Source organism: Haliotis cracherodii, unplaced genomic scaffold (genome assembly GCF_022045235.1).
Source record: "Haliotis cracherodii isolate W230 unplaced genomic scaffold, xgHalCrac1.p SCAF_14, whole genome shotgun sequence".
Lineage (NCBI taxonomy): Eukaryota > Metazoa > Mollusca > Gastropoda > Lepetellida > Haliotidae > Haliotis > Haliotis cracherodii.
The window spans coordinates 10,533,049-10,605,137 of record NW_027266269.1 but is presented as its reverse complement, the minus strand read 5'-3'; the positions used below and the strand labels follow the sequence as shown (position 1 = coordinate 10,605,137).

The window sequence follows — 72,089 nt, the reverse complement described above, 5'->3', positions numbered from 1 at the left end:
TGGGCAGCCTCTAGGGCGTCATGATACACAGTCAGAAGTGTCACCGCTCGCTCCTAATTAATTGACTGATAGGATGAGCAACAATCTTCACCCTCTCGGGCTTAATGGTACACTGTCAGTTAATGTGATGTTCACACACTCCCTCGTTCATCAGATCCAATGGCAAACACATTAGGGAAGTAAGGTGTCTATTTTAGTCCGCTTGAAAACCAAGTGCTTCACATGCACCCTTGCAAGGTTGATAAGTGAATACGAATACAGGCACATGCAAGCTGATGGTTGTCTTTGGTGGTTGATGAAAACAAAAGTGTGAGCAGTCATCTCGGTGGTTGTGTTTTTGTTTAACGCCACGCTTGCGGCTACGCCATACGATAAATACATGTAAATAATCGTGCCTGAGTAGACAAACCAGTTTTGATTTAAACTTGTACTTAACATACTACGCCTTCTCTGTACGATGACAAGCCATCAACAACTCCATCGAGCTTTCAACAAGCATCGGTTGCTTGAGGCATTTTCTAAACTGGAATCCCCACGATTATTTCAGATATCTGAAGACAAACTGGCGGGCAAAAGAAAGTATACATCCATATTTGATAGTGGTTTAAAATGAAACAAACAATGAATGGTTCTTCGATGGTGATGCAATGCGCAAGGTGAAGAGGGTATTTTTATGATCAGATTGAGTTGGTTCCCAGTTAGCAGACATTTATCTCAGAGTGCCGTGGTGAAATTCGGATACTTGGCTTAATGTGTGTTATCGTGGTGTGTGGAATGGTGCTCAATCACTAGATTTTCTGGTCCAGACAAGATGATTTACAGACCGCTGTCATGTAGCTTGACTATTGCTGAGCGCGGCGATTATCAAACAAACATACAAACTAACAAACTAACAAGCAAACAAACAAATTGTTTTCAGATCCTATCAAGCCCCCGATGACAAAACTCCTGGTGGCTTCAACTTTCAGATTTAAGGAAATACCTTTCTACCAGATAAACCTACAAGACAACTCATGGAAGATGTACCCGAACATAAAGTCATTGAAGATTGCTGCCTTTGCCTATGTTCACTATTCAAGAACACTAATAATAGCTGTTGAAGGACCATTTAACATCGTCTCTTACCCTGTAGATGGCGGACACCAAGTTATCCTTAAAAGGAAAGTAACCGCCAGAGACATTGCAGTGGATGACAACCAGAATCTTGTGTTCGTGACCACCGATACTCCACGTTGTGCTATCTGCAAAATGACCCCCGAGGGAAAAAGATACAGGTGCTTTGTCAAACTGATGAAGGTTGCTGTCTCACTTTGTCTTGATACTAATCATAAAATGATCTATACGAGTGATATGAATCAAGTTGTGTCATATACATATGAAGGTAAGAATAAGAAGATTATATTTAAAGGTATAAGGATATATGTTTTGGCGTTAGATGGAGATGCACAAATATTGTACTACAACAATGGCCATACATTAATTCAGAATCATTTATCCAGTAACATCAGTGAAATAGTAACTTCGTTTGAGTTCAAGCCAAGGGATATTGTCTACCATGGCGGTGATATGTATATATCTTCTACGGGTTATTTCTATGAGGTCGGTGTCTGGAGACATTCCATTTATACCCAGATACTGAAGATGTCCGAAAAGAAAACAGCGTCTCTCATTATGATTGCTATACCTTAATAGGGACCACTTCCACTACCACTACCCCGACCATCTTGGTAATGACAATGTGAAGAGGGTTGTGGGGTGTCAGTTGTGGGGTGTAGGGTGTGGGGTGTTGGGTGTAGGGTGTAGGGTGTAGGGTGTGGATAGTACTTTGTAGGCCTCAAAGTTATGGGCCAACGTGCGTTTATAAGTTACTTATGACGTATGATGACCTTATAAAATGTTGTTACCCGTGCTCATCCACCCGTTGTCAGCAGCGATGGGGTAGCCATCGTGGTTAAAGCGTTCGCTCGTCAAGCCGAAAAACCGGAGTGTCTGAAACTCATCCCATTTCTGACAAAAATCCCATAACAATTATTGTTTCTAGCTAATGATTCATCTAACTTTTGATTATACAGCCAGCGACACCTTATCTTATTATACTTATAGACATTAATCGAAAATGTTGCGTTATGTTTTGTTTTGTGTTTCAAAAGTTGAATTGTATCGTCACAGAGAAGCACTGGTGTTAGATGTTTCTCATATAAGCTAAACGAATAAACTAAATGTATACTGTTGTTTTAAGCAGGACTATACACTTGATGAGTATGTCATCCACCCTATACCCCGAACTCACAGAAGCGCCTTTGCTAAATTTAGATGTGGTACTGCTTCCAAACAAATTGAGTGAGTGAGTGAGTTTGATTTTACGCCATTTGTAGCAATATTCCAGCAATATCAAAATGACGAGCGAACGTTTGAACCACTAGGCTACCTGACCACCCCCAAAGAAATTGAATTAGGAAGGTATACTAACGCGCCTTTAGAGGACAGGGAATGGTTGCAGTATCTTAATGTTGTTGAAAATAGATACATTGTTATTTCAAATTGTCGAGTGTATAATGCTGATTGTCACGAGACAAACTCAAATTTAATCAACCTGTGTTATGTGCAGAAATCAGTGTATATTTCGTCAGGTAATATTTTTGTCCTTTTCCCATCAAACCATGCCACCAAAATATTTGGATACAATTTAGAAGAGTCTCTCTTAACTCTTGTCGTCGTATGGACTGGCACATGTATGGATTTTAATATACTCAACAACAAAAGTTCCTGTGACTCCAATTTTTTAGGGTATTTTTCAAACAATTAAAGTTGGGTTTTCATTATTGTAGTACATGTATGGAATCACAAAACGCAACTGCTACAGAAACGCATGCATTCCATGCAAAAGTTGACTTTTATGCAAGCCCCATGTGGGGTGTTGGGTGTTGGGTGTGGGTTGTAGGGTTGTGATTGTGGAATGTGTGTGTGCTGAGGCATATTTCCTCAGATTTTACCCCCAAAATACATTCCGAATGTTCTGTTGTCCTGAAAGATGGCTCAAGTCAACTTGAACGTTGAACTTACGTGTGTTTGTTTAGAAACAACAACTTGACCTCAAAGTTATGGGCCAACGTGCGGTTATACGTTACTTATGACGTATGGTGACCTTACAGAATGTTGTTGCCCCTTCTAATCAAGCCTTTATTAGCAGCAATGGGTAGCCATCGTGGTTAAAGCGCGTGGAAGCACGAGCGGGAGTCAGCGGAGATCTGAATTCAGTCTTGGCTGGGTCATAATGGACGAAGTTAATAACAATTACTTTCTGCACACAATAGGTTCTATAAGATCTAGTATTGATTTTGTAGGTAATCTTTTGTTGTGAATTCTTTATTCAGTACTAAAAGGGCCCTTTGTACAAAATGTATGACATATTTATGGCAACAGTCACAATCAAAAAATACGTATTTTTTCTTTACTGTGATACAGATATTTATGCGATATTAATAATGAGCTGTGTGTTAGTTGTAGATAAAAGAATATTAAACTTGTATATAATATTTTGAAGGAATATAGGGATTCCGTAGGTGAGTATATGCAGGGCACACAAGCAGGAAATGAAATTCGTCTTCTATTAGGCCAAATTGACATAGTTTGCAAAATCTTTCATCACGATGAATGTTGAGTTTTCTACCAGTTTCTATTTTCAGCCAATGTGCACTGCATCTAAACCTTGACATGCATGACCGGAATTTACTCACAGTTATACAATACAAATATTCTTCACACATCAATGTCCAGATATAGTCCAGCAAGGATTGCTTGATCTGATGAGATGACGTATTAGCTAGTACGTAACACAAGATCCGACATATAATGGAGTTTATCAGATGACCTGAGATAACGTAATAGCTGATATTTAGTGCAAATTCTTACAGATGTACTGGAGCTGATCAGATGTAATCGCTGGTAATCGCCCTCGTAAGACATAGAAGTTCCTGAACAAATTGGAAGCCCTCGTAAGACATTGAAGTTCATGTACAAATGGGAAGCCCTTCTAAAACATGGAAGCTCATGTACAAATGGCAAACTTTGCTATGATTTCGTAGCTCATGGACAGATTTGAAGCTCATGTAACATTCCATCACTCATGGTTATCGTGACATTTTGACATTTCCCCCAATTAACAAACAATAACTGTAAATGTTTCATATTTTTTTGCATTTGATCGAAGAAAATAAATTGTCCCCGAACATTCCTCCGCTAATCACCTATCAGCGTCAATCATCTGTTGGCTTCCTTTGTTAGCTTCTACCTTTTGTTATTTTCCAACTTTTGTTATCTTATTAATGTACATGTACATATATATGCTCTCTGCCTCATGGCATTCATTCACCTGATGAAGGAGTAAGCATATCTTCCGAAATGTTGTGTTCCTCATAATAAAGAATTTGACATCCATATATGCTCTTCCTTATGTGTATCACTTCTAAATGCCTTTCAAAGACCTGATTAGACATCTATATCGTACATTGGGTAGTGTTCTTAGTGCGACATGAACCAATCCGAAAAGCTTGGTATCACGATCAGATAAATATGCACATGAGGACACCTTGCAGGATCTCCATGAGGCCACCTTGTAGGAACTCCATGAGGCCACCTTGGAGGAAATCCATGAGGCCATCTTGCAGGGGCTACATTAGGCCACCTGGCAGGATCTCCATGAGGCCACCTTACAGGAACTCCATGAGACCACCTGGCAGGAACTACATGAGGCCCCCTTGCAGGAGCTCCATGAGGCCCCCTTGAGGAACTACATGAGGCCACCTTACAGGAGCTCCATGAGGCCACCTGGCAGGAGCTCCATGAGGCCACCTGGCAGGAGCTCCATGAGGCCACGTTGCAGGAACTCCATGAGACCACCTGGCAGGAACTACATGAGACCACCTTGCAGGAACTCCACGAGGCCCCTTTGCAGGGGCTACGTGATACCACCTGGCAGAACCTCCATGAGTCCACCTTGCACAGTCAGCTGGAAGTGGCTCCTGACACACTCCCTCCTTTGTCAGATCCAACGGCAAACACATTCAGGAAGTATGGTGCCTATTTTAGTCAGCCTTAACACCAAGTGCTTCACATGCACCCGTGCAAGGTTGATAAGTGAATACGAACACAGGCACATGCAAGCTGATGGTTGTCTATGGTGGTTGATGAAAACAAAAGTGTGAGCAGTCATATCGGTGGATGTGTTTTTGTTTAACGCCATGCTGACGGCTACCCCATACGATAAATACATGTAAATAATTGTATCTGACTAGACAAACCAGTTTTGATTGAAATTATCACTTAACGTCCCACGCTGTCAATTTACAATGACAAGCCACCAACTACGTCACCGAGCCTTATTATCGGACCCTTAAGTCGCCTCTTACGACAAGCACAGGTTGCTTGGGACATTTTGTCACCTGGATTGTTGAGATATCTGAATTCCCAGTGCAGCGTTAAACAACAAGTACACACACATCAGAGAAAACTACAAGTGACCCAATGATAATCTAGCATTATGCATGTCTCCCGTGTATCTAGTTGTTGGAGACGTAAAGACCAAGGCTAGAAAAGGTCTTCAGCAATCCATGCTTGCCGTAAAAGGCGACTATGCATGTTGTAAAAGGCGACTAATGGGATCGGGTTCTCAGGCTCACTGACTTGGTTGTTGCATGTCACTGATCCCAATTACTTGGATCAATGTTCATGATGTAAATCACTGGATTGTCAGGTCCAGACTCGATTATTTACTGCCCGCCGTCAAATAGCTGGAATGTTTCTGAGTGCGGCGTAAAACAACAAACCAAACCAAACCAAAATCTAGATACTGGCGTAGTATTTGCTACAATCTTACCGCTGGTGTTTCTGATGTACTTCGGTAGCAGTGGCAAACACTGGCGCTGAATCACATCTCTTTTATCATCTTTAAAAAGGTGATGCCCGAGACATGTGATGAGGACATTTCTCTGAACAGGACTTCAAATCTTACTCCATCACCTTCACCTCATCTCATGTTGGTACCATTATATCGACCTTTTGGGATTCCATGTAATGATACAGGCCACCATCAACCTCTACGCATCATAGGATGCGTCTAAAAGGATTGGGTGATCAGGCTCATTGACTTGGTCGATACGCATTATCGTGTCCTGATTGCGGAGGTCGATGTGATGATTGCTCATGATGTCAATCACTGGATTTTAATGTCTAGATTCGGTCATTTACAGACTGGCCCCGTGTAGCTAGACTATGGCTGAACGCCGTGTAAACAAACAAACAAATTAACAAACAAATTGTTTTCAGATCTTATCAACCCCCCCGACAACAAAACTTCTGGTGGCTCCAGTTTTGAGAGGTATGGAAAAACATTTCTACATATCTGAGATAAACTTACAAGACAACTTATGGAAGATGTTCCTGAAGATAAAGTCACTGAGCGTTGCTGCCTTTGCCTATGTTCACTATTCAAGAACGCTAATAATAGCTGTTGCCGAACCGTATAACATCGTTGCTTACCCTGTTTGATGGCGGACACCAAGTGATGATTAAAAGGAGAGTAGCCGTCAGAGACATTGCAATGGATGACAACCAGAATCTCGTTTTCGTGATCACCTGGAAACCACGTCGCGCTGTCTGCAAAATGACTCCCGAGGGAAAAAGATACAGGTGCTTTCTCAAACTGATGACGTGTCCTGTCTCACTATGTCTTGATACAAATCATAAAATGTTCTATAACTAGATTCTTTAGATTCTAGATTCTAGATTCTAGATTCTTTATTTCAGTATTGGAGGCCTCGTGGCCCAGAGTACAATACATTTATATCTAACTTATTTGTGGATCTCACACAGTTGATTTACAATGTTTCCATAATATGTGACGTAATACATACTACATAATTATTTTTGTTTGTTTCTTGTGTTTTTCAAATTTCTCTTTAGGTACAAAGCAAGACCTTTGATTGTTGAATGTGTTGTAGAGGACATTAGTTCAATTAATTTTTGACGAAAAGGATGTTTATGGTAATACTGTGGAATAAATGTGTTTCGACTTTGCTTATAGTATGAACAGACTAGTACAAAATGGTACTCGTCTTCTACAACTAATTCATCACACTGGTCACAGTATAGCATCAGCTGATCAACATTTGTTTTCGCATTATTTTTACTATAACGCAGTTTTTGTATTTTCAAACTATGCGAAAGAGTGCAGAACTTAGCTAATACACAGATCAAGTCTTTATCTAAAACACCCGATGTGATATACATCTCTGGCGCTAGTAATGACTTGTATGAATTGTAATGTGACAGGATATGTGAGCTGGTAATATTTTGAAACCATTTCTGTATCTCCATATATACACATCTCTGTTTAAACATAGTTATGAAACCCTTTGTGTTTCCACGATTTCTCCTGAGAGCTAAAGTATGTGTAGTCTTGTGTTACGACACGCCAGTTTAAAATGGATCAGCAAGGGTGTGTCTTAAAGTTTTTTAATGATTCTCCATAATCATCTGTAACGCTAGAAATGTCTTGAATATATCCACCCATTGAATGAAAGTCAGCACAGACGTAAGTGATCCCTTTTGTTTGGTATGAATAAAACTTTTGTAAAGGATCATTAAGGATTTGATCATGATCAACCATCCGCTAATAGCAGATGTATATTCACCCTGTAAACTTTTTCAAGTTGTCCGATGACATAAAGTTGAAGTAGTTTAGGACATCACACTTCAAGTTAAAATCAACATTCTCTTCATTTCTCTTAAAACGCCTGACATTGCAGATGCCATTCCATCAGTCCCAGCGGATATATACATGTGTGTTATGTAACGTCAGTGATGGATCCTTGTCAAGTGTCTGAAGGAACAGGTGTATGTTATTTTCAGCCTTTAGTTTGTTTCTGGTTTCGATGTTCTCAACATACGCTTTTTCAATGCGCCTCTAACTCTTTAGTGTTTTTTTTTCACAATCAAATGTTTTTTTCTGCAGGTCGCTGACTTGGCAGAGAATATGACCTGGGCACTTCATCTAAATGTTTCTTGATATTTTGTTTGTTTGTTTGTTTGTTGTTTAACGCTGCACTCAGCAATATTCCAGCTATATGACGGCGGTCTTTATAAGCGAGTCTGGACAGACAATCCAGTGATTGACATCATGAGCATCGATTCACGCAATTGGGATACAATCACATGCGTCAACCACATCAGCGAGCCTGACCACCCGATCCTCTTAGTCGCCTCTTATGACAAGTACAGTTGCCTTTAAGGGCAAGCATGGGTTGCTGAAGACCTACTCTACCCGGATCTTCACGGGTCATTTCTTGAACAGGTATTCTCGAGTGATCACTTCGACATATACTAGTTTCTTGAAGTTCGTCCTAATTTCTTATTTTAGTCCTCTTGTCACACACATTAATCTATATTCTTGTTAACAACATCATTCTCGATTTTTTCCTCAAAGGTCTTCCAGTTTGTTCATTTTTGTTCCTAATCTGTTTGTCGAATCGTTGGCATTCTAGAAGTTGGTGAGTTAATAAGAAAACATACAACGTTTACTACTAACAACGTCTGGCTTATTACATTAGCTACGATTCTTACACCGTGTGGTGTGGTGTGAAGTCCTGCCTATATAGCTGGAGGCGGATTCTGGGAGTTTGGGTCTGGGCTGGAGTGCGGTGGAGAGTCCTCTTGACGGGCTGGGAAGGATGCTGGCGGAGGTTGGTAAAGACATGTTGCAGATGATTAGGTTCATGGGCAAGGAGTTCGAGCACATGCTCTTTGCTCACTTGGACAGTGTGGAGAGAATGCAAGAAAGAGTTTTAGTGAGGTTACCAGGTGGTCCATAGTGACATGGAGCCAGTGGAGGTAAGCGTTTTATTCAGGGTTTCATATTGCACTTTCTCCCCAGGCAGGCAACGAAACTGACCCCCTCCCACAAGACCAAGGAGCGTCCATTCCAATTTGGAATGAACGTTGAATTGCTTTGGAAAGATCGCTCTTTCCAACATTTCCAAAGCTTGGAGACCGCCTCCGTGGTCTAGTGGTAGAGCGTCCGCACGGAGAGCGGAAGGTCCGGGATTCGATCCCCGACCGCGTCATACCAAAAGACGTTAAAAGATGGTACTTGTTGTTACCCTGTCTGGCGCCCTGCATTAAGGGGCTAAAACAAGGACTGGTCGGCTCGGAGTCAGTATACTGTGTCTGAGTGGGGTACTCATGTTAAACTGCGGCATGGTATCTCAGTGAGCTAGGACTATAAATCGGCATCAGTCCGGACTAGTACAAGCAGCCACACAAACACACACACGTACATGCACGTCGCTATGTAAGTGCAATAATCTTGGACGCGACGTTAAACACCATTTCACCTCACCTCACCAAAGCTTGGAAGGATCGATCTTTACAGAAAATCCAAAATTGGATTGGCAACATTTCCAAACATATTTCCAACGCAAGAAATGTTTGGAATGACTTGGAATGGTTTGGAATTGTTTGGAATTATTTGGAAGTATGTTTAGAAGTTACAAGTTAAAATATGTTTTATTAATAATTTGAACAATAAAAAGACTAATATGAATTATCTATTGAGTTTTAACTATACATAATAAATAATAAACTTATCTCAAACATTCACTACTTGTCTGTCTAGCGAGGGGCTTTTACAGTCGCATTCTCCCTAAGGTGAGAGAGAGACCCGCACTTGACTCGACAAGACAATAATAGGTCTAAAGATTAAGTATTCGGCTGGATGGTACCTGCCGTTTAATTATAAAACAGACAGTCGTCTAGACGGCTCACATGTAAGTGCGCCGACATGTGCCTAAGATCATAAAATGGACAATCTTTGGTAACATCTAATTTATTGTTGTCTCACGCCAGAGCTTTGAATAATTCTGTTCATTGAACAATTGGAATTTAGCAAGTTATAAATAATTGTTTTACTTAACATAAGATAAGATAAGTTGTTTACAACATAATATTATCATGTCAGGACGTACTACAGTCAAAACCATATATTTTAAAATCAATTTAATGACAGACTGTGATTTCAAAGTCCCGATAATCAAATCAATGAGGTATCAGTTTCACCACATTCGCACAGACCGTCTATACTTTTATATATATTTTTCATAACTATTCTCCAGTTAAAGTCCTATACTCTGATCAAATAATCTGTGAGAGTGATCATCATTAACGAAACTCATTCTCATCAAAGAATACAGAACAAATGAAGAATCAGATGCATACATGTATTGCCATGCTTCATTCATCATGAAGCAGATTTACATACATTTGTGAACAGCACTTACAGCGAGGGGGGGTGGGTGGGGGGTGGGGGGTGGGGGGGGGGGGGGGTCGTCTGCTCTAACTGCCTTCACAAAAACATTCCATCCCTTAATTACCGAGGCAGCTGTGACGTAATAGCATTACATTCGTTTGCAGCATATAAGATGTGTAATCTGTGGAGTAACTAAAGTAATAGTACGGCTGAAATCTTACTTGCATGGTTGTTTTAATAGAAAGTTTCGTTTTAAAAACACAATTGTTCTTATATAATGTTTTTAGGTTTGGTTTATCAATACTAGAGAAGGTTTTTTATACATATAAACCGATCGACAATACAGCTGAACAATAGAAAAATCAAAATAGGAGTTGTGAATAGTGACAAATTTTAATTACATCACTGTGTCAATAATTATTGACTGATTCCGTCAAACAACTGTCAAACCATTTATTGCCATGTACGTACATGTACACAGGAAGTCGGTGCAGTCCGAGGTAAATAAACATCGTGGGTTTATGACGGGAGATCAGACGAACCGTGAACCAGGGGAATGCGACGTAATTACACCTAAAGGTGGTAGAACCAGGGTATTGTCTCTTGAACTGGCTAATTGACCGTACATATAATTGGAAACTATATTGGTTTTGACACCCGTGTTTCATGCGCATCCCGGCTCATAAGCAGAATACAGACAAATGAGGCCCCGTGATCAGCGGAGCGTGAACAACATGGATGCCGCCTTTCGGCCGTAGCGAACAGTCAAGCTGCGATCTCGATACTGCTCACCCGATTGAAGGGGGCACGTGTGGCCCAGTCGTCTAAGGCGCCGCGATTCGCTGTGCAGAGTTGCGTCCCTTGGGCACGCCAGAAACCTATGATTGTGGGTTCGAATCCCGGTTCGCCCCAATTATGTTTCTAGGTTTGTCAGCACCATACCCGTGCTCGTGGGTTTCACCGAAGTGGTAAACGTCTGAGACCTGCATCACTTCGGGCTTTCCTCCCACATTAAGCTGACACGCCGCGATATAACTGGAATAATGTTAAAAGCTCCGTTAAACCCAACTCACTCACTCACCCGATTGAATACAATTGCAAGCGGAGACAAGATTACTTCCCTTACCCAAACATCATCATTGCTCGGAAATGTTCAAATCTATCTTCAGTAAATCATGAAATTAAAGCGAGCATGACATTTATGCGAAAAAAGCGATCGTCAGTCCGTCTGATTATTTTAATATGTTTCATTTCATCATGATAAAAAAGTTAGTCACTTATAATCTTACCACGTTGAAAATAGAAACGAGGGTTAACAAAAACAACAAAATGTATTCTCTCATCACTCAGCCTAACAGTGATATAACTGCAAATAAAACAATCAAGTGCGCTAAAGTATTACACATGGTGGGCGGAGGTCCAGGTGCACTTTGAGTTGACAGGTAACTGATCAAGTAACATCACGGTTTGTATATTCACGTTGATTGGACAGTCTAGACTGGCGCCAACTAATCATGACGGCATCTTCAGAACAGAACAGAACTTTATTTCGCCCAGGTTTAGACTAACGTGGATAACGGAAAATTTTGTTTTAGTGATAGCACATTTTTAATTCAATCTAATATACTTTCCTTGATTGATTATATGACTGCGGTCGTAGATCCGGATGTATCTAAATATGCTCAGTAAATATTTAGGGCTTTAAAGTTGGAAGTGTTGTTTTGTGGGTTTAAAATTGTCCCTAAAATTAATTCGGGGTTTGAGTTAGTGAGTTTTGGAGTGTTTTGTATGTTGGACAGTGAATGAGTACATGTTCTGTGGTTTCTTGTTGAGTGTAGTGTGGGCATCTCCCTGTAGCGTGGAATTTATTTTTTTTAAGATGACTATTTAGTTTGATGTGTCCTGTTTATAATTTAGTTAAAGCCCTGTCTATTTTGTTTGAGGGGTGGAGGCTCTTAGGTTTAGTTAAGGTTTTTTAAAGTATTTTTTTTGAGCTGGCAGTTTGAGTTTTGGTATTTTGTTTGCGATTTTTTGTGATTTTTTGTTTGGTGATACTTTTAATTTCTGATTTTGAGATTGGCAGATTGAGGCTTACTTCTGGGAGTTTATGGGCCATTTTAGTTGCTCAGTCTGCATTTTCATTACCGTAAATTCCTACGTGTGCGGGTATCCAAACGAATTCTATCCGTCTGTTTTGTTTGGTTAATTCAATGGACCTTTTTAATATTTGATTTATTAATTTGGGGCGGTTCTTAGTGGTTAATATTTTAGGGTCATGAGCCCACTGAGAGAGTCTGTGAGAATGAGGATGTTTTGATGTTTTTTTAGTAGTGGGTTGTGCAGGACTGTGGCCGTGCCCATGAGTGAAGATTGATTGATTATTGAGGAATCGATAAGATTTGGTTTATTTTAAAGGTTGAGAGATGTGGACGCCAAAGCCTGTGTGTTTGGAGGCCGGATCAGAGGATCCGTCTGTGTAGATGTGGCACCCATTTGGCCATTTTTCGTGGATTTATGCTAGTGATTTGTTTTAAGAGATGTTTGGGTCCGTTTGTTTCTTTAGAGAGGATGCGAGTGGTGTGTCTATTTTTGGCGTTTGGAGTTAAAATGTAAATTTCGGAAGGTTTGGTGTTTTGTCTTTAGTTTGTGTTCGTTAAGGTAGTTATTTATTCTTTGTGAAATTGGGGTGAGGACTGGGTTTTTGCGAGTCTCTGCTTGTTATTTTTGGGTTTATGTTATTTTTAAGGATATTGTGGATGAGAGGATTTGATTGGGAGGCCGCACAGAAATTTAAGGATAGTTGTTCCCTGCGGAGTTCAAGTGGGATTTCCTCTGTTAGAACGTGTAGTGTAGTGCTGCAAGTGGGATTTCCCCTGTTAGAGCTTGTAGTGTAGTGCTGCAAGTGGGATTTCCCCTGTTAGAGCTTGTAGTGTAGTGCTGCAAGTGGGATTTCCCCTGTTAGAGCATGTAGTGTAGTGCCGCAAGTGTGATTTCCTCTGTTAGAGCATGTAGTGTAGTGCTGCAAGTGGGATTTCCTCTGTTAGAGCATGTAGTGTAGTGCTGCAAGTGGGATTTCCTCTGTTAGAGCCTTAAGTGTAGTGCTGCAAGTGGGAGTTCCTCTGTTAGAGCTTGTAGTGTAGTGCTGCAAGTGGGAGTTCCCCTGTAAGAGCATGTAGTGTACTCCTGCAAGTGGGAGTTCCTCTGTTAGAGCTTGTAGTGTACTCCTGCAAGTGGGATTTCCCCTGTTAGAGCGTGTAGTGTAGTCCTGCAAGTGGGATTTCCTCTGTTAGAGCGTGTACTGTAGACCTGCAAGTGGGATTTCCTCTGTTAGAGCATGTAGTGTAGTGCTGCAAGTGGGATTTCCCCTGTTAGAGCTTGTAATGTAGTGCTGCAAGTGGGAGTTCCCCTGTAAGGGCATGTAGTGTAGTGCTGCAAGTGGGAGTTCCTCTGTTAGAGCTTGTAGTGTACTCCTGCAAGTGGGATTTCCTCTGTTAGAGCGTTAAGTGTAGTGCTGCAAGTGGGAGTTCCTCTGTTAGAGCTTGTAGTGTAGTCCTGCAAGTGGGATTTCCTCTGTTAGAGCATGTAGTGTAGTGCTGCAAGTGGGATTTCCCCTGTAAGAGCATGTAGTGTACTCCTGCAAGTGGGAGTTCCTCTGTTAGAGCTTGTAGTGTACTCCTGCAAGTGGGATTTCCCCTGTTTGAGCGTGTAGTGTATTCCTGCAAGTGGGATTTCCTCTGTTAGAGCGTGTAGTGTAGTGCTTCAAGTGGGAGTTCCCCTGTTAAAGCGTGTAGTGTAGTGCTTCAAGTGGGATTTCCTCTGTTAGAGCTTGTAGTGTAGTGCTTCAAGTGGGATTTCCTCTGTTAGAGCGTGTAGTGTAGTCCTGCAAGTGGGAGTTCCTCTGTTAGAGCTTGTAGTGTAGTGCTGCAAGTGTGATTTCCTCTGTTAGAGCGTGTAGTGTAGTGCTGCAAGTGGGATTTCCTCTGTTAGAGCGTGTAGTGTAGTGCTGCAAGTGGGACTTCCTCTGTTAGAGCGTGTAGTGTAGTGCTTCAAGTGGGAGTTCCCCTGTTAGAGCTTGTAGTGTACTCCTGCAAGTGGGACTTCCTCTGTTAGAGCTAGTAGTGTAGTGCTGCAAGTGGGACTTCCTCTGTTAGAGCGTGTAGTGTAGTCCTGCAAGTGGGACTTCCCCTGTTAGAGCGTGTAGTGTAGTGCTTAAAGGGGATTTCCTCTGTTAGAGCGTGTAGTGTAGTGCTGCAAGTGGGATTTCCTCTGTTAGAGCTTGTAGTGTAGTGCTTAAAGGGGATTTCCTCTTGGAGTTTGTAGTGTAGTGCTGCAAGTGCCATTTTACTTGCGGGTGGTTATTGTAAGGGCTTGATATTGTATCGAGTTTAGTTTATTGGTGCCCCATCTTTGATGTTTATTATCTCGCTACGCCCACAACAGCTCATTAGCAAGATGAACTCAATGTCAACTCATTGGGGATGAGGGATTAACAAGGCAATTGTGTCGGGTGGGTATTAGCACCTTGCAATTTTCTGTTAACTACCTTATTAACAGTGACCGCTTAATCAGTTTCCAACCACACTAACTGCTATTCAACTTATGAAGTCAATTTAAAATAGAACATATTTCTGGGAACCAAGGAAAAGTATCATGACGGATAATAGTTTTTTTCTACTTAAACATTTCTTCTTATCAGATATAAAATAATGACAGTTTGGATATGCATTTCTCCCTACAAATACATTTAACAATTAATATGCATAAACTGTACACAAAACCATTTGTTTAGATTAACAGTGCCTTCTGTTGAAACTATCATGACGCAAATATAAAAGTCACACATAAAAACACACATGCATATACTGGTACATAGCTTAAAACCGGTGCATCCATACACTCATACATAATTTGTATACGGGTATGTACACCCTTGTACTCATATATCTCTACATACCGGCATATCACACGTACACAATCTCACTGGCGTGAAGTGTGTGGAACAAACAGACTTAAAAGTGCTCATACACCTAGGCCCAACCTCAACCCATAAGTACCTAAATGGTGATTGACAAGGTACATACAAACTGCATAGAGTCATTCCAAGGAGTGTGTACAACAACATCATTTGATGACTGACTTTGTGCTTAAAATAGTCTTCACATTCATGGATTCTGTAAATGAACATGTACTGGTTATCAACGGTATTATAAACTGTCAGTACATGTACTGGTACCTCAACCCAAGAACCTTGAAAGATAAATCATGTGGTGATTGACTTTCTTATGAATATCTGTGGACCCATGCACAGTATGCATTCCTAGATCCTATCAGTTGATGATTTAGTCATGTGCTATTGACAAATATGAATGTGTTTTTGAAGCTGTTGGCCCATTCATAGATTGCAATCCTATGATTTTGAAAATGACTTTCATGTGTTCATTGTTGGTGCACGTATATGTGGTAACTTTAAATATAGATAGATAGATAGATAGATAGATAGATAGATAGAATACAAAAAGTTCAAAGATGAGCTGTATACTTTACTCAACCGGTTTCACGCATGTGATTTTCAAGAGTCTCTCTCTCTCTCTCTCTATCTCTCTCTCTCTCTCTCTCTCTCTCTCTCTCTCTCTCTCTCTCTCTCTCTCTCTCTCTCTCTCTATCTCTATATATAAATATATATCTATATATAAATATATATATATATATATATATATATATATATATATATATATATATATATATTATGTGGAGTTTGCAATGTGGGTAGAGATTGTTTATCACATGCACAATATGTACTTCTGACTGAAAATGTGTATTTTATTTCAAATTTTGATTTCGAATATGTACAGCCTTAGTACACAAGTATGCGATAACAACAATCACGTCTATAACATATATGCCAGTTTACTTTAGACATATATAACGTACTCTCAGGCATCAAATTCAAAGTGGATATGCACTTATTACCTTGAGATTTATGTTTAAGTTGATTAGAATTGGAATATGAATACTTTTCATGTGCTGATATTAAACTAAATCCAGTATGTATAGATGAAGTTAGAATCTACAATATATATAAAACTGAGGCCTTTAGTTTTGTTCATTGGGTGTTTTCAGACAATCCGTCATAGAGACCACTTGAGTTCACTTTACACTATCCACTTATGATCAAAACATCAATTATCAGGATATACTTTATGTATACTGAACAACAAAAGCTCCAGCGACCTTGAATAAGATTTAATGCAAAGTTATGTTTTTTACCATAATCTGAAACAATTTCGGTCTGCAACAGATAAAAGACTCCTGTAAGTGTTCAAATGGTTTAATTTGCCATACTGACTTAAGAAAATGCGTGATTTCATAAAACAAAAACAACATGGACATGCCAACATGTTTTAAAATCAATAGCGTTTGTGACCCCCTCTGGTTGCGATGCAAGCAACACATCTTCGTCTCATGGAATGGACCAGGCGTCGCACAAAGTCCTGTGAGATATCTGTCCATATCTGCTGGAACATGTTTCGAAGTTCCTGGAGTGTCTGTGGAACACGTGGTTGACGTCAAAGGCGCCGATGTATCTCATCCCACATGTGCTCGATTGGTGAGAGATCAGGGGAGCGAGCCGACCAGGGGATAACATTCACGTTGTTTTGTTGAAGAGAAGCCTGAACGAGCAATATGTCATGTTGAAAGGTAATGCCTGGGCCATGACGACGCAAAAACGTTAGAACAACATAGCTGATGATCGCGGTAGCACCGACCATTGAGATTTCCCTCTACCACTATCAATTGGGTCCTCTGTCTTCCCACCCCATACCATGACGCTGCCTCCCCCGAACCGATCTTCTTCCATGACACAATGATTGACGTAATGTTCACCTCGACGTCGGTACACTCGAATGGGTCCATCGCTGTGGCTGAGTTGAAAACGTCAGTGACTCTTCAGTGAATAGAACTTGTCCCCACTGCATGGTCGTCCAGCGTAGACGCTGTCTGCACCACTGTAGACGTGCTTGACAGTGGTCTCCTGTCAAAATGGGACGTCTGGCGGGTCTTCTGGCGACAATCCCTGCACATCTGAGGCGACGACGTACGGTTGTGAAGATATTCGTGAAGCCAGGGGTTGTTTCTTGCAGTCGCTGTTATACCCATTCTTGGGTAGTGAAATGCATGGGGTTTCATAAATGTCAACTTTTGCATGGAATGCGTGCTTTTCTGTAGCAGTTGCGTTTTTGTGACTTGAGTAGATAATAAGTAAGAAGTATCCATCCTCAAATCCTCATTTGATGACGTCACAAGAGCACCTAGTAACCCCACGTGACTGATGACGTCACATAACCTTGACCTTGAGGATGGGGGTGGGGGGTTGGGTGTTGTCAACGTCATTGCCTCATTAATATGCAGAATAACTCATTAATATCCAAATGTATGCATGACGTCACAGGTCAATTAGGTTAATAAAGGGTCAACTGACCAAATGCAATCATGCAATTAATGACTTGACCATTCGTTAACCGTAGAACACGGGATAGTAATGAATGTCCCTATATGGACATGTTACTACGACCGGGGTTGGGTTGGGTCTTGACTCACGCGGAATGGAATGTCATTGTGAGACCATTTTGGCGCGAGAACATTTGAACCTTTTGCTTTGAAGACATTTCTCTGTGGGCATTCGGTGGCGGGCTATGTGCGGTAATATTTAAAAGCCCAGGAACAGGTTCATGTAGAAAGATCTCCCGATATTCAATTACATTCATTAAGGGTCAACTGACCGTATGCAATCCTGCAATTAATTACTTGACCATTCGTTAAACGTAGAACAACACGTGTCTAAAAACAAGATGGCGGACGTTGCCATGAACGCTCACGGGTTGCCACGTGTCCTCGGTTTGAATCTCGCGCCTGACCTACAAGTCAGTTCTATGAGGCACCATCCCACATCTCAGGCTACGTTGATCCATAAGTGCAATAACTCATTCATTGTGAAATATAATCATGACGTCACAGGTCAGAAAGAGTAATGAGAGGTCTGTTGTTCCAATGCAAGAAGGAAATGTGTTAATGAGTCCTTCATTAAGTGAGAACAAAGCATAGTAATGAGTGTCCCTATATGGAAGTGGCTACTACGAGGTTCAAATGTGATTCACGGGGAAAGGAATGTCATTGTTAGACATATTCCATTGATGCATGTATTTCGTGTAGTAATGACTGTCACATGTGGCAAAGAGGGGTGTGAGTTGAATTTCCATAGAAACCACATGTCCAGTTCTTAACTCTTCTAGTGCTACCTCTTATAAGTTCCTTTTAACATTTAGTTGCCATGACAACTATATATAAAAATAAGGGTTAACAGTCTTGACTCCTAGCTAGAGGTCAGCTCGGAGAAATATAGAGTCGGTATCGCGAAACCCGTGTGTTGAAGACTGTAATGTATGCCAGTCTGGTATATGACGTTTTAATACTGTAAAATTCTATTCTCTTTATTCTAAAAGATGTTTGAGTTCAAAATGTCGGTTCAGTTTCCTATTTCAATTGAAAAAATACTCGTTTAACCCATACCCAGAATCATTTTCATGAGAAAAAATAGAGTGAAATAACGCAGTTTCAAGAAATTGTATACGATATCCTGTCACTTGTCAACATTTTTCAATGAAAAAAATATCATGTCTCACGTTTATTTCATCGAAAAAAAAAATACAAGCGTGTTTCAGTTTTAATGCATAAAACTCTTGTTCTTAAACAATCTGGTGAATAGAAACAGCTGTGGCAACAGGGGCGTGTTAGGAATATTGGGTTGTAGCAGACATGCCTGTTGACTGAGTAAACAACTGTGTTGAACGAAAACAGCTGTGTCAACAAGGGCGTGTTAAGAATATTGGGTTGTAGCGGACAGGCCTGTTTACTTAGCAAACAACTGTGTTGAATGGAAACAGCTGTGTCAACAGAGGCGTGTTAGCGAAATTGGGTTGTAACGGACACGTCTGTTGACTGAGCAAACAACTGTGTTGAACGAAAACAGCTGTGTCAACAGGGGCGTGTTAGGAATATTCGATTGTAGTGGACACGCCTGTTGACTGAGTAAACAACTGTGTTGAGCGGAAACAGCTGTGTCAACAGGGGCGTGTTAGGAATATTGGGTTCTAACGGACAGGCCTGTTGACTGAGCAAACAACTGTGTTGAACGGAAACAGCTGTGTCAACAGAGGCGTGTTAGGAATATTGGGTTGTAGCGGACACGCCTGTTTACTTACCAAACAGCTCTGTTGAATGGAAACAGCTGTGTCAACAGGAGGGACTTTGTTTTCCCTCTTGGGTGGACTTGTGTCAAAAACAACGGTTTGCATGGCTATCGTGAACCAGTTGACCAACACCTGTGTCAACAGGGGCATGTGCTGCTTCTCACGATAGCCATGCAAAATCATATAAAAAAGAAAGCCCAAATCTTTTTGCGATACAGTTGGTCTCCAATCCACCATTGGTATCATCACAGAGAGCTTTTTCACCATACCCCCCTCAAAAATGGCCACGTCTCTCAAGCGTTTATCATCAGAAGTAGCTGATAACATGGAGGGGAATAAAATGTTCAAACCCAAAGTGACCATCGTTTCCCGACATGAACTGATGAAAAAGGTGAATGCAAACGGAATCCTACAAGAAAATTCCACAAGATGTAAAGTGAGTGATTTACCAAAGAATCTTTTGCTCGAGATCATCTCTCACGAATCCATCTGTGTCAAGGATGAAGACCTGTGGAAAGTTCTACTGTCTCCTGCAGTGAAGAAAGTAGGAAGCATGGACTTTGACGTCCTTCTGAATATGCAGTACTCGGAAGCCCTCGAAAATTCAACTCATTTGATCTTCGAGGGACAAGATCGGTTTAAATCCAATCGAATGTTCAACCGAATAAAATTCTTCAAGTGTACTGAAGACGGAATGAATGAGGAGAATGATGACGTGCTGCTGTGTCAGAGTCAGTCTTAGGTGAGTAATAATTTTAATCTAAATATTTTTACAAATTATTTACTGATAAGTAATTAGTTATATTGAAATCTTTTTTCTTTCTTTCTCATCTGTCTACCTCTAATGCATATTTGTGTAAAGCATTTTTGTAATGTTACGTATGCATTTGTACATCATGCTTTTGACTTAATGATTCATATTATTTAACAGTTAAACTTAAAACAGATTCCTTTTTACTAATTCATTTGTAGAGTTTCAGCAACAGAAATCAGATATAATCCTTCTTCTTTTTGTTGTTGTTGTTGTTGATAAAACATCACTCGTTAAACATTTTACAACGCAAGAAATAGAATACTCGAAGTGATGTCATGAAAATTAACTGTGTATGAAATGTAACAAAGTGATGTCTGATACGGCCTATACTTTATTTTGCGAGCGGCGCACAACTTTTGGGTACATGCCATAGCATTGCGATTCCTGGCTGTAGATGTTATAGTCTGTTTCTGCATGATGTATGCATTTGTATGAGAAAAAAAACTTGATTGAGTTTATTATCTTATCATGAGTCCAACGAATTCTCATTGTACATGTACAAATTCAATGTTCCCTTTGTTCCAGGATGTGTGCACCACAAATGGCGTCCCATTGAAGAACCATCGTAATGAAGAGACATCGTGATGTAGATACCTTTACCTATGTGCTGTTTAATAAAGTCAGACATCGATCGATGTATTCTTATATTGTCTTTTTTTATCTCTTTTTACAAAACAGTTACGATTAATCTTAAGGTTTTTAAAAGGTGATCTAAGCATCGTGTTAGTTAACCCTTGTCATGATAAATTTCTATGACTCAAGATAAAGTTAGAATATTCTGAATTTAGCATGATTAGCTTTTTAAAACCTTAAGATTAATCGTTTGGTGTATTGTGTCCTCTGCCAGTGGTCAGGAAGATAACCCGATGATCAATTCAACGCAAGCTTCACCAAGTACATATTCGCTGGGGAGTCACGTGATCACCTTCTTTACAACGCTCAATGGGCATAGTAATATTTCCATATTTAGTTAGTGTACTATGTACACAGTTGTCGACGCATCTAACAGTAGATCATATTGCTTATATGGTAACAAGTGAGGTTTATTTTACAACAGTCCGAATGAGTTGGTATATGTGATACACATAACACCTTGTTTTGTCAGTGTCGCTGTTTTGTGAAATACTAACGTCCAGAGAGCCTCCTGAAATTGAGGTCACAACATGCCATTTATCGTGAGCCTGCTTATGAATGGTTAACCACTGCTCCACTCCGTTGTAGAAAGTTCACATATGGTATGAGTTACTATACACATGTCATGTGATACACGTGAATGGAGAGACAGAATTCACGTACCGCGTATTGAATTTTATCCAATAAATAATGGTCGGTGATTCCAATACAACTGAAACACCCCTCCCGTTTTTTGACAATGAAAACCCAAACTGCGGGCCTAGATGACTGTCCCGACACTGTTAGATGCCCTCACCCAACTGTCTGACTGACATTGAATAACGCAAATATTTTAAACGAATAATTTGTCTAGTCATACGGTTCTAAACTAAACACGCTACGTGGGGTGTGTTCATTCTTAGATTTTTCACATAAGAAACTGGTGTAATTTTATCATATACTTTTCAATAAAGGCATGTTGAATACTAAGAATATCAGGATCTAATTTTGTAAAGGAACAATACTAATTATATGAAAAACACCAATTCGCCTGTGTGAAATTTACAACCATAATCTTTAACTCTGCAAAGTACGAATTTGCAAAATCATTGTGTAATATTTCATGACAGTTTTAACTTTAAACTGAACATGTAACCATTGTTTGCTAGATACATATTATAATACCGCGATAGCTAGCTAACGGAATGGTCGTTGCCTGATAACTTGAGAGTCAATTTGATAATTATTGGAGATTGATTGAGAGCATGTTCGTGTATGACTATGTTTGATAAGTAAATATATTGCTTGGCAATCGAGTTGTTGACAGTTTAATTTATCTGACTGGTCGTAAAATCAGACTGTCAGACTTGCGAATTAACTAAATATTTACTGAATAAAATATGTTTAAATCATAACTTATGATATGGGTCGTATGATATGGGTTGTCCCAGAGAAGAGCGCTTAAACAATGATGAATGCTTACATCTTGTGTTTAACTTACCGACATTTATTGGAGGAACTATTCTGCTCACATACGCATTTCCCCAAGAGAACAATGCCATACATTATTTTGACTGCTGGCTTAATGACATCCTGAGTCGATGTGAAGAGATCTGACAGCAATAAGTGACATATCATCGCCCTCATTTTGTGTATGTAAACAGAACAGCACAATATGAACTTAATAAGAATTATTTGATGTCTATTTTTTTGTGAAATTTTACATCCTTATATCAACAAGTACTGCGGACTTTCACATAATATCGAGAATGTGTACGTTCATATGTCAACACCAAGATCGCATGGCTAATGATGTTTTTAAGTCAACCAGATAAACAAAATGGATTCTTTAATTTGCCCACAGTTCCTATTCTGTATTGCTGAGGGAGTGCTGAGTTCATATTTATGAAAGTGTTGTGTGAAAAAAATGTGACACATGGGAACCTGTCAGACACGTTTTTGTTTTGTTGGGGTTTTTTTGGTGGAGGGGCAAGCACGATGTGGTTGTTTGGATGTGGTTTAAGCATAATAGGTATGCAACCCTGCTGTTGACATTCGTGGGGGCATAGCCACAACACCTGCTGCTGTTAATACAAGACGGGATCCAGACTCCAGGGCGTGATGCCTACGGCTAAATGTCCATATGTATGAATGTAGGTTTAATAAAATAACTTTCATCAAGTACAGCTTATTCAACACGGATGGTAAACAATGATTTTATATCACTGAACATTTTCTACAAAGAGTCCATATTTCTTTTCTTTCTAAAGTTACTTTACCGCATCTTGCGACGTCATCAGTGAATAAACAGTGTAGACTTAAACTTCTCCTTGTATATCACTGTCCATCCTTGGAAAATAGAAGACTGCATACATTTAACACGCAAATTGACATCGGGAACCATCTTAATCAAAGACAATGTAGTATGATGGTAAAGCATCTAACCCCTCAGTAACATATCATTGATACAAAGTGATGGGATGTTTACTGCATTGTTTTACTGCAGAACAAACATGCCTTGGGATTTGAGTTTTACTGTAGAACTAAAAGACCTTGGGATTGAAGTTTGCAACTGCAATTAAGTCATGTGGAAGCAAATGTAGATTTCTTCTCCTGTTTCAGTCCCCATATTTGGAAATAGACTGCAACCATTGTGTAACGGAGTGTTCTCGAGGAAAGGTGATTTTTAAAAACAACATCGGTAAAAAGAAAAATGAGATCTACATTTTATTTATCACAATGAAATTATACATTGAGAAACAAAGAGTCTAACCTTTTCCAAAATTGACGAAAAGCATCAAGAGGTTAACAATGTTGATCAAAAGTAAACATTAGTTTGTCATCAACTATCACAAACAATGTATTTCATGTTATGCATAATTTGTATCGACAACTTGTACATCATCTTTATGGATATACATGTTCATGTGCATTAAAAAGCTTCTAACTTTCTTGATTTAGCGTTCCCGGGCACACCATCAACTGCTTTACGCTTGATAACTAAGGCTTTTACACGCTTTTCTTTTTTGTCTTCCTTTTGTCTGCTTTTCACGAAATGCTTTGGAACGTTTAATTGTCTTAAAAGTTTACGAAATTCCTGGTAACCCTCCGGATGCCGTCTGCTTTGAACACGGGGTGACGTGATGACATAGCGAATCAAGTCCACAATGTTTGAATTATGCAATACATCTCCATTGCTCATCACAACTTGTAAATGTTTATTCAAACTCAATTGCCCACTCAGAATGTTTTCTTTGACGAACAACCACAAAGCCATTAACCTCCCTATTGTCTTCGTAGAGGAAATGTCTCTGATTAACTGGTCAGGAACTTGAAGCATGAGCTTCCTTTCAGTTTGTCCCTCTGTAACAGGCAGTGATGTATCATTGTCAATTCTATTAGAAATCGCTGTCTGAGGATCCTCCGCCGTCTGATTCACTGTCGTCTGTGGATTCTGTTCTTCTCGGTTGGTCATCAATCTTTGATACGTCTCCCTCGTCAGAAGAACCAAAGGTTTGCTCATGATGAACGTTATCTTCCGACTGTGCTGACGACGAGAGGTATGCTCGATAGGCTCTGATGCAAACCGGGAGAACAGAATGATGTGCGAGTATCAACTCATGTTTTTCACGTCGACTTACTGTCTTGCTGGCCAAGGATCGAATGCACTTCTTGTGACGCGACAGTCGAATTTTATCCTCATTCAATAAGTGTATATTCCCTCTTAAAATGTTGAATAACAGAGTGATAACACCCATAAACTGTTCACGCGATGCATGCGTCAGCAAAGCTTTTCTTTGCTTGGTGTTAGCTTGTTCCAGCATCAGTAGAAAAGTTAAATGTTTCTCCAGTAGTTCACTCATAATGGTGTTTACTGTTTGATTGTCTCGCTCTCAAATGAACAGGTGTATGCTTGCCAATAGTGTTTTATTGCATCCCCCCCCCCCCCCCCCCCCCAAAAAAAAAAAAACCAACAGAGATTTCTTTTTTCTACCCTTCCTTGTTGACCTTGGGTTCTTCGCACACCATGTGGATATAGGTACAGCGAGGGGACAGTCTGAAGTGTTCCGTCATCGGGTCATCTTCTGGTATCCATCGGTGTACGCGAATTTTGCATTTGAAACAGTAGACTCTGTCGTTTTGTCCTGTGTATATAAATCCAGCCTCTGCCATGGATTTTGGAGACTGCTTCATCTGAAGAGGCCAGATAGCGAAGGATTTCAGTCTGTCGCTAAACTTTTCTCCGTACACATCTGTACTGCGCTCTATTATTTCTGCGCAGTCTGTAACTGAATCGACATCAAACCTCCCACATACATCCATCGTGTTTCGAGCCTTAGTTCTGTTCTGTTTGTGAGGTGAAAGCGAAATGAACCAAAAGGGTATAGCACATCTGTACTTCTTAGTCACACATCAACAATGTCATGCGCAATGGTTTGTTTTCTGTTGTTGTTGTTTTTTCCTTACTGTGGTAAGTACACCGTGCACACGTCACCTGGAAATATCCCCGTACGCAAACGTCCGTATTCCTCTTCTGCATAGGGCGACACATCCATAACGAGATACCCGTATTTTTTCCTACTCACAGCATCCTGGAAGGAATCCGAAAAATATTTCGCTTGACCCGGAAATATTTGTGATGCTAAAATTTTGTATTCATGTGCCGATCGTGGGTTGGACAACAGCACGAAGTAATGAGTGTTTAAAGACATGGTTCTGTTACACTCTCCTTTGGGATAGGCCGATTGCTGTATGTTTATGACGGAAATCCCGAGGTGGTGGGATAAAGTACTGTAGAGACGTAAGAATAACTGATTTTTACACACTTGCTCCATATAATCATCGACGACCAGCAAACAGTTCTTGTCAGTCTCCAAAGAATACGATTTTAGTTCATCTTCTGTTGGTAGAGAATCCCGAAATCGAATGTTGTTGTTGACAGATCTCTCTATGTCAGTGTACACATCTTGCCAAACAGCGTAACAGTAAATAATGAGGTTTGGTGCTGGGTCGAACATGGTATTGACTTCTTTTAGCAGTTGTGCAACCCAAACTGTTTTACCGCTCGATGACCCGCCCACCACTGATATGGTAGTAGGGGTTTGAAAAGGCAACAGACATTTCAATTCTTCTTCCATGGTGATGATGTGTCTTGGTCACTCTTTACCATAGAACTGTTTTTGATAGACTACTCACATAGGTATTTATAGACAACATGACACAATGAGGACTAAAACTGATGTTTTATTGACTTCTACCACAGCATATAGACATGAAACAAAGCATTTCACAAACTACATTCCCATGTCATATGATTATCTCGTACATGACTCATGAATATGGCGTGAACACGAATCTGTACAATATCTAAAATAGCGACAAACAAATGCGGAAACGTATTCATCGTTGATTAAATGATCATTTGTATCGAACTGCTGTACAATATCATCCATGCGTAAATTGGATTTGAATTTACATAACAGATAATACAATGTAAAAAATCCGCATGTATCAGAGTTTGAAGATTGTAATTGCTTTCTATTGCGAGTGTAAGAGGAGCTATTCTCAGACTTCAAATAGTGATCGAATACTTTATCCACGGGTCGTTCTGATAAAGAATCGAACATTTCTGCTTTATTCCCTTTGAAATACATGGCGATCCAGTGACGACCTTCTCTTGTGCTAGTCTCTGTGTTGACAATGAGTCCCACACCTCTGGCACGCTGGCCAGGTGTCAGAGTGGGCAAAGTATCTTTGGCAAAAACACCTATGACATGAGATTGTAAACTCGGGTCACACTGTATGGCGCACCAAAGCTGAGAGGCTTTCATATTGTCTCTGCTTTTTTCTTTTGAATGAATTGAAAGTTACTTGACAAACACGTTGCGAGCCTGGTCGATTTCGATGGTGGAATTCCTCTGAGTCAAGACGATGCAACTCAGCGTCGTGGTGAGTGGCCATTTGAATTCAAGTTCGAGCCTCACACTTCCAGATTTCACCAGGTTCAGGTACTCCGAATCTGCACACATTTTATCAATGTCGAAGACGAACAAGGCATTCCCCAAGAGAAATTCACTTCTGGTGATAGCGTTTCCCTTGTTTTCCTTCCACAGACCCATGCCGTCTAGCATGTTAACGTAACAGGCGACATCATCTGCTTCGGTGGGTTGACCCGGAACACTGACCCCATCGATGTACAACGTCATCTTTTTAAGCATGGACGACTTAAAATTAAACGGGTTGCCTGTATAGCTGCCATTTAGACTCGAACTGTCCACCAATCCGACGACGTATCTGTTGGCCACGGGGTTAGAGACGTTGTCTATGCAGTGAGTCTGCTGCGTGGTGGGGATGCTAGTGACCTTGACCTCATTTTTTGTATACGGGTAGAGAGCGTTCGTCTTTTCGAACAGCGTGTTGTGAGCCAAGATCAGGGCGGGGTTGACTTTGACTTTGCACACCTGCAGGTAGGCATCCAAGATCTGAACTTTGAATTCGTGCTCGGTCACGCTGCTCATCAAACAGAATTCAGGATTCGATCTGTACATCTTCAATGTCAGGTCCACCTCGTTCAGCAGGTACCGGTTCATGTCGAAGATATCTTCGTAGATGGGTCCCGACATGGTCAGTACTTTGCTGTCCGCTATGTAGGAGGCTCTCGATGACATTCCGCCGTTGATAGATCCAGTGACGTCGCTGCTCTCCAGGTCGGAGTTTTGTTCGGCTACATCCTTGTAGAACAGCTGAGCTGTCAACTGAGTGGTCTTTGCCTCAGCTCCGTACTCCAACAGGGTCTTCATCATACTTTTGTAAGCATAATGGTTGTTGGTGGAAGACACGAGCTGATTCTGCAGGTAGACCGTGACTTGAGAAAAGAGCGACTGCAAAAACAGGTTCACGGGGGCCACGTTTTCATCTTCTGCTAATGGTGTACCGTCCGTTTGAGTGACTTTGACATTGAGGTGCAGACGGGTGCGCTTCAGATCGACGTAGTCGCCTCCGGAATTGGACACGTGAAATTCCAAAGGTGTGGAATCGTTGATTTGGCTCAGAGGACGCACGTTGACGAAGTAATGTTTCTGAACGCTGGTTTGATAGGGAGGCAGAGTGAAGAGATTTAACGATTCGGGAACCAGTTCCTCGAATTCTTTGTCGTTCAACAGGGCCATGATTTAACTAAAGATGTCGTTTTCTTTCACTGGGGTACACTTGAGCACTTTAGCCGTCTTGGAAGGTGCGTTGATGTTGTCAGTTCGACGTATCTTCTTGGTTGTGACGCACTTAGCCCCCGCCTTGCGTTTTAAAGCCTTTTCTCTTTTGCCGTGTGCTTCTGCTCTCTCTACTTCGCTTTGGGATTCGGATGTCATTTGGAGAGTGACCTTAGTTGGAGGATCTGCCTTTTGTTGTTGTGTTGCCTGTCGATGAACTGGAATCACCATCCTTTGCATCTTCCCATTAACCAGTCTGGAGGATGACCTTGTCGCGTGTTTGTCAAAGTAATGTTTAAACTTGGCGTAGTCGGGGAAATACAATGGGCGCGAAGCATCCATGTTTACTCCACAAAAGGATAACGTCTTAAGTGAAGTGTGGCGTAGGTCTCTTCCGTTAAGAATGACGGTGTAGAGGTACTCCCCGACTTTAAATACAGCTCAATATTGTCGGTTTCTTTTAATTTGACACGAATGGTAAATTCACTACCAAACGTATAGGTAGGCCCCTGTCTCAGATCGATACGTCTCAATAAGGCCAGTTGAGTTTCCCCTACCAACGAGCTGTCACATAAGTTACATAACACGTTCACGTAGGGGTCACCACTGGGGATTTTTTTCGGATCCAGCTTTCCAAAATTGAGCTCGACTAAAGACACCACCCAGAATCCATCAAAGACTAACCTTTGATTTAATTTGACTCGAAAATGATAGGGTGAATTCTGAGGAAAGGAAGTTGTTTTGGAGTCTGAGCTTTTGAGAAAAATGTACTTTTCCATCATCAGAGGTCTTTCAGTTCGCTCTCTTCTACGTAGGAATCAAAGGAACTGGGCCACCCTAGCCAACGCACTAGAACATGGGTCTTGCCTTTCACCTTTTTTCTTTTCAGAATTTTGTCGACTTGCCACAGCACATCACCCTCTTTCTCGACCTTCTGTAGTTCGTTTGCGTAAAAGCTACCTATCAAGGGTTCGTCGTGGAAATCTTTCAGCTTGTACTGAGGGAACGTTTGCTTCTTGTAACGTCGAGCCACTTTAAACAGTTCTTCCGTCCACTTGAGATCAAGTTCCTTGGTGAAAGGTTTCCTGAGGTATGAGATGCGAACCAGGTCGCCCACTTTAAATAAGTATTTCTTGATGTTGGGTTTGACTTTTCTCAGAGGTTCCAGATAGAGGTGATCCCACACTTTCACTTCGTTGGTTTTATCGACGTCTGCAGGAGAGAGATGAGGCAGAGACGAATGAAGGGTGTGATTATAATTGGATACTAAATCCGCCAGAACGTCCAGATAACGTTTGGTGTTATTGTGGGTCATGTATCTGGTGATCAGTGATTTCAGTGTTCTGTTAAAACGTTCAACGTAATTACTTTTGATGTTTTCGTTACGAGCTATGGTGAGTTTTATCTTTTGTTTTTCTAAAAACGTCTTGAACGCCCCCTTAAATTCGCTTCCGCCATCTACTCTCACCTTCCCGGGACGTCGCTGTTCGAGGATGTGTTTGAAAGCTTTCAAGACGGTTTCGGGTTTCTTATTGTCTAACGGAAGGGCGAATGCAAAGCGGCTCAATATGTCGATGGCCACCAGCAAGTATCTCACACCATCGTTCCACTTCGTAAACCTAGACAGGTCGGCCAAATCCACGTCGAACATTTCGTCGATAGAATTCACTCTGACTTTCATTCGTTTGAAACGGTATCTGACGGGTTTGTGTGAACTGTAAGCATCTTGATTGTTGACAAACCGTCTGACACTGCTCGCTGGAACTTCCAATTGATCTTTTAACACCTTTTTGAGTTTACTCGGACCCAAAAACGCGCCCGGATTTCTGGGAGTGAAATAATAATCTTCTAGTACTTTGTCAGAAGTTATCTCTCGAGAGCTCATCGTGTAATGATAGAATATCATGGATGATGTTTCGTTTTATATCATTGTTGTTGTGCGTCTGTGTGTGTCTGTTCGCAGGTACCAGGCCGAAGCTCGCAGGTGTCACTGCATCACATAACCACATTGGTGATGCAGGCTTTTCCTCCTGCAGCTATAAACCCTGCCGCCATGGTATAACGGAAAACAATTGTTGAAAACGGCATTAAACCCTAACTCACTCACTCACTCGCTCATTATGTGTGACTGAAGATAAAATACAAACAAAATACAAATTTTCAACATTGATTTTTATTATCAAATCAATATCATAATTAAAATAAACAAACAAAACATTCATTCAATTAGTCCCAAGAAAAAACATTTCACATTCTTTTGTCTAACTTTAACATTTTCTCGACGCGTTCTTTCAATCCCTCCTTCCATTGAGACGTTTTAAATTGAGAGTCACGATAGTCCTTGCATCGATACGGGACCAAGTTAAAGTCCCTCACATCTCGAAAACTTGGGTCTTCTAGCAGCAGTTTTATCCAGCTCTCGTGCACCTCTCCATCGTCTACGTCGGATAATGCCATGTTAAAGTATTTCTCCATCAGTTGTTGTTCAGACATATCGCAGGTGTGGCCCCATTCACCTTCTGCATCGAACATGCACCCGAAACACAATTCACGAGACAGTCGTTTGATCATCTTGGTGAGTTGAAGACAGTAGCATAAAGTCAACAAGTTTTCAACGAGTTTCATCTTCTCCGCCACGGCGACCTCGTCCGCGGAGAGTGCCCAGCAAGATTTTTTTATAATCACTCGCTTAGTGACGTTGAAATCGTCTCGAAACTTGCGCTTGGCGTTTTTCACGCATTCGTCACGATTTGGAAACCATTCGTGAGATTGGTGAATGACTGCCTCGTTTAGGGTGTGCGGCATTTTCATGACCTGCTTCCAGGAATAGAATGTAGATTTGTCTTTTCTTCCCACTCTGTTAAAAAGATAGTATGAAGAGGTTCAGAAATTGACAATATCATGTTATAGCTGAGCAGCAGCAGCATTAAGATATTCTTGGTTCGCTGATTGTCTTGCATGCATCAGCTTCTCAAGAGTACTTATCATAAAGCTATACCTATTGTAGTGATTACTAAATAAAAATTAATTGAGTGAACTAAGAAAAATTGCACAAACCTTGCCGACATGGTACACTGTTTTTTACGAACACAACTTCTGTCTCTGAGGGTAGACGACAAAATGAGTGATATAGGCGTGATTTTGTGCATGTCACTTTTTTAGTATTTGAAATTCACTGGTTGATAGGATTTTATGTTTATCACGTGTTAAAAAAATAACAACCCACCTATGATGATTGGATGTGGTTATGTAAATATTTAAACTCAAAGAATCTCATTGGTTGATGACTAAGTGTATGTGTGTAAGTGTAATTTGGTTACATTCTATTCAAACTCTCTCATGATGAATATAAAAACATTCTGTTTTCTTCTTTCACGATAACATCAACAAAGAAAAGACATACACGAATGAAAACACAAATAGATTTTATTTTAAAATTATATCATGAATCAATTTCTTGGATTATTACCATGAGAATTTGAACTATAAACATTAGTGACACTTGTGTCTTGGATTACAATAGATAATAAAAAATTGGTGTTTTTTTAGTGTGACATCACTGTCTTCTCCGACAGGATTAAAGCAATCAGAGTTATGCCCCTTCCTCATGAGCTAATCAGAATCATGTCTCTTGATGCAGAAACACTAGTATGAGGTAAATGTGATAAAATCATTGTCACATTCTAAAAGTCTCTCATTTTCTCTCTCAGCTTCTGTTCTAATTGTTCTTTTCTACTCGAAGTAAAGAAATAAGTGTTCAAGTAGTGTTCGTTTTCATAGCATTTGGTGTTTAGGAGTGAAAATAAAAGTCTGGATGATGATGCCATTTGCTCTCTTGTCTTTTCGAGGATAAGCCTGTGAGACATTGTTGACAGTGCATCATCAAAATAAATATCAACCCTCTCTTCAGCACCCATCATCAAACACGGATGATGGACTTGAGATGGATGATCGACTTCACATCCGTAACAGTCTTTATTGCACAATTCATTAACTTTGCTCTGAAGTTCATCCACATAAACAGATGTCATCACAGATTCAAACACTGAACGAATGTGTTTCTTCAGGTTATGGTTTCTTTTGTGACGCCACCGTTTTGAAATAACAACTTCTTGGCTGGTCACAGAGAAGGGTCCCCGGTGAAGCATAGTCTCTGCTGCTCCATTCACCTGATGTCTCAGCATTCTCTCGAGACATCGAGAACCGGTAAGACAAGCCGCAAGGTGACTTCTTTGGAGAATTCTTCCTTCCTTCAGCACTTCTCCTTGGCTTCCAGTCACCCTGAATCGATTTCCAATCATCCTGTAAGAGCAAACAAAAAGTGTGTTAATTATTAATATATATTTTTCCCCATCATGCAAATTTTAGATTATGTTATACAAGTTTTTGTTTTCTGACATATACATTTAGTTTCTAACATACAAGTTTTTAGTTTCTGTCATATAAGTTTTAGTTTCTGACAAGTTTGTTTTTTCATACAGAAGTTTACCAGCAATAAAAGGTTATTTATCTTTGATAAGATAAGTGAATTAAAGTTTCTTTTTACATCATTTGTGAAAAACATTTTGCATAAGAAATACCTTTTCACATATCAGGAACACAGGGACGAAGTTTTCATATGCTATATCATCCATGTTTGCTAGACACTTATTGTACTAATGAGAGGGAATTGTTTAGAATTTTTCTTGAAATGAACAGGTTACAAAAGGTTCTAAATAGGATTAAATCCATAGGGTCGAGATTCGATGCCACCTGCCAACAGGTATCGCTTATCATCTTGAGGAGTTAAAGCCAGTTTGGTCACTTTGTCTGTGTAGAGGGTGTTGTGTATGGATCGAATTTGATGAAATGTTGATATGTTTTGTTGGTGTTTAAAAAGACAATCTTTAAACATCTGGTGACGGAGATGTTTTTTGACAAAAGCTTTCTGCACACCTTTAGCGGTGCGTTTCTCAACCCTTTCACCAGGAGTTTTGTCAAAAATAAAACTATAGTTTTTGGGACGAAGTCCAACAAACTCTCTGATGGTTTTGCCACCCACTTCATCTTTCATCAAACCGATGGCCTTGTGTCTTTCCATTGAATGAAGTGGGTGGTCTACGGGATAGTTTGAGGTGTCAAAGAGGTGGGTGTTAGCTAACATAAAGTTTTGAGGATCGCGGACAGGAGTACCCACAGGGGACCAGATTTGATAAAACAAGCTATCCGTGTCTGTCATGAGGACCCTGACATTGTCACTATCGTATTCCTTCAACATGACATTGTAGTGAAAGTCATAAAGAAGTCTTTTTGCGTGTTCCAAAATGGTGAAGCCCACGGCGACGGGTTGGTTCAAAGTCACAGACACCTTTTCCATGCTCACCACGACCAAATTTTCCGAAAAGATGTTTACACTTTTGAAATTGGGTTTTGATGAAAACCTTCGCAGTCTTTCCTCGGTCGCAATTAATTCAATTTGTTTGTAATTTCTTACATTTTGCAACTGTTTCCCATACACGGCATTTGAGAGCAGTTTAAACAAATCTTTCGAAAAGTCATCCGTGGCTTCTTTTCGTTTCTGCGTGTTAAAGTCAATGTAGGGCTTCATCCATTTGGTCTGAGTAAGTTTCAAAACTTTGTGTACTTTTTTCAGTTTCAAACCCAATTGTAAATATTGCTGCAAAGTAGCCAAGTAAATGATATAATTTTCTTTGTCTTTCAATGTGCCAAAAAGTTTGGTTCCCGTGGCTTTCACCCCTTTGATACCAAGCTCTGCGAGCAATTGTCTATGATAGGGGGACATATCTTCAAAGGGAATGCTTTCTTTGGTGGGAGCGAGGGGCAGCGACTGATGGACAGAATGAAGGTGACGTTGATATTCCAAATCACACTCTACAATGTAACCCACGCTACCTTCGGGGTCTAGTTGCAACCAATCAATAGACTCTATTTCTGTTTCGTCTACCCAGTCAAAATGACCTTGAGGTAAAGGACAACTCATGGCTGCACCATACAAATTGTTAATGTCAAAGTACATCAGGTGAGATTCGGGTTTGGACGGGTCGAAATCGGACATGTGTTTGTGATTGGCTTGAGCGTGGCGATGATTGATACTCGCCACGCCTCCTCTCACTGCGTTTGAGACAAAGTTGTACATATCGGGATCGGTCATAAGATCTAAGCTCACACCCGTCAGCAAAAGACAAGCATCCATGGCCATCCCCGGGAGAGTAAAGTACTGACACGGGTCCAATCTGTAGTAGCTCAGACACATGTCACGGAATGCTTCGAACACATCGGTCAAAATCAAAGTGTCTACGGCAACATACAATTCCATGAACTGTCTCACCGATCTAATTTTAAAAGTCTCCCAAATGTGACGGGCGAAGGCATAGTCTTGTTCAGAAATGGTTTCTTCCGTTAAGGAAGAGTAAAAGTCATCACGACTCGGAAATTCTGTTCGATCTAATTTTTCAAAACTGTCCACATACTCATAAAAGTAGGGTAACTTTCGAGTCAGCAAATCCACATGTTTGGGAAAGTTCTTTGTCAAATAGACAAATTCTTCTTCGCCTTTGCTTCTCAAATTGTTGGCCAAATTTTGTAAGCTGGTGTTTAAAAATTTGAAACTGTCCAAGAAACGAAGTTGATCTATTTGAAACATGATGAAGTGTTCCGAATTTTGACCTATGCATGTCAACTTTCGATCGGCAAACAGTTCTGCTGCTTGAAGAATCAAATGATTGTCATACCTCGAAGCATTGTGACAAATGACATTGACAAATTTGGCTTCGTTGTAGTTGACGTTGCAGTAATTGTGACACAGACCCCTGACTCGACCCGTCAAATGATCGTGATCGATGTGTCGCTCATTCTGCTGTACTTTCTCCCCACAAAGATAGCAATGGGTTTTCGAATCTAAAGCTAACTTTTCCTCATCTTTTAATTTTATGGGCACGGGATGATTTAAAATGTCCATGATATGATCGTAATCCTCCAAAAGATGTGTCATGAAATGCTCTGAGGCCCGTTCGCCGCTATAGGTTCTCAATGGAAATGTGTACATGTCGGGTTCCCGACATACAATTTGATAACTGTAACCACAGGGAATGTGCTCGTGGACGTGGTGACTTCTCCTCTCCGATGTCTCATTATGTTCTAAAGGTGACAACACGGATTCAAAATCACAGTAGATCACAAAGGGGACTTTGACTGTTTTGGCATAGTGACCCAGTCCAAACCTTCTAAAGGCTTTGTTTGGTTCAGGCATTTTAATTCGTTGAGCTTTGTGATAACAGTAAGGGGTGTGCTTTTGTAATCTATCATCAGATGTAAACGTCCACAAACATTTCCGACAAATGAATTTGCTGTTAGTGTCTCCAGCTTTTCTTATCAAAGCCGGCAAACTGGTGATCAGAACATAATGAGAAATGGAGGATTCGTCCGACTCTTCCTCGTCTACTTCTGACGTTAACAGAAGGAGATTGATATGACGTTCTTTAGGTAAGTGAGTCATATCGGAACTGACTCGCAAAGGAAAGACAACATGGTGTTGATCTTCATCTCCATCAATGCCATACACATTGATGCTGAGATCGTTTGCTTTTTCAAATTTTGAAATATGTTTAAGACTCATGGGAAATTCACACCCTCTCAAATCTAACTCGTGTAGTTTGTCCTTGTAGTGATTCACTTGTTCTCCGACCAGTTGAGACTGAATGGGGAACAGATGAGCCAAAACACAATAGGCAAAACAGAGGTCGTCGTCCACGTTTTTAATGTTTAACAGACAGCGCTTGTTCTCTAGCGAAGGATGGAGGGGGAGATATGAACTTCCGCGAAAGGGTTGAAATTTAACCACGGATAATTTCACGCTCAACACAGTTTCAAAGTTTAAGTTTGAACTATCTCCTTCGTAATTGTCCATCAGTTTCATGATTGTGTTTGTGGCTACGGTGTACAACACATCCAAATCATCAGCTTGGGTGGCTGGAGACATTTTGGTTCGAAAGAAAGGTTCAGTAAATGAATTCAGACCGTCCGAGTTTGTTTTGCTGAATCTAAATTGGGTACAAAGTCCCCACTTGATACTATGTTTTGTTTCAATTTCTGTTTTCAAGTGATGAATCATGTCAGGTTGAATTTTCACAAAATAATAGTAGGGATCATTTCCCTCTTGACCCTGAGGAATAAAATCAAATTCCCTGACATTTCCATTTATTGCTTGTCTCGAACATGACTGTTGATTATCTACATTAGTTTTCCTACGTTTAGCTGCAGCCCCACCACCACTTTGTTGATTTGAATGGGTTTGTCTCCTGTGTTTAGTGAGATCTTTCACTGATGGGAAAGTGATCGAACATGTATGACAAGTAAACGTAAAGGTAGAAGTAGAAGTAGATGGTTGTGGATCTTTGTGTTGACTTTGTATGTGTCTTTGTAAGTTATCACTACGGTTGAATGATTTGGAACATATTTGACAATCAAAATGTTTGGAAGCTGGGCCACAATTTCTCTGATGTCTAACAATGTTATGTTTGTTACTGTAGGATTTTTGACAAAACTCACATGTATACACAGATGTTGTGAAGGGGGTAGACATATTCTTTTTACATAAAGTCTAGCAAACAATGTGCTTGGAACACTTCTATTTTCTGAAATATATAAATAAATAGATAATAAATAGAATAGTTTGTCTTTCAGACTATTAAAGTCAACATGACAATTTATAGGAGTTTTCTTAATCGCAACTATGATAGATCTTGGGACAAAATTTACACTGTTTTAAAATTGATGCAAGGATGTAATACTTGTGATATACTGAAATTATAATTATAATTAGAAGATCTTTTTAATATAATTGTTTATGAAATTAAAACATAAAACTCTTACCTTTTGTACGAAGAATAAATCTATCCAATTTGAAAAACAAACTCCCGAGTCACCTTTAGGTAGGGTGAAAAATAGATGGCACAGATAGGCACAATGTTCATTTATGAACGAAGAGAGACGGAATGTCAGGTTTAGATGACAACTCTGCTATTTATAGGGTAATATTGACACATATTCAACACCCCCTGTTGTGTTGACACAGGTGTTTTCATTCGTGAGCCCTGTTTGTTCAATCAGCAGGCGTGTCCATTACAACCCAATATTCCTAACTCGCCCCTGTTGACACAGCTGTTTCCATTCATCAGATTTGTTTGCTCAGTCAACAGGCGTGTCAGCTACAACCCACTATTCCTAACACGCCCCTGTTGACACAGCTGTTTCCATTCAACACAGTTGTTTGCTCAGTCAACAGGCGTGTCCGCTACAACCCAATATACCTAACACGCCCCTGTTGACACAGCTGTTTCTATTCACCAGATTTGTTTGCTAAGTAAACAGGCGTGTCCGCTTCAACCAAGTACACCTAACTCCTAACACGCCACGCCTGTTGACACAGCTGTTTCCATTCAACACAGTTGTTTGCTCAGTCAACAGGCGTGTCCGCTACAACCCAATACTCCTAACACGCCCCCCCGTTGAAACAGCTGTTTCTATTCACCAGATTGTTTAAGAACAAGAGTTTTATGCATTAAAACTGAAACACTCTTGTAAACGTGAGACATTATTCTTTTTTCATTGAAAAGTGTTGACATGTGAAAGGATATCGTATAAAAATGTCTTGAAACTACGTTATTTCACACTATTTTTTCTCATGAAAATGATTCTGGGTATGGGTTCAACAAGTATTTTTCAATTAAATTAGGAAACTGAACCGACATTTTGAACTCAAACATCTTTTAGAAAAAGAATAGAATTTTACAGTATTAAAACGTCATATACCAGACTGGCATACATTACAGTCTTCAACACACGGGTTTCGCGATACCGACTCTATATTTCTCCGAGCTGACCTCTAGCTAGGAGTCAAGACTGTTAACCCTTATTTTTATATATAGTTGTCATGGCAACTAAATGTTAAAAGGAACTTATAAGAGGTAGCACTAGAAGAGTTAAGAACTGGACATGTGGTTTCTATGGAAATTCAACTCACACCCCTCTTTGCCACATGTGACAGTCATTACTACACGAAATACATGCATCAATGGAATATGTCTAACAATGACATTCCTTTCCCCGTGAATCACATTTGAACCTCGTAGTAGCCACTTCCATATAGGGACACTCATTACTATGCTTTGTTCTCACTTAATGAAGGACTCATTAACACATTTCCTTCTTGCATTGGAACAACAGACCTCTCAATACTCTTTCTGACCTGTGACGTCATGATTATATTTCACAATGAATGAGTTATTGCACTTATGGATCAACGTAGCCTGAGATGTGGGATGGTGCCTCATAGAACTGACTTGTAGGTCAGGCGCGAGATTCAAACCGAGGACACGTGGCAACCCGTGAGCGTTCATGGCAACGTCCGCCATCTTGTTTTTAGACACGTGTTGTTCTACGTTTAACGAATGGTCAAGTAATTAATTGCAGGATTGCATACGGTCAGTTGACCCTTAATGAATGTAATTGAATATCGGGAGATCTTTCTACATGAACCTGTTCCTGGGCTTTTAAATATTACCGCACATAGCCCGCCACCGAATGCCCACAGAGAAATGTCTTCAAAGCAAAAGGTTCAAATGTTCACCACATGTTCTCGCGCCAAAATGGTCTCACAATGACATTCCATTCCGCGTGAGTCAAGACCCAACCCAACCCCGGTCGTAGTAACATGTCCATATAGGGACATTCATTACTATCCCGTGTTCTACGGTTAACGAATGGTCAAGTCATTAATTGCATGATTGCATTTGGTCAGTTGACCCTTTATTAACCTAATTGACCTGTGACGTCATGCATACATTTGGATATTAATGAGTTATTCTGCATATTAATGAGGCAATGACGTTGACAACACCCAACCCCCCACCCCCATCCTCAAGGTCAAGGTTATGTGACGTCATCAGTCACGTGGGGTTACTAGGTGCTCTTGTGACGTCATCAAATGAGGATTTGAGGATGGATACTTCTTACTTATTATCTACTGACTTGATTCCATACATCTACTACAATACTGAAAACCAAACATTACTTGTTTGAAAAATATACTAAAATATTGGGGTCACAGGAACTTTTGTTGTTGAGTATAGTAACTTACACAAGTCGCAGCAGCTAATCACATAATAAACAACTCAAATAGTAAATACTCTATAACCATGGCAAATTATAGCTTTTGCAACATATTGTTGACAGAACACGCGCAATTGAACTTGATACAAACACCCTCCTGAAACACATGGTGCTCTTTGTGACTGCTGATGTATCCCATAATTATTATTCTTCGTGCTCACTAACAATGGAGCTGTTAGACTAATTATGACATCTGAACATGATTACAGAATGAACATATGTATTCGGTTTGACTACATATTGCATAAACCAAAGAAATAAGACAGCAGGCGTACGGATTTCTTCCGTTGACTTTTATTTCTAACATCCTGAAACTAACGATCAAAACGATATGCCTTAACTGTTCCATGACGTAGATGAAATAAGTAATCAGCTGCTAATTGATATAGGAAATGCCCACACACATTATGTGAACATCTACTGAATGTCGTATTGAATAGTAAATCATTCATTGTGTGCTACGATGAATAGATAAACAACTAAACTCGTTAAGTTCACGTATTAATTTTTCAAACCAACAATCCTGATAGTGCAACACGTCAGTTTTAAATCACACACATTCAAGTACACACACGTCTTTCCATGTATCCACATTCAGCCGCTAACCGTACAGGCCGCGGACAGCTAAACGAGCCTCCTGGTGGTAATGAAGGCCGGGAATCAACCAAGCGCTAACGGTGAAGTGACACCAATACACAGGATACTCAAAGCCCTTTTACACGCGCTTCAGTGACTTTGTCCACGCACGCGAAAAAACGGGTCCTGTAGTAGGAATTAAAAATCCACATTCCAAAGAGGCCACCCTGACTGACAGGCTGCCATCCAGATGAATTAATGGGCTTGGAGAAACTGCCTTTGTGTAATGCTACTGTATCAACACGTTGGTAAAATTATTACTGTCGTCAACATTTAGAACACGATCAAATATAATTATTCATGAATACTTTATGTGCTACCGTCGCTAGGTAAGTGGTTATATAGGTAGATATAACACTAGTCTATAGATGTAAGAATAGACACATTTGAAGATACATCTGTGTGTTTAAAGTAGATTTTGACAGCCCGAGCCAAACACTTCTGATAGATACTACGTTGAGAATTTAGAGGGAAAAGGGCTTCACTTTGAGCACCTTGTTTTCTTTATATACCGCCATCTGAGACACTATAAAGTGGTATTTAGGTAGATATAATACTAATCTATAGATGTGAATCCATTTGATGATACATCTGTGCGGTTTAAGTTGATTTTGACAGCCCGTGCCAAGTCGGACCGAACACTACTGACAGAGATTTTCTTAAGAAAATACAGTAAAAGAGCTTGACTTTAACGGCCCAGTTTTCTTTGAATGCGATATACTGTGACATTATAAAGTGGTATATAGGTAGATATAACACTAGTCTAAAGATGTAAACACAAGATCTGCGTGTTTAAAGTAGATTTTGACCGCCCGGGCCAAGTCGGACCCAACACAAGCCAAACACTTCTGATAGAGACTATGTTGAGAATGTAGAGGGAAAAGGGCTTCACTTTGAGCACCTTGTTTTCTTTATATGATATGTGTGTTACTGTATGCCTATGTTATCAGCACCTGATAAATGTAGAACAGTTTGTATCCAGCAGTTTTATTGCAAAAGAGAAATATACCCTATGTTGCTTTGTATCAGCCTGGCTGTCATTCGTCACCAGTTTTTTTCCTAACGGTTGATGGAAACACGTTTTGAATATAGAGTTGTGAGATATATAGTATTGAAAGGCACGAGTCCATTACTATTTCCAACATCACTCTATTTTCGATGACTATTTCGTCTATTCTCATGATCTCACTGCCGCATTAATACATAACAGAAATTGTCATGAGTGACGTCATCGGGCATACCGCTTGCTACTCATACATAGACACTCAACAAACTAAGTTTCAACCATATCTGTGGACTTTAAAGGCGGTGGTAATAATGCAAAGTAGAAAAGATCCGAGAACATTATGAAGAACTCAATATACTTCTATGTACAGCGCATAAGTCACAAATCATGCGAAGTTGAGCGACGCTGGTAGCAGAGAGTGGACTTTAAAGGCGATGGTATAATGCAAAGTAGATAAGATCTGAGAACATTATGAAGAACTCAATATACTTCTATGTACAGCGCATAAGTCACAAATCATGCGAAGTTGAGCGACGCTGGTAGCAGAGAGTGGACTTTAAAGGCGATGGTATAATGCAAAGTAGATAAGATCCGAGAACATTATGAAGAACTCAATATACTTCTATGTACAGCGCATAAGTCACAAATCATGCGAAGTTGAGCGACGCTGGTAGCAGAGAGTGGACTTTAAAGGCGATGGTATAATGCAAAGTAGATAAGATCCGAGAACATTATGAAGAACTCAATATACTTCTATGTACAGCGCATAAGTCACAAATCATGCAAGGTTGAGCGACGCTGGTAGCAGAGAGTGGACTTTAAAGGCGATGGTATAATGCAAAGTAGATAAGATCCGAGAACATTATGAAGAACTCAATATACTTCTATGTACAGCGCATAAGTCACAAATCATGAGAAGTTGAGCGACGCTGGTAGCAGAGAGTGGACTTTAAAGGCGATGGTATAATGCAAAGTAGATAAGATCCGAGAACATTATGAAGAACTCAATATACTTCTATGTACAGCGCATAAGTCACAAATCATGCGAGGTTGAGCGACGCTGGTAGCAGAGAGTGGACTTTAAAGGCGATGGTATAATGCAAAGTAGATAAGATCCGAGAACATTATGAAGAACTCAATATGCTTCTATGTACAGCGCATAAGTCACAAATCATGCGAAGTTGAGCGACGCTGGTAGCAGAGAGTGGACTTTAAAGGCGATGGTATAATGCATAGTAGATAAGATCTGAGAACATTATGAAGAACTCAATATACTTCTATGTACAGCACATAAGTCACAAATCATATGAGGTTGAGCGACGCTGGTAGCAGAGAGTGGACTTTAAAGGCGATGGTATAATGCAAAGTAGATAAGATCTGAGAACATTATGAAGAACTCAATATACTTCTATGTACAGCACATAAGTCACAAATCATGCGAGGTTGAGCGACGCTGGTAGCGGAGAGTAACGGGATGGGTGGCCGCTTGACTCCTGAGAATTTCTAGGGCTTCGGCCCTGCCCACACTGACGTTAATGTAGCACATGTGGTGTCTCCTTAGTCATGTGTGTGTGTGTGTGTGTGTGTGTGTGTGTGTGCGTTCGTGCGTGTGATGTTTGGTGTGGCTGCTTGCCTGTTTTATAATGCAAACCCACCGAGATACCAAGCTGCAGTTTAATATATCTTCCCCACTCAGACACAGTATACCGACTCTGAGCCGACCTGCCCTTGTGTTAGCTCATTTATACCGAGCGCCAGGCAGGACAACAACAAGTACTAGTGTTTAACGTCTTAAGGTATGACTGTATGACGCGGCCTGGGATCGAACCACCGGCCTTCTGCTTCCAGGGGAGACGCTTTACCACTACACCACTGAGGCGGTCAATATAAGGTAGGTAAGAGAAAGAGTGTCATGAGAAACCATTTTCATTTTCATTTTCTCATAGGTGTGTTTCTTTTAAATACAATTTAGGCTGAATTTCCGCATCCGGTAATCTTTTTACCGTCCAAGTAGAATTCGGCATTGCAACCACCGCAGTAGTTTGATCTGAAAATATAGGACAAGATTTAAAAAGCAAATACAATCCTATTGTCTGTATTACCGAGAGTGAATATGGTTTTACGCCGCGGTTAGCAACATTCCAGCGATATTCACGTCGGCGTATAAAGGGCAACTTGTTGAAGATGAATATGTCATATTGCTGTCAATAATTCATTGGTTAGACAAATGCAGTTACCAAGGGGAATGTGGCAAGCAAGAATGATGTCATTCAACACCAACTTTGTATGTCAGCTGATTTAAAAAATATCGTGCTTTTGACGTTCATGAAAATAACACTGTGAGTGAGAATGGCTTCCCGCCTCTTTTAGCAATATTACCTTGGGGGACAGCAGATATTGGCTTCACATAGTTTACCCATGTGGGGCATCGAGCCCGACAATATATATGTTTTATACATCGTACTACAACAACAGTTAGATCAAGACTGGAGTTGTGTAGCAGCCCATGGTGGTGAGTGTCTACTTCAACGTGGAACACTACACCATCATGCGCCTTTGACATCTCGGCACGGTGATGGTTTCCTCATACTTGGCGCCATCATCACAACTTTCAGTTAAATGCAAAATGTTTGATTGAATTAAAGAAGGCAATGAGTGTGGACGTGTGAAGTATGTGTGTGTGAGAGAGAGAGACACACAGAAAGAGAGAGAGAGAGAGAGAGAGAGAGAGAGAGAGAGAGAGAGAGAGAGAGAGAAAGAGAGAGAGACAGAGAGAGAGAGACAGTGGGAGAGAGAGAGCGAGACAGAGACACACAGACACGATTTGCGTCCCTTAAGCGAGCACGAAAAGTATAATATTATAGATTTGCCAGAACCAGCAGCACCACGCCCCAACGTATCGACATGTACAGGTAACACACTAAAGACCTACACCCACAAACAACACTTGCCCAACGTGTCTACGCGTACAGGTAACACACTGCGGTCTTAAACCCCACTGGCTCAACGGCTCCAAGTGTACAGGTAACACACTGCGGTCTTACCTGCAGGTTGCTGAAGGATGCGATGGACACTTGGCGAACATGCATGGGTCAACGAAACAGTTGACAATCGTGACCCCGGATGGACAAAGGGCACCTGTAACACGGACATTGCACGTACTCCTACATACAGAAAATTAATAGTTTCACAACGTAAATAATCTTGTAACACTCAGCTGTCAGATTCTAGTTATTACTTAAATTTAGTAAAAATATTGAGCAACAGGTATTAACCTTTTCCCCTGTTAGGATTCAGGCTGGTCCAAGCGACCTAGATCAGACTCGAGTGAGTGAGTGAGTGAGGTAATATTTAACGTCACATAGGCAATATTGCCGCCAGACTCGATATTTAAGTGTTTTACGAGCCCCAATGGCGTTGATCGTTGAGTATACTATCAATCACTGGATTGTCTTGTCCAGACAACTGCCATAGCGCTGTCATATCACGGAGTGCTGCGTTAAATAACCAACACACAAACACACACACACACGCACACATACATACATACATACACACACACACACACACACACACACACACATAGCTGATGTTTGTAAACTGTGAAGGATACCCACGTGTCTGATGTTTCTTCGTACACGAGGATCCTCCACACGCTGTTGGGCAGCAAATCTCATCTGAAAGGGAAATCATATACATGTACTTACTTTACCACTGGATCTATAAGAAACGATATGGAGAATAGTATATGAGCACGCTTGTCATACTGATTTGGAGAAACGAGTGTCATAATGCATGTATTTACCGAGCGAGAGCGTGGGATATACATGAATCCTTACACAGATAATATCAGTACGACTCAAATGGCGTGTAAAAACATCTTTATAACCCATTATTTCCTAATCCTTTTGAGCTCCCCGATAATGTTGTCTGGGTGGTGGCGAGAATAAATACACTGGTGCGCGTGAAAAGGTAATTGCACTGGTGCACAACCGGTCTTGTATAAACAGTGATGATTACACAAGGCTCTCTGTAGTACTGAGTTAACAAAAGAATGTCATATTTTGCATATGTTTTCCATAAGGGTAGAATGATCGTGTGAATTTTTTTTTAAAATTTGAAGTTTACACGATATACGTCATTTCCATTGTACGAGAGGTCGGTCACATGACATATATGAACGACACAATTGGACGTTCATACGTTCTTCTCGATACTGTATTCTTGAAATGACTTAAACACTGACGGACTACTTCCACATTCCTGGGGAAACCCTGGGATATCACTTGCCCGAAGACACACCAAAGCGTTGTTTCTGATCATGTAGATCCTTTAATCTTGAATTCAGCATAGCATACATTGAGAAACGTCAGAGAATTTGACTGCATGATCGTTTATGAATATTCTCGCAATGACCAATCCTAGCGAACAAAACGAAGAAATGCACATCCAAACTGTCGTAGAATCGACTCGATCCGTGTCTTGAACGACAGTGACGGTCTACGTAAATCTACAAATTTACCTTTGAGTTGATGTCTAGTTGATCGGCCAATTGATCAATGATGATTCGCCACATATGTAACCGCCACAGGTTCATTAACAACTTCGGAAATCTCCCCGTCACGTTTATCGTGTCGGCCATTTTGACGTCGCAAGCTCCGACTTTCATACAGTTTGTCCGTCACTCTATAGCCTACTCTAAGGTATAGCCTACTCTGAAGTTAGTTCTTAGATAACCTTCCGCTATTAGCACATTACCACATGACGTCACTTTGTTTCATTGGTGAAGGAAATAGATCACTCACTCACTCACTCACTCACTCACTCACTCGCTCACTCACTGCAAAAACCCAACCACCCACCCACCCAAACTCACTCACTCACTCACTCACCCACCCACCCACCCAAACTCACTCACTCACTCACTCACTCAACCTACCATCTGGACAGTCGCCCCAAGCTCCACACATGAAAGCGCAGATCCCGACACTGCCAGGTTTGATGGGTGGACATTCTGTGGGATAAATACAGAGTTTCGTGCAGTGCACATATGCTTGATTAGCATACAGATCACACAAAACACATGCCTTCGACATATCTCACAACATTCACATGACAACATAAAGAACTTATATATTATGTCAGATGTTATCATGAATAAGTCAATGGTTCACATTGGGAACCTTATGCCTTTGAAAAGTTGAGGTCTTCACATTAATTGTACATACATTTCATTATTAGTCCTATTTAAATGGGATTTCGCCATATTCTTCCATATACCAGCCAATGATTTGTCTGTTTTGTTTGTTGTTTTACGCCGCACTCAGAAATATTCCAGCTATAAGACGACGTCCGTAAATAATCGAGTCTGAAACAGACAACCCAGTGATTGATATCATGAGCATCGATCCACGCATTTGGGGTGCTATGTCATGCATCAACCAAGTCGGCGAGCCTGTCCACCCGATCCCGTTAGTCGCCACATACACCAAGCACAAGCCGGTAATGTACGGAAACACAACATGGGCACTGCCGTTCATGGCTACACTGCTGTACTTTGCTCCACACTGATGAACGCCTCATACAATCTTTTCCACTTACGATGCTTGTAAATACATGTGTTTGTTGCTTTATATAAATATTTAATTCATACTGACCACTCGAATGACTTGGAATCAGGGCTGAAAAAAACGAATGGACATATTTATATAAAACAGATATAATTCCATTTTGGAATTCAGAACTCTAGATGTTTGCATGGTTTATGTCAGTTGGAAGCGTTAACGTCTCTGTCGACAGGTTGCCGCTTATATCCTGGTGCTATTCATTGACAGGTTGCCGTTTAGATCCTGGCCATATTCATTGACAGGTTGCCGCTTAGATCCTGGCCATATTCATTGTCAGGTTCCCGCTTAGATCCTGCCCATATTCACTGACAGGTTCCCGCTTAGATCCTGGTGCTATTCATTGACAGGCTGCTGCTTAGTTCCTGACCCTGTTCATTTACAGGTTGCCGCTAAGATCCCGGCTGTGGTTATATTCATTGACAGGCTGCTGCTTAGTTCCTGACCCTATTCATTTACAGGTTGCCGCTAAGATCCAGGCCAAATTCATCAAATGCCAACGCACTGTCAGAGAAGCTCAGTATCACTAATGTATAGTTACAATCAGAGGTAAGATAGTGTCTACTGTGATCGCGATATGCCAGATTGGAATGCAACATGTGGTAGTATTTGTATGTTTGATGTTTAATGCCATACTAACAACTATGATACTCGTATCCTATATCAAGTAACCATGTCTTGTTTGTTTCATTTTTAGCCACCATCAAACTGACGGACATGATTTAATTTCCCCGGCAGTTTAGCTTGGGAATATAGACTTTGTTTAATGCCATACTCACAACTATGATACTCGTATCCTATATCGAGTAACAATGTCTTGTTTGTTTTATTTTTAGCCACCATCAAGAATGGGTGTATACTTTCCCTTGCCCGGCAGGTTATAGTTAGGAGCCGTTTCGAGGCATTTTAGTCAAGCGATCGTACAATATCATGTACTTATAAGACACCAGAGTACAATGAATCAGAACACAGCTTCATGCATTGTATGATACGGTCGACTGAAATTATTTTTTGGGTCCTTCAATGCGTTAGTTAGCTGGCTGTGAGCACCCTTGTCCGAACAGTGGATCTAAACTGCCAGGCACAGTGAAGCACACACCCGTGTTTGATTGAGGTTGAGCATGAACCAAACAAGGAATGGTTATTCCGTGGTGATACGGGTATCAGAACGGTGTTCAGGACCTAATGCTTGCAGTCTGTCGGTTCCTGTTTTCAGCCTGTCACAGTTTTGATAATGTTTGTACATTTTTGGCGAAATCCAAGTTCCATGTACCTTCTTTTGCCTGACAGTTTATCTGATTGTACCCATTACCTTGTGGTCAATGCAAGATCGCCACAGGCTCGTATTGGTAAATCTGTGAGAAAGTGAGTGAGTATGATTTTACGCCGCTTTAGCAATATTCCAGCAACATCACGGCAGGGGACACCAGAAATGGGCTCCACACATTGTACCCATGTCGGGAATCGAACCCGGGTCTTTGGCGTGACGAGCGAACGCTTTAACCACTAGGCTACCCGACCGCCCCTGGGAGAAAGATGATACGGAGTTAAACAACATGCACTCACACAGTGAGCCTAACAGGGTATTGACTCATATGTTTGTTAAGTCACCGAAACTGGCCTTGCTGCCGTGGACTGTTTGTAATTGTTCTGTTGAAAGTTTGGGGACATTGCTGAATTGCATATGGAGCTAATTAATGTCTTATTTTGTCAACAGTTGTCTGTGACCATTCATTTTTGGCACATGTGTTTTACAATTCCCATTTTACTGTTAGTTGTTCAGGTTTTTTCTTCAGCAAAACCCCTAACTTATGTACAAATATGTTCAAATATTTGTCGTAATAATGAAAGAGACACCAATGATCTGAACAGTCTACCAACAGAGGCTATGAGTGGAATAGTGCAACTAGTCAACGGATGCATTAATTCGAACGAGTATTGTTTTATCCTTAATGTGCCCGTGTTGATATAACATTCTGCATAACATTTTATTTTCTATAGGGACATTTTTTTTAATGCAAATATTATTTGACGAGCAAAGAGTTTGCCGCCTGGGAGTGAGTGTGCATGTTTTTACGCCGCTGATAGCGATAGTTCAGCGGGGGACCAATGAATGGGCTTTCTTACATTGTAGCCATATATGGAATCGAACCCGGGTCTTTGGCGTAACTGGAGTATGCTTTAACCACGAAGCTACCCGCGGTTGCCGCCTGGCTTTAAACACAGATCATTAACTTATTAAAGCTTAACAACAAAATGCCTGATGTGAAGACATTTGTGACTTCTGATAGAATATCATTATGTAGCTCTGCAGTAGGCGTAAAGGTAATATTATAAATACATGGAGGACAAAGCCATGCATTACCTGACAAAGCCACAGTACAGAGAGCAGCACAGAGAATCAGGACCTTCATGGTGGTATCAGCGACTGGGATAGGTTCACTGGAGTCGTACACCTAGAACACATTATCAGTCGACCTCCGCGACAGCTGGACAGCTGCTACACAATGATAAACACTGGGATTAGATTAAATGAAGCAGGTGTGACATCTACAGATTTATTTCACGAAATGTCAAACAATTTAGTTGTGAGTTGTGCTATTCACTGGAACCGGAAACTGGCATGGCGACGTCGAGAAATATAGCTAATAACTTTGTCTGTTGTCTGGTATCCTGGTAAAACTCAATATTCCAGCTCTATGACGGAGGTCTGTAAATAACTGAATATGGGTAAGACAATCCAGTGATGGCATCATTAGCTTCAGAATGACAAATATAGGGTTCGATTACATGCATTAACAAAGTCAGCGAGCCTTTAAGTCGCCTCTTACGAGAAGCATGGGTTGCTGGAGATCAATTCTAACCCTGATCTTCACTGGTGACGTCATTAAAGAACAAAAGAAAGAAGATGCGGTTTGAGCTTTTACTTCAAGACGAACATTATATTTCGATTGTAACTCGCACGTTACATATGTGCTGCACACGACAGTGTTTGGGGATAATAATTTTACCAAAAAATGTACACGATTACCAGTAGTGTGAATATGATGGTACTGTTATGCATCATCACGAAAACCTGCGCTACAAAAGTAATTATTCAAAAGATCCTTAATTGTAAGATTGTTCAAAGCCGTGTTAGGGGCGGTGGGGTAGCCTAGTGGTCCAAGCGTTGGCTCGTCACGCCGAAGACCCGGGTTCGATTCCCCACACGGGTACAATGTGCCAATTTTCCGGTGTCCCCCTCACTCACTCAACCTCTCACTCAACCTCAAACTCAACCACTCACTCAACCACTCACTCAACCACTCACTCAACCACTCACTCAACCACTCACAGCCGTGTTAAATCATCTTGTTAAGTGGTATGTGTTGAGATCAGGGGTCTTTATTTCTAGGCTAAACTGCTGGGCAAAGTATAACATGCACGTACGTTTGATGGCGGCTAGGAATGAAAAAAAATAAGAAATGGTTTTGTTTCAGGATCGGGATGTATTTATACGGGCATCATAGTTGTGTTTTTGACATTAGGTTTGCAGTGTTTCAGATACTATTTTCAGCCTTGTAACCTTTTGATATTTTGGTGAACTCCAACTTGTAAGTGTAATTTCTTTTGCCCGGCAGTTTATGTCATGTCACATGTATGTGTTTAAGATGCATGTGTCAATAACTATTTACGTTTATCACACGCTTAAGAGACAAATTATTTGCACTAATTTCATTATCCAATACCAAACTAGCGCGTTTGGTTAATTCTTTATTCCGATACCCATGGGACTGGTCGTCGTAAGAGACGACTGAACGAATCGTGTTGCCAGGCTCGGTGACTTGATTCATTGCGTGTCATCGTACTCCAAAAGCGTGGCTCGTGTCTCTGAATTTAAATCACTGGATCATATGGCCTTGACTGGATTATTTTCAAGCCGCCCTCATATAGTGGGAATATTATATTGCTGAGCGCGGTGGTAAATAACAAATACATTTGAACCGTTGTATGTATTTTAGCTATGAAATAGGTTAATAGGTCCGTGTTTCTTATACCGTTATCTAGTTTCGTGGATCAACGACATCAGACATGTCTAATCGCACCAACATCTGTCATGTTAAGTATTCTCCCTGTAAGGTTTGGTATCTGGTCAGTGCTAATGAAAACCATGATGGTTCTGTTGGTCTGTGCTGTGTTCCTTGCTGCAGCTCTGGCTGGTAACGTGATTCATTTCGAGTGAGTGAGTGAGTGGGTGGGTGGAGGGTTGGGTGAGTTTAGCTGGTGAGTGGGTGGGTGGTTGAGTGGTTGAGTGAGTAAGTGAGTGGTTGAGTGGGTGAGTGGTTGAGTGGGTGAGTGGTGGAGTGGTTGAGTGGGTGCGTGGGTGAGTGGTTGGGTGGTTGAGTGAGTGTGTGAGTAAGTGGTTGAGTGAGTGGTTGAGTGGTTGAGTGAGTGAGTGAGTGAGTGAGGTGTACGACGATTTTAGAAATATTCAGCAATATCAGGGCGGGGGACACCAGACATGGCTTCACACAGTGTGCCCAGGTCGGGAATCAAACCCGCTTTAACCACAAGGCTACCCTAACGGCCATTATGTTCTGTGGATAGGATGTACGCACACAGAGGAGAGTACCATCATGGTCCTTTATTAATTTCTTACAGTGTTTCGCGGCTGAAACAATTTATGGATAACAACTTCCCTTCTATTGCAATAGTGACATTTCGCTGTAGATCCAGTAGAACAGTATTAGTGTCTACATCGAAACGTCGCTACTGCATTTAAATATAGAAATGGTCACCCATTAATTGCACAAACTGTTTCATCCGTATGCGTTATACATGTATTTTGAAATGCCTATCAAATACAGTGGGTATATTTAGAAAACCCACCCTCATTGTAGATTTTGAGTGTACTTGTGTTTAACTGGATTTTGACTTTAATGATTTCGTTACTACTATCCTAACAACAGATATCAATTTCAGTGAATGTAAATTTCCCTCAAGGGACACCGGGTGGTAAGTATGCCTTTTTAAAGTTTAATATAACTATCTAATAAGTTGTGAAAAAATGTGTAACCTGTACTGGGTTTTAACTCCTTTAAGCACTCTCCCCGCCACGTCAGGGTGAGGGGCACAAACAATGAGTGTTCCACCCACTGTACCAAGATATGGAGTCGAACCCGGTCCTTGGGCTCAACAACCAGACCGTAGCAAGTGTAGACCACCTCCCGCTATCTAACAGTGTTTTACTTCCAGTATGTTGTTTTTCATTGGTACAATTGTGCTGAGTTAGCTGGGGAAGTGAATTGTAGATTTTTTTAATCAATTTCATGTGGCAGAAACGATCGGTTGAAATTTGCCCACTGTGACTATTAACACCATCTATATATATATATAAGTGTCAATATTTCTGACTAAGTGCAACATCAATTCGGCAAATGCAAAATCCTAAGTATTGACTTGTGATAATAAGGTACCTTTTTTAATGCAAGTCATCTAGTCAGTCAGTTCGTCTAGTCAGCTCGTCTAGTCAGTTCGTCTAGTCAGTTCGTCTAGTCAGTTCGACTACAGTAATTGTGGTAAGGTGGGATGATGCTTCCTGTTGCAATAACATTACGTTAGCAAAATTGTAGGGGGCGGGACGTTCTTACAATATTCTTCATTTGAAATAGTATCAGCTAGCTTATCTTGTCCTATTTACATAATAAATCAAAATTTGTCTAACTGTTGTCCATATCTTCTGGCTCTCACTCGCTGTTCCGCAGGGTGTCCCTTCCCGATCCGCTCGCCATATTCCGGAATCTGCCCTGTGATGTGTGGAGGTGATGACGGACCTGGCTGCCCTGAAGGTGATGGCGACTAGATCAGCTTGGTATTAGTGTGTGCGTGTGTGCAGCGGTGTGTTGTGAGTCTTGTGGCGGCAGTGTTTGTATGTTTGTTTGTTGTTTAACGCCGTACTCAGCAATATTGCAGCAATATGACGTCGGTCTGTAAATAATCGTGTCTGGACGTGACAATCCAGTGATTGACTTGGTCAGTATCGATCCACGCAATTGGGATACGATGACAAGCATAAACCAAGTCAGCGAGCCTGACCACCAGATCGCTTATGACAAGCACAGTCGCATGGCAAACATGGACTGCTGAAGACCTACCCTATCCCGGATTTTCACGGGTCTCTTGTAGTGATAGTGATGTATACCTCGTACTATTGTATAGACATTGCCAGTCCTGTAGTGGCAATGATGCTTTTGTGAAACTGTCGTGTATGTATTGTCACGACAGTGTTGTACAGGTAGTATGAGCCTCGCAGTGACAGTGTTGTACAGGTGGTATCTGCCTCACAGTGACAGTGTTGTACAGGTATTATCAGCCTCGCAGTGACAGTGTTGTACAGGTATTATCAGCCTGGCAGTGACAGTGTTGTACATGTATTATCAGCCTCACAGTGACAGTGTTGTACAGGTAGTGTCAGTCTCGCAGTGACAGTGTTGTACAGGCAGTATCAGCCTCGCAGTGACAGTGTTGTACAGGTAGTGTCAGTCTCGCAGTGACAGTGTTGTACAGGTAGTATCAGCCTCGCAGTGACAGTGTTGTACAGGTAGTATCAGTCTCGCAGTGACAGTGTTGTACAGGTAGTATCAGTCTTGCAGTGACAGTGTTGTACAGGTATTATCAGTCTCGCAGTGACAGTGTTGTACAGGTATTATCAGCCTCGCAGTGACAGTGTTGTACAGGTATTATCAGCCTCGCAGTGACAGTGTTGTACAGGTAGTATCAGTCTTGCAGTGACAGTGTTGTACATGTATTATCAGCCTCACAGTGACAGTGTTGTACAGGTAGTATCAGCCTCGCAGTGACAGTGTTGTACAGGTAGTATCAGCCTCGCAGTGACAGTGTTGTACAGGTAGTATCAGTCTTGCAGTGACAGTGTTGTACATGTATTATCAGCCTCACAGTGACAGTGTTGTACAGGTAGTATCAGCCTCGCAGTGACAGTATTGTACAGGTAGTATCAGCCTCGCAGTGACAGTGTTGTACAGGTAGTATCAGTCTTGCAGTGACAGTGTTGTACATGTATTATCAGTCTTGCAGTGACAGTGTTGTACATGTATTATCAGCCTCACAGTGACAGTGTTGTACAGGTAGTATCAGCCTCGCAGTGACAGTGTTGTACAGGTAGTATCAGTCTTGCAGTGACAGTGTTGTACAGGTAGTATCAGTCTTGCAGTGACAGTGTTGTACATGTATTATCAGTCTTGCGGTGACAGTGTTGTACATGTATTATCAGCCTCACAGTGACAGTGTTGTACAGGTAGTATCAGCCTTGCAGTGACAGTGTTGTACAGGTAGTATCAGTCTTGCAGTGACAGTGTTGTACAGGTATTATCAGCCTCACAGTGACAGTGTTGTACATGTATTATCAGCCTCACAGTGACAGTGTTGTACATGTATTATCAGCCTCACAGTGACAGTGTTGTACATGTATTATCAGCCTCACAGTGACAGTGTTGTGCAGGTATTATCAGCCTCGCAGTGACAGTGTTGTACAGGTAGTATCAGCCTCGCAGTGACAGTGTTGTACAGGTAGTATCAGTCTTGCAGTGACAGTGTTGTACATGTATTATCAGCCTCACAGTGACAGTGTTGTACAGGTAGTATCAGCCTCGCAGTGACAGTGTTGTACAGGTAGTATCAGCCTCGCAGTGACAGTGTTGTACAGGTAGTATCAGCCTCGCAGTGACAGTGTTGTACAGGTAGTATCAGTCTTGCAGTGACAGTGTTGTACATGTATTATCAGCCTCACAGTGACAGTGTTGTACAGGTAGTATCAGCCTCGCAGTGACAGTATTGTACAGGTAGTATCAGCCTCGCAGTGACAGTGTTGTACAGGTAGTATCAGTCTTGCAGTGACAGTGTTGTACATGTATTATCAGTCTTGCAGTGACAGTGTTGTACATGTATTATCAGCCTCACAGTGACAGTGTTGTACAGGTAGTATCAGCCTTGCAGTGACAGTGTTGTACAGGTAGTATCAGTCTTGCAGTGACAGTGTTGTACAGGTAGTATCAGTCTTGCAGTGACAGTGTTGTACATGTATTATCAGTCTTGCGGTGACAGTGTTGTACATGTATTATCAGCCTCACAGTGACAGTGTTGTACAGGTAGTATCAGCCTTGCAGTGACAGTGTTGTACAGGTAGTATCAGTCTTGCAGTGACAGTGTTGTACATGTATTATCAGCCTCACAGTGACAGTGTTGTACATGTATTATCAGCCTCACAGTGACAGTGTTGTACATGTATTATCAGCCTCACAGTGACAGTGTTGTACATGTATTATCAGCCTCACAGTGACAGTGTTGTGCAGGTATTATCAGCCTCGCAGTGACAGTGTTGTACAGGTAGTATCAGCCTCGCAGTGACAGTGTTGTACAGGTAGTATCAGTCTTGCAGTGACAGTGTTGTACATGTATTATCAGCCTCACAGTGACAGTGTTGTACAGGTAGTATCAGCCTCGCAGTGACAGTGTTGTACAGGTAGTATCAGCCTCGCAGTGACAGTGTTGTACAGGTAGTATCAGCCTCGCAGTGACAGTGTTGTACAGGTATTATCAGTCTTGCAGTGACAGTGTTGAACACGTGTTATTCATGAGCAGATGCTGTCAGTCTACCTTGCTGTTTTATGGCAGATCCACATTACCCTGTATATAAAGTATGATGTAGCTAATGAACTACTTCCCTGCTGTCGTTTATCCGATGATGTTCCGACTGTTCCTGTTCTCCCACAGGAACGTTGTGCTGCGGCACCAACTGTGGAGGAAGCATGTGTGTGGCCCCGGTTCAGACACGTGAGTTGGACCATCTTCATCCTGACATTATGTGCACAGAGTCAGTTTATAAGTTGTTGAACAAGTATATAATGATTTACTCAATTATTAACGTGACATGTTGTATTGTACTGTGATCACTACTGCAATTTGTTTTAGAAAACCACTTCCTCTTTGAATACAGAACGAGTCGCTCATTTGTTTCTGGGATGGGCTGGAAGGGTGGGTGTGGTTGTGGGTGTGGTTGTGGTTGTGGTTGTGGTTGTGGGTGTGGTTGTGGATGTGGTTGTGGGTGTGAGGTTGTGGTTTTGGGTGTGAGGTTGTGGGTGTGAGGTTGTGGTTTTGGGTGTGGTGGGGATGGGTGTGGTTATGGTAGGGATTGGAGGGTGATTGTTGTGGATGGGGACGGACGTATTGTTTTAGCGACAACATATGCCGCACTTTTTCTGCTGCAGGTAGAACGAGGCATATCAAACATATTTACATCAGACATCCAACATATCCAGCAAACTACTTTGTTAGTTTGACCAACCCAAATATTGTTTTCAATTAATTTCGTGACCAATTTTTAATTTTTGAAATCCCAAGATATCACATGGATTTACAGCCTCATGTGAAGTGGGTAAAATATGGAAAGATATGCTCTTCCATCAAATCAATTTTGTCTGAGCTAATCTCTATGCATACCTTTGTTCCAGCTGGGAAATAGACACATTCAATAACTCGCAAGACTCCGAATAAAAACTGACATTGCATTTGGTTTTCCGAAGTCATTGCATCATATTGACTAACATCTGTTTTCCGGATTTTAGTAATAAGCATAATTTACAAACAATGACATCAGGATCTCGACTTTTCACACAATCTCACCCCAATTAGTGCTTACTGTTATAAAATCAAGTTTTGTGATCTTGACCTTCAGATGGTGAACATCAGATTTTGAAACTTATCCTATAAATATTTGCACCGTATTCTAAACTTTAGACATTGGTGTTCGTGAGTTAATTTTAGAAACATAGTTTTACCATGACTATCTTGTGTTTGGGTTAGAAGAACCTACGATCGTAACATCCAAGCTAAAAACAAATATCCGTTGGGATTGTTCATTTTGATGGAGAGGAAACATATGATGGATTATTTGGAATAGTTGGAAACATTTCACAGATGCTTATTCATTGACTCTGTCAGGGATATATCCCTGGAAGAAACTGGGGTATTGCAAATACTGCCATCAACAGCCCCGTCATTGCCATTTCCTCAAAGTGGTTTGTGTGTGTGTGTGTTGTTTGACGCCGCAATCAGCAATATTCCAGCTATATGACATCGGTCTGTAAATATCTGGAGTCTGGACCACACAAACCACAAATCATCACGAGCCTCGATCTCCGCAATTGGAATACGATGACATGCATCAAGCCTGACCACCCGATCCCTTTAGTCGCCCATTACGACAAGCATAGTCACCTCTCCTGACAAGCATGGGCTGCCGAAGAACTCATTTCATCAAAGCTTGACCGTCTTACTGTCTTACAACTTCCAGACCTTGACCCAAATAAAGAAAATTTATTTATGACTAAACAATTCTGTGTTGAAGGATGGGAGAACAAGTCTTGACAATGACCCGAGGTCTGGACGTCCTTCAACTTCCATCAATGAAGATTCAATCAAAAAGATAGACGTTTTACCATTGCCGAACTTATAATGTCAAATACCTAGGTCACGTGATCCCTGGAGAGCGTATCAAAACAGAACCTGATTACGATGATGTCCATCGATTTCGTGGATTCTCTTGATACTTAAGACGTTTTGTATGTCAGCAATATGTTTCATGTCTACTTGTAAGGCAACTCATTCACTGAAAAGACTGGCAACACTACCCTCACTTATGCCCTCAAGTCCACTAAGCTTGATGCAAACGGGCATCACTGCCACGCACAACTTGCCACCTACGACTTCTCGCTTGAGTATGTAGGAATGACGATGGAGAATGTAATGTAATTTACTAATCTTATCAAGTGCTGTGGAGACACTTGCCATTACTAGACCACCTCCGTGGTATAATGGTAGAGCGTCCGCCCAGAGAGCGGAAAGCCAGGGGTTCGATCCCCGGCTGCGTCATACCAAAAGACATCAAAAGATGGTTCTTGTCCGGCGCTCAGCATAAAGGGGCTAAAAACAAGGACTGGTCGGCTCGGAGTCAGTATAGTGTGTCTGAGTGGGGTATTCAACTGCGGCATGGTATCTCAGTGGGCTAGCACTATTAATCTGCATCAGTCCAGACTTGTACAAGCAGTCCCCCCCACCACCCCTTCCCCACCCCACGCCCCCACCCACACACGTGCATGCACATCGCTATATAAGTGCAATATTCTTTGACGCGAGAATAAATCCCACCCCACCCCATCTCACCTTCCCTAACTGGGGAGGTGATACTTTGCATGTTGGCAGTTGATGGTATGGCACCTTCTGACAAGATCCTTCATTTTGTTGGAATTTTATATACACGCCCACCCAGGAGGCTCTAACATCGGATCTGGATCTGCATCTATTCTCCGCCAGTAGGACTCTCTCACTGTACAAAGATGACCGTCTTCCAAGGGAAAAAAATACATATGTTGTAGCACCCTACTATCAACCGAGTCTGGAAGATATGATAAATCTATATGTGACAACATATTAGTGGACATAGTAACATATGTTGGACATCTTATTTGTAACAGGACCATGGCTTTATTTTAGACATGGTTTTACTGGCGGGGAATGATAACAGGTGTGGAAAAATATCAGCAGCTGCCAGAGGTATATTCTTCGGAAAGCTCCAAACTCAACTGAGAATGCATCTTTAGTTAGCATCGAAACCACTCAACCTATGGAGATGGTGTTCATCGCCTGACTCAGCTTTTAGATAAGAATACTCCACCACTGACAATGCTTTTATCCTATATTCTATAATTCAGAGATATCTATCAGTGAAACGAGGGAAGCTAAATGCTGTAATCGTAGATTTTGCAAAAGCTTTTGACTCTGTGAAAAGGGATAACTTGTTGTCACTCTTTCAAAGACATGGGCTAAGTAGCAAAATTGGAAAGTTATTATGCTCTCTATATAAAAATGTGAAGGTGTGTGTCCGGAACAATGGCGCTATATCGGATACTTTTGTAAGTAGCAGGGGTGTCCGACAAGGATGTATATTAAGTCCCTTATTATTTTCCTTTTTCATAAATGATTTGGCATATCAAATCCCCAAAAATTGCATTGATGGAATACAACTGCACCCAGAAACTAATAAATTATTTCTGCTTCCTTTCGCTGACGATATAGTCATGTTCTTGAGCACAATACCTGGCCTGCAAAAGCAAATACATGTATTAGAGAGTTATTGTGACGGGTCAAATCTTACTGTAAATACTGATAAAACCAAAGTTGTAGTTTTTAAAAATAGTGGTAACATATCCAGAAAAGAAAAATGGTTTTCCAGAGGGAAGCCTGTAGAATTTGTTCCATTTTATAAATACTTAGGCTTGTGTTTTACAAGTAGATTAACTTTGTCAAGGAATGCACATAACATTTAATTGCAAGCCAAGACAATTTGTGTAGGCATATTTAAAAGTCTTAGAGTTCTGGACAATGTTACATATGATGTTTATTTTAAAATATTTGATACAAAAATAAGTCGGATGGGGTCTAGAACATTTGGATGTTATTGAGAAAATACATTTATATGCATGTAAACGGTTCTTGGGGGTAAAATCTAGCACAGAAAACGCAAGGGTATATGGTGAATGCGGACGGTTTCCCATGTATATCAATAGCTATTTAAAGGTTATTAAATACTGGGTCAAGCTATTAAAAATGCTATAATATGATGCTTCTATACGGCAGCCATGGGAAACAAAATTGGGGATCAAAAGTTAAAAACATGTTATACGAATGTGGATATGGTTATATTTGGTTACAGCAATATGTAGATATGCCACAACATTTCTTCTCCCGTTTGACACAGACTTTAAAAGATATGTACATTCAAAAATGGCATGGTTCTTTGTCCAGTTCTAGAAAAGCAAACTATTACACTACATTTAAGACTACTATTATACTAGAACCTTATCTATTAAGTGTAAATTTACATAAGTTTAGAACCGTTGTGGCTCACATTATCTATTTATTGAAACAGGCAGATATGAAGGTATTGCAAGAGAACACAGACTTTGTAGGATTTGTAAAACTGATTGTACTGAAGATGAATATCACTTTTTATGTGTATGTCCAGTGTATGAAGATTTAAGAGCAAAATATCTAAATAACTATTTCTACCGCAACCCAAACGGGAACAGATTTTGTAAATTAATGACTTGTGATTGTACAGCAACTATTAGAAATTTATCAATGTTCATTTATCATGCCATGAAACTAATAAAATGTATGAATTTGTAACACGCCCCACACAATGTACTGTAGGCCTTTGGCCTCATAAGTACCATCAATAAAGATTGATTGATTGACTCAGCTTGGAGCCCTTCTCTTGTGGTTATGGTGAGGTGAAATGGGGTTGAACGTCGCCTCCAAGTGTGGTTATGGGAATTCCCTGGTCATTACAGATCATTTTACAAAATATGCCTTTGCCATCCCCACTGGCAACAAAACGGCACATACTACAGTCCAAGTACTGTTTGATCACATCATTGTTCACTGTTCACACTCTGATTAAGGCTGGAACCGGAAGGTGATATCCCCAAACAGTTGTGCAGCATATTGGGTATACTGGGACTACTATATAACATGATAGGTAATGGACAATGCAAGCGCTTTGCAGACTCAGATGCTCAGTACTCGGGAGAAGCAGCAAAAGGCAAAGACGAACGATCATCTTTCTCACTTATTGTATGCCTATAATTGTTCACTCCCAACTTACTCGTGTTTGGCAGACATCATAGGCTGTCTGTTGACGCTGCATTTGGTACAACACTGGCCAATATTTCATCACCAGCTAATAAACACTTTTTGCGGCTCTAGTGAGGAAATTTCATACTGCATAATCAGTGGAAAGAGGCGTATTACATGATAGATTCTGAACTTCAAAATCTGCCTCATGTTTTGACTAGACGCCCAGTGGCTGGACATAACTTACCACGCCTGGCTACACATATCTTTTAAAATAACTGAAAATGAGACAAGCCATGCATTGTCAAAAAGTCACCCATTACAACCCTTCTCTCTGGACATTGCGAAATTGTACACTTGAAACCTTTACCTAATGAGCTTGCAGTCTATATGTATCAACCATATTGGAGGAAAATAACAAACGTAACCATTTATAGCATGGATAATTATTTATCTCGATAACAGAGGATTTGTCATTGAAATGGGAAAAGTTGTTGGTCATAATGTGACCTCAGGATATCACCATGGAATAGCCTATAAACGGACCCTAATTCAATCATATGCATGATACGATGTCTCACATGGATTTCTCTGCGTGAATGAAGTACCATTCACTCGCATGTGCAGTTCAACATATTTCTTTGAAAAGAGCAAGAACACGGATAAACAGTGCACAGAATATGACATTTATGAATTAAAAGCAAAGATGAAAGGAATGCCAAACTTTATTCAAAGATGATTACATATCATTCTCTCCGTGTACATGTTTAATGTATTCCTTCTGAATATCTGGTTTCAAGGTCTGAAACTATTAGTGGACTGTTATATATAATCCTTTACTGACAGGCCACATAGGAAACTACATCTTTTCACTGACACCCTCCCACGTACGGAGCAAGGTTCTGGATTTCAAGGTCAATGGTATTAGGTCCATGCAAGATACCTACTACCGCCTCCACTTTCTGAGAGCCAACTGGCGCGAAGTGCATAATCTGTAATGTGACCAAAAAAGAACTCATTGCAAACGCGTTCTTAAGGACGATATCCATCACAATTGCTACAAAAAACTACAGTGGGTGAGATAATTCGGTGTAAGAAACCATTTTACATTATTTTGTAATAAGAATGGTGTGTCAGCCTGATGTAGGGGGGAAGTCAGAAGTGATGCATGAAAAGACATACCACTTAGCCCAAGGAATGATAAGACAAACCTAGAAACAAAATCAGGGGATTAATGACTTGTGCAAGAAGGTTTACCTCAACTGGAAGGCTTGCTAGAGTTCTGAAACATGCCGCCGGTTGATCTGCGTTAAGAAGGCTCACGTCTCTCTCAAACATCTGTCTCATCTTCTCGTCAAACTCAGCTGTTGTTAAATGTGAAATGTAAGTATGAACTGAATAACATACATGAGTCTGGAATTGGAACTTTGAGATTTTATTCACAAAGCGTGCACAGGACTGTGCATTTTGATAATTTGTAGGAAGCTACCTAACTCCTAGTATATTTGCCACTTTTGACTGTTCTTTACTTCAACCCTCATCCTTTTCACTAGGAGATGTTACAGCAGGTAAGTATTGGACATCCAGGAATGCTTAGGTGCTTTGGAGATTCCTACCACAAATTCAGCTATTTTTTATTTTGATGATAATCATGTAGTTAGGTTAATGTACTATGACACGCAACGATTGTTTCAGCCAGATGAATTTATGGTCATTTAAAATCTGACTGGTCAGAATAAAATCCACAGCTTTGATATCTCTTTGAAAAACAACACAACTGTACACCTGTTTACATCACTTCGTGTGCTGATATATCAAACAGTTCAATGTATAACTAAATGAGCTACAGTGCTACCGTGTTATTATTCCTGGACAGAGCTTATATTTATCTAGTATTTATCCCCCTTTTAAACCAACACGCACAGTAGCTAGGAAAGGTTTTCTGCTGGTGACTTAACCCATGTGATGCTGTATGTATAGTAACTGATGCGCTAACCATATACGTTTAACTTTATAATAAAACTTGTAACAATATGATAATACTAACTTGTAACTACATGATAATACTAACTTGTAACTATATGATAATACTTACATGAAACGATCTATATGTAAGTGCTTAACTGCCAGACATACCTTTGACATGAAATATTTGCTTGCCAAGAAGTAAGTGCTCATCATCCTCGAGAGACATATCTGGATACATTGACCCCAAGGGAGGGCGTAGTCACTGCAGCGGTACACAGGGGTCGTCTTCACCTCATAGCCCTTTCGTGACAGAAACTTTGTCAACTGTGGCCAGCGGCATGCTTTCTCAACATTAAGAACTGAAATTAACAGATATTCCTGTCTTTGTCATGTAAACAAACATATGAGATAAACATGTCAATTGACAATAAAAGGATAGCTGTTCTATCTATAATGTAGTTTCTGAATGATCGTCATGACCCCACGCTGAAAGCCATTGTGTCATACTGCATCTGTGGACGATGATTGGACAAAATCAAATGTCCTTCACGATTAATGAAGTTTGGTTTAGATTTGTCTAGAAGTAACTTTGTTATAAGGGAAACATCAGCAATGTTTTTGCAATCGAACTCGAAAGCAATACCTTTGGGTTCCCGATTTCCTGTAAAACAGCAATTTGAGTAAGTGAAGTGAAAGGGTGAATATTTCTGAGGCAAGATAAGCGGTATTCAAGCCGACTGTTAATATCTATGGGCAAAGATTAAAGGACCGACATTCCGATCAAAGTCTGTTGTAATTAACAACATGGTTGATTCTCTGAGAATAACATAATGCTTTGGTGCAACCAAAATACAAACACGTGATGAGCAAGGATCAACACCATCGGGGCAAGATCACTTACAATCAGCTAAGGCACAGAGCCTGACCACCTGATCCAAACTGAATCGTCTCTTATGACAAGCTACGTGAGGTGGTCTACGCGTTACAAAATGGCGATGCAACAATTACACTAACCTCAAAATGAAAATATAACTTTGATGTCAGTTAGACCCTCCACTTTTGCCTTAATCTGCAATATGTCTGCCGTCTCGTCCTCCCCTCCTTAGGAGGAATTGTGATGTCAACTCAGTACAGAAGGGCGTCTCTATCATCATAGCTGCCGCCGAGAACCGACCGGGGGAGACACGGAAGGGTGAGGAGACCAATGAGGAGCATGAACATTGTTGTAAAATCGTAATTGCTCCGCACAAACCGAAAGTCCAGGTTTATTTGAGTTCCGCCTTTAATTTCTGGCTATGAACAACAATATAATTGCCATATCATTGTACACATTTATAACCAGATTGTGAAAAGTATCAAAACATTACTTTTCTGCCAATTAGAATTTTTTTATTATACCAGATATTTTGCGAAGTAATATAACTATTTTAACTTTTGCCATTCTCTAATCTAGATGTAAAGTCCCAAGAGGCTGAAAGAAGGTCACATTATAGAACATATTGCGAACAAGCCAGATGACAACATCTTTCCATTTTCACAGTTATATTCGAATAATTTTTAAGATCACAGCTTTTGTAGATGTTGCAGAGTAATTTATGTCTTTTCGATGTCTTTGCATCGAATCCTCTCATCATTGAAACTTTTTGTGCTTATATTATTTCCTTTATTTTTTTGTGTATATTTAATTGTCCATTATTGATAATTTTATCTTTGATGATGCCTCAGGCCCGGGTGTCTGCCATGTATTAGATATAATCTCCAATAAATATGCAGCTGGTAGTCAACACGCATATACATGTAACTTTGTCATTATTAATGCCTATTCCTTTCATAAATAGACCATGATCGATTGATGTATTCACATCATTACATCATCAGTTCTGTTAATTTTGTGCTATAACATATAGACATGGCGAGATTATTGGTGACACTTAAAACGTCATCTGCGCTCTTTATGCTATCGCACATTTGCTCTCATCCTCGCTCCTCCTATTTCTTTTGCAATTCAATAAATGAATTGAAACACCAATGGTTATTTATGACGACTGGACTCAATGTAGCTCTCTGTATATATCTAGTTTATAATTAAAGTAACGCTGTCTGTAATGCTCTTGATCACATCAACACACATATAATCAAAAATAAGATGTTTGGAGACTTTACCTTACTGACTGAGACGACGTTGAATACTGGCTAGTGACTGCTGCCGAAGGTAACTGCAGCGATATATATACGTGGGTTGGCAACTCACTGCGCATGTCAGCATAAAGCAGCACAAGTATTCAACTATTCTCTCTGCATCTTTTGGAGATGAACGTGCTGTGTTGGCAATGCAGAACCTTTCTTTCTTTTTTTAAACATTCTTTTTTCATTTGTTGCATTTCATTTTGTTTTGACAAAACAGAAAAAAAAGTTATTTATGTTACAAAAAGTGTATGGCATGATGACCAATATTTAAAGAATCTGTCTAAATTCCCATTGTACATTTGGAGATGAAGAAATACTGCTTCGGTACATTCTGGAAGATCTGGAACAATGGAATGTGCTTTGTGTCTTTACATGAGAAAATGTGTTTTTCGCAAAGAATAATTATAAGATTTAATGAGTCATTACTTCTGAATTTGTATCCAAGCAAAACATGTCTTTTGAGGATATTTCCTTTGATTTGAGCGTTGGTATTTAGCCAAAGTTCCAGTGCTGTCCAGATCGTTTTTACTCAGCTGCAATGCCATACAATTGTTCAGTCGTTTCTATGTGTGTCTCAAAGGCTACATGTATTGATGTCTACATATCCCATTTTGGATAATATATTATTAGTAGGTAGAAAGGGGGTAGACTTTAGTATTGAAAACATTGAAGCTTAGTATCTACAGTGCACGTAAATAGTATGTGGTTAGAGTTTGTCCAGTCCTCTTAAGATATTTCAACTTTCAAAATATTGAGCGTTGATTTTTTAAACAAAAATTTTTTAACCAAACGTTTGTTAAAGTAGTGTCCTTTTCCACATTTCTGTAGGTGTTGCATATTAAAGGATCACATGGGATTTCAGAGGGGTCTCAAATTCTTCCGATTGATTCTTATAGTTCTGCAGTATTGTTTTATTGTTTGCATTGTCGATGTCTGATAGTTCTGTGGAATGAATAGATGAAATGAAATTCCACCAAGAAGTCAGGAGATCCTTGTAAAAGTCGTTTCGTATCGTTTTGACAATAGTGTTTCTTAGATGTTGGCAGTTGTATTCAAATATAGAACCTTGTCCAATTTTCGGTAAGTTCATTCAAAAAAGAGTACCCCATTTTATTTACTTATTAAAGAATCTTCTAATAATTGATAGTTTTTGGGCCATTATTATTTCTTCTATTTTCGGAACATTAAAACCTCCGTTCTTTTTATCACAAATCACCTGAAGACAATAGGATATCCAAAGTAGGCCAAAGGGACCTTGAGCCCAGTTTAGTTTCCACGAAGACATAGCTTCATTCTTGATTCTTTTTTTACCCTATCCAAATAAGCCTTTTCAATGTCTTATCAGTGTTTACTTTTAGCCCATAGAAACGTGGGAAAAAATCAAAGTGCTCGCAGTACATCATGTAGACAGCGTTCATTTCCATCTAATATGCAAGTTGAATCGTCTGCAAACTGTTGTGTGAGGAATTCAACACTACCCAAATGTATGCCTTTTATATCGGCATTATTTCTGATCATTATTCAAGGGGCACGGGTGGCCCAGTCGTCTAGGGCGCCGCGATTCCCTGTGCTCCATCAAGTCATAAATTTGTCTCATGATCTTACCAATATATCTTGCGGACTTAAAACCTTTTTGGTCTTCTTCTATCAATAAATCAAGAACTGGTTTGATTCTACGAGATATTGTAAGTGATATAAGAACACTGATAAAAAAGCCAAATAGGTCGGCAATTCACCAAATATTCTTTTGGTTTGCCCCCTTTAGGAAAGCAGGCAATGAGACCTCGTTTCATTGACATTGATAATTCACCTTTGTTATATGTCATTTGAAGTAATTTGATTCAATGTTTTCAAATATCTATTAAAAAGAATTCAGGAAATTCAGCAGTGAAACCATCGGGGCCAGGACTCTTGTAATTTTTCAAGCATTTCAGGGCGGCAAGAACTTCACCATATTCTAGTTCACCTTCCATTTTTAAAGCTATATCACCGCATAGTTTTGGGACCTGATAATTTGTAAGGAGTTCGTTCAAGTTAATATCTGTGCTTTATGTTTTGCAAACAGTTTTTGATAAAAAATGTACAACTTCTTTTTGTATATTTTCCTGTGAATTGTGCCATTGTTATTCATAATTCTGGTAATAGATTCATTTATCGAGTTTGTTAATTCGAGTTTTTATTCGAATTCCAATAAAGAATTTACGTGGTTTTTCACCTCGTTCAATATCTACACTCTGGCGTACACCTACTTTGACCCCGACACAAAGGTCAGAATCTACACTCTAGCGTTTACCTTCTTTGGTCCCTACACAAACTTCAGTATCTATACTCTTGCGTACACCTACCTTACGTGTATGGTAATATCAGGGCAACGGCAATTATTTTAAAAGGGGGATGCCCTCATAAGTGAACTTGTAACATGTACCTCACTATCAGAATATCTCAATTGTTGTTTCAATCTCTTCCTCCAGATCACAACTACTTACATGCAATTGTCTTTCCCGATTCACCTTCTAACTCATCTCTGTACAGTTACGGTCTCTCTTCAAAAGATCGAATGTATTTGGTCTAGTTTCCTTTTCAATGTGTGCCTTCATTATTTATGTAGATTGACATTCTTGTTGATTCCTGCTTCATTCATCATGGAACACTTTTTTTCCCTTATCCTCAATTGCAAGATTGTCTTGGAATAACGATGATTCTATTTCAAAACCTACGAAATCTCCACTGAAGACACTAGGATACTAAAAAAAAACTTATTTTGAGTATATGAAAGGGACTACTATGTCATGCATTTTAAGCACTAATATCCCCAAAACGGAAGTTCAAATCTAACAGTATGATTTTCTCGTTAGCCAAACATTAATGTTTCCCTACTGCAGCCATTGAAGATGGGGCCCCATACAGTGTATCGTTTAGTTATTCAAGACAAATATTTCAAAATGTGTCATGACCTGATCATATATTTTTTGCAGCTAATAATAAGCAATCTTATATTATCTGTCTTTATGTTAGTTGTAGCTACTTCCTCTCCCAAGAAGACGTCTAACTGGTAACTACACCGTCAAAAAACTGTTTACTCCTTGTCCGATCATTTAAACATGTTTTGATACCTAAATACCCTCAACTTATTTGGAATTCATTAGAATGAAAACGGTTAAGTTCATTAAAGAGGTTATACAATATTCAGATTATCAAGGACTTTTTGTTTAACTTACGAAACCGTGTGATTTTGCATCAAAATGTAAATATGAAATTAGAGTATGTAATGAATTTAATGAGACTGTCCTACACACTCTCAGTGGATGTCCAGCTTTGGCACAAACACAGTATCTTAAACGACATGATGGTGTAGCTCGATCATTTTATTACCGTCTTCGCCATGCATGTGGTTTTGACACAGAGGTCGATCCATGGTACGACCCAGAATACGTAGCCGGCGTCATGGAAAATGATAAATACAAAATCCTTTGGAATAGGCCCGTATACAACCTCAGACATATCCAGGCCAACAAACCTGATCTTGTTCTTTTTTTTATAAATCCACTGAAATCAGTTTTATCATTAAATTTTCTGTCCCTTTTGACACTAATGTGATTGACAAGATTGAGGAAAGACATGGCAAATATGCAGACCTCGCTTTCCAAATGTCACGCTGTCCGACTCCCATTGTTCTCGGTGCCTTAGGTTTGGTACCTCCCCATCTGTTGACTGACGGGTTTGCTACAAGGAATAAAGCCCTTCTGACAATCTGCAGATGGCTGCAGTGTAGGGGAGTCTTCACATTCTCCGAAAAGTTGTGGGTGGGTTTGTCTAGGCACTACAGTGATTTATTTATTTTTTGTAATCAGTAATTGGATCATAATCGTTAACATGACTTTTCAGTTAACTCCCCTGCTTTAGGGAAGATGCGCTCTCAACGAGCATTATAATAGTAAGTATTTCTATGCACTGTCGCAGATAATTGAAGATGACGTCATCTACTAATGTGACGTCATTGAGCTAATGTCTCCACCGGTTACCTCAAACCGTCTTTTTTTCCAGTTTCCAAGTTTCTAGTTTTTCTGTTTATTCTCAGAGAAAAGTATAAAATATATGCATATATAATAATGAAATCAAGATGAAAGGGGTGTTATCCAAATACATATAGATATTGAAAGTTTCAATGAACATATTACAAAAGTAAAGTGACAGGAATCTCATACACGTTTATAACAGCTTCAACATTTCTAAAGTTTCAGAGAAGAATATGGAGAAAAAAACGTATGAAATGTTAACCCCACAGAGCGACTTCACTGAAGGTAGCCTATTGTTCAGGTGACATCATGTAATCGAGTTGCGACGTAATGAACAAAGGATGTTGTCATATCACTCTGACTGTGGCTTCAAATGACCAAACCGCATAGATAATGTCTTAAATGCACACCTGCAAATATGGGAAAGTTTTGTTTTGTTTTTAAATTTTTTATTCAGTCATATACACACGATACATATCCACTCGGAAAGCAATACAGCTATATGAATACAGGTTCTTCTCAAAAGGATATGGTACAGAGGAGGCCTAAGGCATAATCCACATCATGGTACAGATGAAGGCATAATCCACATCATTGTACAGATGAAGGCATAATCCACATCATGTTACAGATGAAGGCATATTTATGTATACAATTAAGAAGATGCGGTATTTGTGGTACAACAAATTATGTTGCAAACATCAAGTGAATAAGTTATTTTACAGTTTGAGTAAACAAAGCCCATTTTCTATTAAAGGCAGAGAAGTCGTTATTCCTACGTGCAATATGATATTCAACGTCATAGATACTTCTTATTGTGTTCTTAAAAGCAACAAAGTCAACCTTTTCATTCTTAATACACTGGACAAAGATGCATTTTTTAGCAGCTGCAATCAAATGGTTAATTAGTACATCAGAGGTACCAAAGAGGAGCTCGTTGTCAGTTATAAGGATTTTTCTATGCAAGATATGAGTCAAGTAAATACAGAAATGTGACCAGAAATACTTAACAACATGACATTCAATATAAACATGAAAAACATTTTCTTTGTGAGTATGACACATAGAACACTCATAGTTATCAATAAGTTTCATTCTTAATAACTCACGTTTAGTAAACATTACTTTATGAATAAATCTAAACTGGAAACCCTGAGTTTTGTGTCCCTTAACCCATGGCAATATACACTGAATATTTGATTCCATGGAAAAGAACATCCCAACTGATTTTCCCATTTCAAACAAAATTTAGGGAGAAGGAGGGAATTCCCTATCAGTTTATTATAAAACACTTTTGTTCCTTTAATAGAACGTGTAAGATCATAAATCCATAGAGATGTGAGATTAGAAGAGGAATGTAGATTTTTATCAATATTTTGTCTCCAACTTCTTGGAATATTAAAAAACATACGGTTATAGTCGAGAAAAGTTCCTTTAAGATCATAAAGTTGTTGTAAACGTGGGAAAGGGATCCATCCGTTTTCATCATACAAGTCTTTTATCGTAACTTTACCTTTTTTAAACCAGTCATTAAAAATTAATACTGGTTCTCTAAAATAATGGTTTAACCATATGGGTTGGGAAGCAATTTCTGCTTTTTCTAAGTCTTCAAAGTCATATGAATGCAAAAAGGCACTCCAGGCTATAAGGGTATCTTTCCAGAAAGGATTTACAATTTCCCAATTTTTGTGCAAACTGGCACCTAAAGTGTAGATATGAGCCAGCTGAAAACTAGCAAGGTCATAATTAATGTTTTTTTCGCAATATCTTTTTAAACATAACATTTTTAAAGATGATATAAATTTGGGTAAATCAGTCATTTTCAATCCACCTTGACTCTAATTCCTTTTCAAATAATCCCTCTTAATCTTATCTCTTTTGCCACCCCAAATACAGTTAAAAAGAATTCTATTCAATTGATCAATAAAAGCTTTTGATGGATTTGGAAGAGCGGAAAAAATATGTACAGGGGTAGAGAGAATTAAAGTGTTAACAACTGTTATTTTACCCATCAAAGTCAAATTACGTTTTTTCCATTTGCTTATAATACCATAGATATTATCAAGGCGTTTTTTTAGTGTTGATAACCCAAAGGTCTTTTAAGTCAACATTAAAACATATGCCCAAAACTTCAAAGTTGCCATCATGCCAATCTAGCTTTAAGTTAGGACAAAATCGGACTTTACTACCAGCCATACTGCCTATCCATATTGCTTTGGTTTTTTCAAAATTCATTTTTAATCCTGAGATTTTGTAAAAAGTTTCAAGTGTATCCATGGCTGATTTTAATGATTTTTCCGAGCCATCTAAAAAAAGTTGGGTGTCGTCAGCATATTGACCCAACGTGTGTCCAATATCGTGTAGAAGTATACCTTTATATCTTCATTATTACGAATCATGATACCGAGAATTTCAGCTACGAAAAGAAACAAATAGGGGGAAATTGGGTCACCCTGTCTTCAACCTCTTTCATTCATGAAAAATTTAGAGAGGTAGCCATTTTGGACAATACAAGAAGAGGCATTAGATATGAGTATATGTATCCATTTAATCAAACTTGGCCCAAAGCCAAATTTTTCCAGAACGAGGAAAATAACATCTTTATTCACGGTGTCAAACGCTTTCTCAAAATCAATGAGTATCAACATACCTTTTTTTGTCAAGTCTCTTAGTTTCAAATATGATATCGTAAAGTAATCTAGTATTTTCACTTAAACATCTCCCAGGGATAAATCCTGATTGATTACAATGAATTAATTTGTTTAAAGATTGCTTGATTCTATTAGTAATACAAGAGCTTAAAATCTTATATACAGCATTTAATAAAGTAAAGGGACGCCAATTTTTTAATCTTTTTCTATCTTTATTTGCTTGTGGAATGCAAGTAATCACGCCCCAGTTCATAGTAGAAGTAAAAAAATTAGAATGGTATGCGTGATTAAAGTATCTCCATATCCAGACTCTTAAATCTTTCCAGAAAATTTAAAGAAGTCAATTGGGAAGCCATCAAGACCCGGGCTCTTATTATTTTTCATTGCAAGTGTAGCTTTACCAATTTCGTTTAAGGATAAAGGCTGTTCAAAGGCCTGTTGCATATCATTCTCTAGTTTTGGAATTGGAATATTGTTTAACATCAGGCTTGGGTCAGTATCTACTGAACTATTTTTTTTGGTACAAGTTTCTATAAAATGATTCTTGTTCTTTAATGATGAGAGTTGTATCATTCAGTTCCTCACCTTCCCTATTAATCAAAGAGGAGATGATATTATTTGTAAAAATTCTATTTTCAAGACCACAAAAGTATTTAGTTGGTTTCTCTCGCTCCTCATACCATTGTAATCTCTTATTAAAAGCATTTATCTTACTTTCTTGTTCTTTAATTTTTTCATAATCCTTTTTTGATTCAGATAATTTACTGAAAGCTTCTTCAGAAATATTTTGAAAATCCTCTCTAATTTTATTTTCATATTGGTTTATTTCTTTTTCTAAATCGCCCAATTTCTTTCCTCTTTTCTTTTTTAAATATGAGGAAAAAGAAATTGTTTTACCTCGCAAATTTATTAAAAAGGTTTCCAAGAATAGGGAATCAGGTATATTCAGTTTTAAATCCAA

General features: G+C 40.0%; 4 protein-coding genes, 1 long non-coding RNA gene and 1 pseudogene across 5 annotated transcripts; 1 reads left to right on the top strand and 5 right to left on the bottom strand.

The window, feature by feature from the left end:
* Positions 1-24,372: 24,372 nt before the first annotated feature.
* Positions 24,373-25,297, bottom strand: LOC139460210 (baculoviral IAP repeat-containing protein 7-B-like). The gene is made up of 2 exons (XM_071241717.1): positions 24,969-25,297; positions 24,373-24,550 (listed from the first exon to the last, which is right to left on the bottom strand). The coding sequence occupies exons 1-2, from the start codon at positions 25,295-25,297 to the stop codon at positions 24,373-24,375; spliced, it is 507 nt and encodes a 168-aa protein (XP_071097818.1).
* Positions 25,298-26,841: 1,544 nt separating this feature from the next.
* LOC139460209 (uncharacterized protein F54H12.2-like) lies at positions 26,842-28,143 on the bottom strand. The gene has a single exon (XM_071241716.1). The coding sequence runs from the start codon at positions 28,141-28,143 to the stop codon at positions 26,842-26,844; it is 1,302 nt and encodes a 433-aa protein (XP_071097817.1).
* Positions 28,144-31,662: 3,519 nt separating this feature from the next.
* Positions 31,663-33,720, bottom strand: LOC139460534 (uncharacterized). Its single transcript, XM_071242001.1, has 2 exons — positions 32,943-33,720; positions 31,663-32,484 (listed from the first exon to the last, which is right to left on the bottom strand). The coding sequence occupies exons 1-2, from the start codon at positions 33,536-33,538 to the stop codon at positions 31,866-31,868; spliced, it is 1,215 nt and encodes a 404-aa protein (XP_071098102.1). The 5' UTR covers positions 33,539-33,720; the 3' UTR covers positions 31,663-31,865.
* A 9,197-nt stretch (positions 33,721-42,917) lies between these two features.
* LOC139460532 (perlwapin-like) lies at positions 42,918-49,067 on the bottom strand. The gene is made up of 6 exons (XM_071242000.1): positions 48,983-49,067; positions 46,651-46,674; positions 45,933-46,007; positions 44,611-44,670; positions 44,038-44,131; positions 42,918-43,040 (listed from the first exon to the last, which is right to left on the bottom strand). Exons 1-6 carry the CDS (start codon positions 49,029-49,031, stop codon positions 42,962-42,964), a joined length of 381 nt encoding a protein of 126 aa, XP_071098101.1. The 5' UTR covers positions 49,032-49,067; the 3' UTR covers positions 42,918-42,961.
* A 2,505-nt stretch (positions 49,068-51,572) lies between these two features.
* Positions 51,573-56,180, top strand: LOC139460531 (uncharacterized). The gene is made up of 4 exons (XR_011652804.1): positions 51,573-51,612; positions 52,362-52,445; positions 55,387-55,446; positions 56,124-56,180. It is a non-coding gene; the product is annotated as an uncharacterized lncRNA (long non-coding RNA).
* Positions 56,181-61,175: 4,995 nt separating this feature from the next.
* LOC139460530 (uncharacterized) lies at positions 61,176-63,495 on the bottom strand (annotated as a pseudogene).
* Between the last annotated feature and the right edge of the window lie 8,594 nt (positions 63,496-72,089).

What these genes read in the sequence shown, in the direction of transcription:
- LOC139460534 (XM_071242001.1), bottom strand. Translation starts at nt 33,538, where the DNA reads ATGGAAAAGGTGTCTGTGACTTTGAACCAACCCGTCGCCGTGGGCTTC. An exon ending in CAAGATGATAAGCGATACCT is followed by an intron (nt 32,485 to 32,942) that starts GTTGGCAGGTGG and finishes TTGCTCTTACAG; the next exon opens with GATGATTGGAAATCGATTCA.
- LOC139460532 (XM_071242000.1), bottom strand. Translation starts at nt 49,031, where the DNA reads ATGAAGGTCCTGATTCTCTGTGCTGCTCTCTGTACTGTGGCTTTGTCA. An exon ending in CTGTACTGTGGCTTTGTCAG is followed by an intron (nt 46,675 to 48,982) that starts GTAATGCATGGC and finishes CGTTTTTTTCAG; the next exon opens with CCCTGATTCCAAGTCATTCG. An exon ending in TACGAAGAAACATCAGACAC is followed by an intron (nt 44,132 to 44,610) that starts GTGGGTATCCTT and finishes TCCGTGTTACAG; the next exon opens with GTGCCCTTTGTCCATCCGGG.
- LOC139460210 (XM_071241717.1), bottom strand. Translation starts at nt 25,297, where the DNA reads ATGGATGTATGTGGGAGGTTTGATGTCGATTCAGTTACAGACTGCGCA. An exon ending in CCCAAGGTCAACAAGGAAGG is followed by an intron (nt 24,551 to 24,968) that starts GTAGAAAAAAGA and finishes GGTTTGCATCAG; the next exon opens with AGCCTATCGAGCATACCTCT.
- LOC139460209 (XM_071241716.1), bottom strand. Translation starts at nt 28,143, where the DNA reads ATGGCCCTGTTGAACGACAAAGAATTCGAGGAACTGGTTCCCGAATCG.